This window comes from Coregonus lavaretus, assembly GCF_964263955.1.
Source record: "Coregonus lavaretus genome assembly, contig: SUPER_35_unloc_1, whole genome shotgun sequence".
In the NCBI taxonomy this organism is placed as follows: domain Eukaryota; kingdom Metazoa; phylum Chordata; class Actinopteri; order Salmoniformes; family Salmonidae; genus Coregonus; species Coregonus lavaretus.
In genome coordinates, this window is record NW_028167181.1 from 5043535 (window position 1) to 5114878 (window position 71344).

Here is a 71344-nt window from a genome sequence, read left to right on the forward strand (position 1 = left end):
TCCTTCCAAATGTCTCTCCCGTAGTTCCACAGGCGAATATATCCAAAGGTGAGTATTTCCCAAAGGTAAGTATCTCCAAATCCTTATATCCCTCATGGAAGTGGACGTGCAGCACTCTTGTCCTCCAGAGAGCCCAGGTTGGAGACTGTGTTACTTCACAACCCACACACTCACTCTCAGTGTGTCTCTTCCCTTCAAAACCTCCAGCTCATCAGCTCCTGATCTGTTTCAGCTGCGTGGGAAGATTGGCCATAGAGGGGTGGAGTTCCCGACCATACCAGCAGATGGAGCCATAGCTGTCTGGGTTTGCAGCCATCTCAGGGGGATGTAACGTCCCTCCGGGACACAGCCTCTCGTGACATCACACATCCCCCTCCTCGGGACCGACGTCCTCGTCGGGGTAAAGGCAGCGAAGAAGGCATCACGCCGGGAGAGGGCATCCGCATTGCCGTGGTGCTTGCCAGCCCTGTGGACAACAGAAAAGTTAAACGGTTGCAAGCTCAAAAACCATCTGGTTACTCTACTGTTTGATTCCTTGTTCTTGGCCATCCACTGCAGAGGGGCGTGATCAGATACCACCATGAAACGTCGGCCCAGGAGATAGAACCGAAGGGACTCCAGGGCCCAGACTACAGCCAGACATTCTTTCTCCACCGTTGAATAGTTCTTCTCTCTGGGAAGTAACTTTCTGCTTAGGTAGAGAATGGGATGTTCTTCACCGTCATGTGCCTGGGTGAGGACAGCACCCAGACCCACCTCCGAAGCATCCGCTTGGACAATGAATTCCTTCTTGAAGTCTGGTGCCACCAGGATCGGACTGGAGCAGAGTGCTCGCTTCAGGTTGAGGAAAGCCGCCTCCGCCGCAGGGTTCCACTTCACCATTCGTGAGTGGCGTTTGGTCGTCAGCTCCGTCAACGGTGCAGCTATGGTAGCAAAATCTGCAATAAAGCGTCTATAGTAGCCAGCGAGGCCCAAAAATGACCTTACTTGCTTCTTGGTGATGGGCTGCGGCCAGTCCTGTATGGCCCGCAGTTTGGCTTCCTGTGGTTTGACCAACCCCCGCCCAATGGTGTACCCCAGGTAGTTTGTCTCACTGAAGGCCAGCTTGCACTTCTTCGGGTTTGCCGTGAGCCCTGCTTCCCTGAGCGAATCCAGCACCGCTTGTACCCGGGGTATGTGGCTGGCCCAATCCGGACTTTGTATAACAACATCATCCAAGTAAGCCGCTGCGTACCTCTTGTGGGGCGCAAGGACTCGATCCATCAGGCGTTGGAACGTGGCAGGTGCCCCGTGGAGACCAAACGGAAGTCGGGTATACTGGTAGAGCCCCTCCGGGGTGGCAAAGGCTGTCTTCTCCTTGGACGCCGGGGTCAGGGGCACCTGCCAGTAGCCTTTTGTGAGATCAAGAGTGGTTAGGAAACGAGCATGCCCCAAGGAGTCTATTAAATCATCGACACGAGGCATTGGGTATGCATCAAATTCAGACACTTCATTCAACTTTCGATAGTCATTACAAAATCGTACTGAACCGTCTGGCTTGGGAACTAGTACGATGGGACTTGCCCAGGCACTGTGGGACTCTTCGATTACTCCCAACTCCAGCATCTTCCTTACCTCCTTCTGTATAACCACTTTACGAGCCTCTGGCACGCGGTACGGGCGCTGGTTTACCGTTCGTCCAGGCATGGTGCGGATCTCATGTTGGACCACCTCTGTGTGACCGGGAAGGGAAGAGAAGACATCCTGGTTCTGCTCCACGAGTTCCAGGGCCATCTGTCGTTGATGTGGGGACAGATTTGGACCCAGCTGAACCTCTTCTCGCGCCGGTTCCTTGGTCTCTGTGGGGGGTAGACAGCTGAACATCGCCTCTCTGGCGTGCCACTTCTTTAAAAGGTTAACATGATAAATCTGCTCAGTTTTTCTTTTATCTGGTTGCCTCACCTTGTAGTTTACTTCTCCCATGCGTTCAATGACCTCATATGGTCCTTGCCAGGTTGCCAGGAATTTACACTCAACGGTTGGCACCAGGACCAGCACTCTGTCCCCCGGCTTAAACTCCCTGGGTTGAGCAGATCTGTTGTAGGCGGCTTGCTGTTGCCGCTGACTGGCCTCCAGGTGTTCCCGCATCATGGGATAGATGGCCTTCATTCTCTCCCTCATAGCCCCGACATGGTCGATCAGTGTCCGCTGTTGGCATGGCTGCTCCTCCCAGGCCTCCTTGGCGATGTCGAGCAGTCCTCTGGGTCTGTAGGAAAGCAAGAGCTCAAAGGGTGAAAAACCAGTAGAAGACTGAGGTACCTCTCTCACCGCAAATAATATGTATGGTAACAGCTGATCCCAGTTGCGCCCATCTTCCCCTACCGCTTTCCGCAGCATGGATTTTAGTGTTTTGTTAAAACGTTCGACTAGACCATCTGTCTGGGGGTGGTAGACCGAGGTTCTCAGCTGTTTGATTTTCAGTAAAGCACAGAGTTCTTTCATCACCCTGGACATGAATGGAGTCCCTTGGTCCGTCAATATCTCTTTTGGGATTCCCAGACTAGTTGAGAGACGGAACAGCTCCTTGGCGATTTGTCTGGATGTAGCCTTCCTCAGCGGAATGGCCTCCGGGTACCGGGATGCATAGTCCAGAATGACCAGAATGTATTGATGTCCCCTGGAACTTTTCGGTAAGGGCCCGACTATGTCTAATCCAATCCTCTCAAAAGGAGTTTCGATAATGGGCAAGGGAATGAGCGGGTTTCTATATGTGGGCTTTGGCGCAACCTGCTGACACTCAGGGCAACTACGGCAGTAGTTCTCTATCTCTTTGTGTACTCCTGGCCAAAAGAAACGTTGCATGATTCTTTCCTTAGTCTTCTCTACCCCCAAGTGGGCCCCTAGCGGGTGTGTGTGTGCTAGGTTGAGTACTGTGGCCCGATAGGGCTGTGGCACGAGGAGCTGTTCATGCACTTCATCATTTTTCTTGACTATCTGATATACTAACCCCCGGTTTACTGCGAAATGGGGGTAAGTAGGGTTTGTCTTATCACCTAACACTACACCTTCTAATACCTGCACATTTCTTAAGGCATTTGCAAGAGTAGGATCTTGTAATTGAGCCGTACCATACTGGCCTGTGAGAGGGGGAAGCTCTTGGGTGCCTGGGACGTCTTCTTCACTGGAGAACGGAGCACTTTCCTGGGCTGCGTTCTCTTCTCCCGTATCCGGACCAGTCTCTGTGTCGGTCTGGGCACCTGCCATCCCTATCAGAGCCCGGGCGGGAGTGAGTAATTCGGAGGATTGCACCGGAGCCTTCCCAGGATGAGTCTTGCCTCTCCGTTTCCGAGGTACTCGGGTTATCCTCTCCTGAGACTCTCTCCAGAGTGGGTAAAAGGCTGGGCAGTCTCGTCCAATTAGGACAGGGACGGGGAAGGAATCAACCACCCCCGCCGTCGTGTGTATGGTTCCCCGTGTGCTGGTCATTGTAAGTTCAGTAATGGGGTATTCTCTGGTGTCTCCATGGACACAGGAAACTGGGAGGACTTTCCCCGGGGTCAGACACGTTGGGCCCACCAAATCCTTACGCACCAGGGTGACCCGGCTACCAGAATCCAGTAAGGCCTCCACATCATGGTGATTCACAGTTACCGGGCAGGTGGGGGGTCGATCTGGGCCGCCATCTACGACTCCCAAGAGCGAGGCAACACGGTGTGTGGGTGCTGAGCTGGAGGACTCCGCAGTGGGCATAGGTTCATCGGCTGGTTTCCCACACTGCCAGGAGATATGTCCCATCTCCCCACACCGGTAACACTGTCGAGTTTCCCCCTCCTGGTGTACTCTTCTTGGACCCGCCTGGTTTCTGGCTCCCCCTGGAGCCGGGATAAGTCCTGACGTGGCTGGGTTCGAGACCTTGGGGTCCTTTGGACGGGTTCTTCCCATTTGTGGTGGGGCCGCACTCCTGGGGTCTTTTCGGGAAGCATTCAGCATCTCCGCGGTGGCCTGGTACTTTTCCACAGCTTCCACGGTCAGATCAGCCGTGGTCAAGGCCTGTTGACTGATGAACCGTTTTGCCTCATAAGGCAGGGCGCGTAGGTAACGATCCACCACAACGGCCTCCACCACCGCCGCTGCTGTATTCCTCTGCGGATCCAGCCATTTCCTTGCGATTCGGACAAGTTCATGCATCTGCGCCCGAGGAGGTTGGTCTGGTTGGAAGGTCCAGCTGTGAAAGCGCTGGGCCATACCAAACTTTGTGAGTCCATATCTGCTGAGGATCTCAGACTTCAGGGCATCATAGTCAGTAACCTGGTCAGGGCCCAGGTCCCGGACAGCATTCAGCGATTCCCCGGTTAGGAAGGGGGCTAACAGACCAACCCACTGTTGCTTGGGCCAGGCTTCCCTAGTGGCCGTGGCCTCAAATGCATGCAGGTATGCCTCAATGTCATCGGTAGCTCCCATCTTAGATATAAAGTCACTTGCCTTTATTGGGCGGGTATTTTGGACAACCCTCTGTCTCTGCAACTGCAATTCCTCTGCCTTCAGAAGGTTGGCTTTCTTTTGCTCCTCCAAGAGAGCCACGTTTGCTTGCATCTGGGCTTGCTGGCCAGCAACCAGGGCTTTCAATATGTCCTCCATTTCAGTCGGCGGGGAGCCTACGGCCAACTTGGAAAACTGGGTGATCAAACCTTCGGTATCCTCCTCTGACATGCACTATTAACGCTTGAGTTGCCCGTATTCTCCACCATCTGTGACGTCACGAGAGGCTACACAGCTTTCAGCGGGATTGCTCAAGTAGTGCAAGGAGACAAGGTTCAAACAAAACAAGGATTTTATTAAAGGTCTTGGGAAATTAACGAAAATATAACCAAATTCTGTTCTCTTGTGGCTCTTTAAGGGTTAACAGTTCAGGGATGTCTCTTCCACATCCAAAATCATAGTTCTCACTCGCTCAGATAACTTTTCCCCAGCCTTACTGTAGTCCACGTTGCAGCTAGTGGCCAACCCAGCAAAAAGTCCTTCCAAATGTCTCTCCCGTAGTTCCACAGGCGAATATATCCAAAGGTGAGTATTTCCCAAAGGTAAGTATCTCCAAATCCTTATATCCCTCATGGAAGTGGACGTGCAGCACTCTTGTCCTCCAGAGAGCCCAGGTTGGAGACTGTGTTACTTCACAACCCACACACTCACTCTCAGTGTGTCTCTTCCCTTCAAAACCTCCAGCTCATCAGCTCCTGATCTGTTTCAGCTGCGTGGGAAGATTGGCCATAGAGGGGTGGAGTTCCCGACCATACCAGCAGATGGAGCCATAGCTGTCTGGGTTTGCAGCCATCTCAGGGGGATGTAACGTCCCTCCAGGACACAGCCTCTCGTGACATCACATTAGGTAGCCCAGTTGCCTACTATGTTTGTGGGATCTTGTTCCGTGTTAGGCTTGTATGTGTTTAGCCTGAGGACTTCACGTTACATTGTTTCTTGTTTTGTTTAATGTTTATTTGATTTAATAAACATGTTCGCATACCACGCTGCACCTTGGTCTGACCCATCTCTCAACGATCGTGACAGATCATTGAAGTATGATTGGCTTTCATTCATTTAGTTTATAATTCTTTGGCCAATCAACAGCACATTAGGCTATGAGGAGTCGTAGATGTTTCTATTAACAGTGGTTTCACTGAAAAAAAAACATTAAGCATTTATGAAATATTATATTTACAAATACTGCATATATTATATTTATAAACACTACTCTTAATGTCTGAAGATTTTAAGTTGTTAGCTCTGAATGTGTTTTATGACTTAATAAAATAATAATAATATTGACAGGCAGGGATAAAAAAAACGAAACGCTACATGATTCCCAGTTTAACCATTTCAAAAATCTCCAAACACATCACAGTGGGTGATAGCATGGAGAAGTTTCTCCTGTAGTATGTCGATACTGCTGTAGTTAGGGAGGCATAACGTCACATAGCAGGTTTGTGCTTTCGGATAATATTCATCAGCATCAGTACCGCCCAAAGACGTGATTTGCATCTGCAGTTTGCAGAGACTTCGTCCTCTGGGCAGTCTGTCCGTTCCAGTTAGAAAAGCTAGAAGTTAGAAATGAGAGGAGAATAATTATCCACTGACCAAGCATTTGTGGAGCGCTACTATTATGTTACACTTATTTACTTAAAGGGGCAATCAGCAGTTGAAACAATAACAAAGTGTCCTCTACGCCACTGTTTCGGTAAAAAGCTGAAGGATGGGAGAAATGTAACCACTCTCAAATTCATAGACAGAGCTATGGATGCAAGGACTGACCATCCAAAATGATAGCTTTAACCATGTTTTGAGGCTATATAGTGTTTGTTTACCTTTATTTTGTTTACAAAGCTTATCATTTGGGTTCTGATGGGATACGACAATGAGGCATTAATAAGTTAAATTCTTCAAGAATCAATGGGTACATTAATTTATAAGTCCAAAAATGCATGTAGTAACTGCAGATTGCCCCATTAAAGTTAGTTAGTCATAATTGTGTTAACTCACTTAGGAACTTCTTCTTTTCCTCCTCTGAGAACTCTGTGAAAACGCTCCAAAAGTTTTGGATGATGTCATCGGTGTGCTTATATCCTGGATACTTGGCATTCTGTTGTAGCAGAAAAATAACATAATGAATCTGCATGTACAGTAGACCATGCCACTGTATTATAGCCATAGACCGTATAGCCCAAACAGTCTGGGACAAGATTTAACCACTGGGAGCATAGAGCTGCTAGCCTGGTTGCCGTCTCTGTTCAGCTGTTACATTCCACTCCTTGCCACTCATGTCATTTGGAGTGGAATGTTAGCTAAAAAGTCTGGTATTTCAAATTATAGTGAATTATGTACTCTTATTATGTATCTAAACGGGGAATTTTACCTCTCTCAACTTGTCCCATTCGTAGTAGTCATCTCCTTGTAGAAGTGTCATAAGCTCCTCAGGTAGAAACATCCTCCATGCCTGTGTAGGGCAGCCTTTGTGGAAGCCTTTCTCAAAGTCTGCAAACTGACTCTGCATCGACTTGGTGAGCTTCATGTCAACGTACAAGTCAACATATTTCTTCCTGTTGTCATGACTCTCCCTGGGTGAGGATCAAAGGCCTCACATCAGCTTGAAAAATGGCCGACAACAACCAAACCCACTTACCCACAGGGGGGCTGTGCCGGTCTTGACACCTTAATATTGCCATAAATTAGAGAGGAGGATAATCTATCTCTGGCATTATAGTATGGTGAAAGGAATGCATTTGTTTCAGATACTTTTTGCCGCCCAAAAACTTCAACATCCAACAATGAACATTGGGACAATATATTTCAACATCCAAAAGTTGGGAATGATGAGGAATGGAATATGGAAATGAATGTCTATTTTGTGATGTCATTAAAAATGGTATAAAGGCGTTATAACAGAAACATTGTGACTTGAAGAGCTTTTACACTGTGTATATCAGGTTTACATTCTTTACATTGTGTAGAAAATATCAAGAAGGAAGACAATGTTTTCGTGAAGATAGAAATGTGATTTTAGCTTTCTAACAAAATCATAGTGATGATATTACTTTTGCCTCGTAACTAGCCACGCCTGAGGGAGCTCAGAGAGTGTGTCAGTATGACAGAAACGCCCTTCTTTACCAGAGTGCATAAAAGATTGAGATAAGAATAATCAGATCAGACTAGACAGACCTCAAGCTGCAGCTTTTGTCCATATTGGTCCCGATCCTGAAAATCAACGCGAGGTGAAGACGACAAAGTTGCCTCCACTAACAATCAATGTTACGGCTGAGTAGCTGTTCTAAGTACTGTATCTAAGAAGGTGAATTTAAGTGGGACCATCCTGTTACTCTCTTCAAACCATTGTCTACTACACTGCTCTCATTACTCCACAGGGGATCATTGACACAGCTGATTAGCCGTCCTCAGAAGACCACTTCCAGAACGAGTGAAAGTAAACAGACAACTAAGAAGAAGGATATTGTGACCTCTTGTGGACAATCTGAGCCTTACATCTAAAAGGCCATCTAAAAGAGAAGGCTCAATCGACCCCTTCCCACGAAGGCCTGGGTCCAACAGAGATACACAACGAAGACCTCCAACACGTAAATACATGCATTGCTTTTCTTCCCAAACGGGCGGCAGTTTCGGGCAAAGTATTAGGATTACTGTGAGCCTAGGTCCATGTGTATCCAAGTGTTTTCTCTCTCTCTCTCTTTAACTCGCCATCTTTTGCAACATATTGTGTTAGTCCGCTAGGGACCCGTTTTAATTGTATTAAGTTTCTAACCCCTACCTATACCATGTACGTGTTTGTATCTTGTGTTATCATTTTAAATTAGTAAGTAAATAAATAATTAAATCAATTTGTGTGGTGCGGAATAATCAGTAACACCCGGGTTCGTGCAGACTTAAAGAGCCTACGACTTTCAGAATGAGACTGATATGAGGTAAATTATTAATAAATTAAACAACTTTTCCCGTGGTGCCCCAAATTTCTGATGAGTTAATTGTTACATGATTAATTTAATCTAGTAACAATTAAACATAGTAGGTAATTATTCGATAAATAATAGTCATCACAATAATAAAAGTCACGTCACGACACTGTGAATGACATATGGCAGACCAATGTTTGGTGCGAGTATAGAACACTTCCTGTGGAATCCTCTTGTTAGTTCAAGAGATTCATAAGATTTATAAGTTGATAAGAATACTGTCATCAAATATACCTGTTGACCATGGTAACTGGGACCTCCTCTCCATTTGGTATCAGTTCTTGCCCTTTGTCCTTTGAAAGACAATAGAGATGATTACTGCATCAGCTGGGGTTACCTGTGGAGGCTACCAAAAACTGCTAAAGGTATAAATTCTCTCTTACCATGAAAACCAAATCCAGCGCTTCAACAACCTCCTCATCTTCATCCAACACATACTGTAAGCTGCTAATTTTAAACAAACAAACAAACAGTATAAATGTGATATGAGGAGATAATAGTATCTCTCTAAAATAACAACTACACTGTTAAAATGAAGTGCTTTGTAACACCCAAACTAGTGGCAACTGAGCTACCGTGTGTTGTAACACCACTTAATCAAGTATTGTGCAACACCTTGCCAGGGACTGGGAGCACTAACAGAAAAGGTTGAAAACCCTATTTTGGTGTTTCAAGTCCTGTTTAGTGCAGAATTAGATATGATTCTTTTAGTGTTGTTTCCTCTCTCTGAAGCTTCAAAACACCATTATGATGTTTTGAATCCTGTCTAGTACCGAATTAGATCCTTACATCTGGTGTCTTAATGTTTAACATTGTTTTATGTATTTGATCATCGTTTTGGCAGGCACTGTCAAGCACAGTGTTCAAACCGCCATCAGTAACTGACAGTTTAACTGCAAGTATTGAGGATTCTGCACTTGCCTCTTCCATTGACAATCATGAATGTGGGAATGGGTGCTGTCCTCATTGAACGTCAATTTGCCTGACAGTTGTGATAACCGTTCATCATGATCCATTAGACCTCATGGCTCAACAAGTTTAATACTAATATAGAAATATACTTTTCTTCCTTCAAACATGCACACAACATTGTGTGAAATAATCATGACATTAAAAATAAAAGTAATATCCACAATCCTCTGAAAACAGAGTGTCACGGAATCAGCCGAGGCTGCTCCTCCTCCTTGCTCGGGCAGGCTTCGGCGTTCATCGTCCCCGGAGTACTAGCTGCCACCGATCTATGTTTCGGTGTTTGTCTAGTTTGTCTTGATTGTTTTCACCTGTTTCCCATTATGTTACATTGTATTCCTTTTATAACCCCCTGTCTCTCATTGGTTATTGTGTGTGATTGTTTTCCATGAGGTCGGCAGTGTTCGGGTGTATGCGTATTTTTGTTCCTCCGTTTGGAGGTTTTGTTTGCCGAGTGGGAGGGAATAGACGCCGCTACTGTCAACTATGCGGAGTTCACCCGCCGCTTCAGGGCAGTATTCGATCATCCACCAGAGGGTAAAGCGGCGGGTGAGCGTCTATTCCACCTTAGACAGGGGAGGAGGAGCACACAGAAGTTCGCGCTAGACTTCCGGACGCTGGCTGCCAATGCGGGATGGAATGAGAGGGCCCTCATCGACCACTACAGATGTAGCCTGAGTGAGGACGTGCGTCGGGAATTGGCCTGCAGGGACACCAACCTCAGCTTCGACCAACTGGTGGACATGTCCATTCGCCTGGATACCCTGTTGGCTACCCGCGGACGTCCGGATTCAGGGCCGTTCATTCCATCCCCCAGCACTTCCGAGCCGACCCCTATGGAGCTCGGAGGTGCTGGTGCTAGGGAGACCAGGAGAGAGACCAGGAGGGAGGCCGTCCCCTGCACCAACTGTGGCCGCAGAGGACACACTGCTGGTCGGTGCTGGGGAGGGTCTCCTAGGAATCGAGGCGGTAGGCAGCGCACTGATGAGTCATTCCAGGTGAGTAGGCACCCAACTCACCCAGAGCTCTCTGTTGCGCATATGTGTATTAAAGTTGTGTTTCCCGAGGTTTCTCCTCACTCCCAGCATAAGGCGCTAGTAGATTCAGGCGCAGCTGGGAATTTTATCGATCGCCAATTCACCTATAAGTTAGGGATTCCTATTGTACCTGTTGATGTGCCCTTCCCCATCCATGCCCTAGATAGCCGCCCTTTGGGGTCAGGATTGATTAGGGAAGTCACAGCGCCTCTCAGGATGAAAACGCAGGAGGGCCATGAGGAGATACTACGTTTGTATTTGATTGATTCTCCTGCGTTTCCCGTGGTGTTGGGGCTTCCCTGGTTAACATCTCATGACCCCAACATTTCATGGCAACAGAGGGCTCTCAAGGGATGGTCTGATCAGTGTTTCGGGCGGTGTGTAGGTGTTTTCGTAGGGGCAACGATGGTGGAAAGCCCGAACCAAGTTCCCACCATGCACATTCCACCTGAGTATGCCGATTTGGCACTCGCCTTCTGCAAAAAGAAGGCGACTCAATTACCACCTCATCGACAGGGGGATTGTGCGATAGACCTCCAAGTAGGCGCTGCGCTTCCGCGTAGTCATGTGTATCCTCTGTCTCAGGAGGAGACGGCGGCTATGGAGCCATACGTCACCGAATCTCTGAGACAGGGATACATACGGCCGTCCACTTCCCCTGCGTCCTCAAGTTTATTTTTTGTGAAGAAGAAGGATGGGGGTTTACGCCCGTGTATTGATTACCGTGGTCTCAATCAAATCACAATGAAATACAGCTATCCTCTCCCTCTGATTGCTAGTATGACGGAGTCATTACACAGGGCGCGATTCTTCACAAAATTGGATCTCAGGAGCGCGTATAACCTGGTGCGCATTAGGGAGGGAGATGAGTGGAAGACAGCATTCAGTACCACCTCGGGTCACTATGAGTACCTCGTCATGCCATACGGTTTAATGAATGCTCCTTCAGTCTTCCAATCATTTGTGGACTAGATTTTCCAGGACTTGCATGGACAGGGTGTAGTGGTGTATATTGATGACATTATAATATACTCCGCTACACGAGCCGAGCATGTGTCCCTGGTGCGTCGAGTGCTTGGTAGACTGTTAGAGCATGACCTGTATGCAAAGGCGGAGAAATGTCTGTTCTTCCAGGAGTCCATCTCCTTCCTGGGACATCGGTTGTCCGCATCGGGGGTGGAGATGGAGATTGACCGCGTTTCTGCCGTGCGTAATTAGCAGACTCCCACCACGGTGAAGGAAGTGCAGCGGTTCTTGGGTTTTGCCAATTACTACCAGAGGTTTATCCGGGGCTTTGGACAGGTAGCAGCTCCCATTACCTCCCTGCTAAAGTGGGGTCCGGTGCGTCTGCAGTGGTCGGCTGAGGCGGACAGGGCGTTTAGACATCTGAAGGACCTGTTTACCTCGGCTCCGGTGCTGGCCCATCCGGATCCCTCTTTGACGTTCCAAGTTGAGGTGGATGCGTCCGAGGCTGGGATCTGCGCTGTGCTGTCTCAGCGCTCGGGTATGCCACCAAAACTCTGCCCCTGTGCTTTCTATTCTAAGAAGCTCAGTCCGGTGGAGCGCAATTATGACGTGGGGGACAGGGAGCTGTTGGCTGTGGTTCAAGCCCTGAAGGTGTGGAGGCATTGGCTTGAGGGAGCTAAACACCCTTTTCTCATTCTGACTGACCATCGTAACCTGGAGTACATCCGGGCAGCGAGGAGGCTGAACCCTCGCCAGGCAAGGTGGGCTATGTTTTTTTCCCGATTTTGTATTTAAGCTCACCTATAGACCAGGGTCACAGAACGCTAAGGTAGACGCCCTGTCCCGACTATATGACACAGAGGAGAGATCCATTGAGCCCACTCCCATACTTCCGGAGTCTTGTCTGGTGGCACCGGTGGTGTGGGAGGTTGATGCGGACATCGAGCGGGCGTTACGTACCGATCCTACTCCCCCACAGTGTCCAGAGGGTCGGAAGTACGTGCCGCTCGAGGTTCGCGATCGATTGATATATTGGGCTCACATGTCACCCTCCTCTGGTCATCCTGGTATTGGTCGGACAGTGCACTGCCTTAGTGGGAAGTACTGGTGGCCCACTTTAGCTAAGGACGTGAGGGTTTATGTTTCCTCCTGCTCGGTGTGCGCCCAGTGTAAGGCGCCTAGACACCTGCCCAGAGGGAAGTTACAACCCCTACCCGTTCCACAACGGCCGTGGTCTCACCTATCGGTGGATTTTGTCACGGACCTTCCCCCCTCCCAGGGGACCACGACGATCTTGGTCGTTGTGGATCGGTTTTCGAAGGCCTGCCGTCTCATTCCTATGCCAGGTCTAGTTTGTCTTGATTGTTTTCACCTGTTTCCCATTATGTTACATTGTATTCCCTTTATAACCCCCTGTCTCTCATTGGTTATTGTGTGTGATTGTTTTCCATGAGGTCAGCAGTGTTCGGGTGTATGCGTATTTTTGTTCCTCCCTGTTTGGAGGTTTTGTTTGTATTTTTGATTATTTTGATCTTACTGCCCCTCCTGTTTCTAACCTGTCTAAATAAAGCATTGAAAAAATAAAGATGGAATTCCACAAAAAAATATTCTCCATAGGCCCTTATCATCAATCAATATTTAGGCTATAAACAGTTCACATTTCTAAACCAGTGATTGTATGAGAAACATCATTTTTGTGTTTGATGCTGCCTTTTACATGCATTGAAACTCCCCCCAAAAAATTCACAACACTCTTAAAAACACCAATATTCAGGTTGAAGAACCACTTTGGGTGTTTCAGAGTACTTCATTTCTGTTATAAAACATATTCTGTGTATCAAAACACTTCTATTGGGTTTACATTTAAACACCCTCCAACACCAGATCTCAGCTTAGGTGCACTACTTTTCATGGCTTCATTACACAATCATGGTGTTTTGAGACTTTCTACTTTTACAGTGTACTGTAGCAGCAGTTGAAGAGATGAACATATATTGTGGACCTCTCTTCTTTTTCAGCAGAATAATTGTACCTTGCTTCAGTTGGAGACAGCTCTTTAAGGTCATCCAATGTTGTCGGCAGACCCAGAAGCTTCTTGAAGAGAGCCAGAGTGAAGCAGAGGTTCAGAACACACTGATTATACAGTGCCATCCCACAGAGCAGCCCAAGTAAGTAGAATTCATCAGTGATACCACCGTCCTATGGATAAAAATTTATAAATACAATGCCACAAGCCAGTAAATATTTTCAATATTTTCAATATTTAACAGTATAATAACAGTACCATAATTGACATTTCTAAGAATGGGATATTTCTAAGTTAGTAAATAAAATTGTGGGGGAAAGATTGAGTTAAATCTGGGATCAATATGGAACTGAATATGGAACGTACATCTGTTGTGAGCCATGCTAGTCCAGACTCGTAAACCTCCAGTGTCTTTGGTTCCATTGTGAGAAGTTCCCTCCCCAGGAGGCTGAAGAATTCCAGTGAAACACCACCTTCATCTACACCATGCTCTGCTTGAAACTTCACCTGGAGACAAAAACAGTTTAGAGCATTTGAGATTATTAATCTAAATAGTCACACAGAAGGCTACCACATTCTCCAAAATATAGAAAAGCAGAACGCTTACCTTTAAAGCCACCATGTGGCAAGTCATTTGTCGCAGTTGCTGAAAGGTATCATCTGGACGTGTTTCCCGGTCCACCTTTAGGGTTTCGTCACAAAACCCATCGTATTCACTGTCCTCATGATAATACTTGGTTACGATTATTAAAAGTTATGTGAATATTAGAGAACTCTTTGGCAGAACAGCAAAAATATTACGCTTTGGTTCGTTCAACCTATTCTATTCAAATAGTCTGAAATCAAATAACGAATTTGATAGATCAATGTGATTTTTTGAATTGAATGAAAGCTTCTAAATTGCTTTCAACACATAGCAGGGGCGCAATGTAGCGGTGGCAGCCTATCAGACGAGTTGGAGGCGTGGACTATTCGGGGCTTGGCTTTCAGATTGTTATTTTTGGCCATCCATGAGAGTGAATGTCATTCCAGTTTATCTGTTATTTTTTGTTTGCTAATGATTTTAATGCATGCTCACTGCCAGCACTGAATCTTGAATGATATCTGTGTAAGTACTGTTATAGTAAAGAGTCTGGAAAGGTTTCCACTACTGAGATGGTCACCATTTGGTTACAATATCATAACCAGTTAATGTGAAAATGTTTGGAGATATTTTTCATGTTATGGAACCATCTTAATATCTTGATTAACAGAGAATGGATGTAATTGCTTGTAACCCAAGTGAATAAATTTGGATAGATATTTCCAAAGTGAAAAATCTACTTGGTACAACATGATAAAATGGGTTATATACAGTATATTAGTGAGTGTTAATGTTATTTATTAGGTTTAACCAAAGAGGAAAGTCAGTTGAGTGTTGAAAGAAATAGGTTGCAACTTGAAAAATAGGTTTTTTAATAATAAAATATAACAGTTGGCATTAAATCATATATGTGGTTTCAACAAATGTTGTTGTTTTTTCCAATTGAGAAAACCTAACTAATTTACTTGTAACCAGTTGATGCAATTTTTTTAGGTTGATCAAAAGAGTCATTTTTTACAGTGTAGTTTTAAAAAATGCAGGTACTTACTTTGATCTGATCAAATGCATACATCCACACTGTACATTTGGCTTCAGTGTCCAGGATACAGGGGTAGTTCTTCAGGAGGTATAATATATTGTCCTAAAGTGGGAAATGTAAAGGGATATTCCACTCAAAATACAACCTAGCATAATTTCCCAACTACCTTGGTTGTAGTCGATTCCCCAAGACAGTTTTCAATATATATTTTGTTTACGTAGGTATTTGTTATGTTAAAATACTAATATGTTTCTAGTGATTGAAAAATAACATAAATACCTTATAAGATTTTATTGTGCTCGATATTCTCTCACTTCCAATCCAATATGTGTCATCCTCCCATGAGAGATCCCAGACCAGCTCTGTAAGTTCTGAATTTAAGTATTCTACCTGAGTTTGGAGAGAGGTGAAAATGCTAAGTAGACATTATGCAGTGTATTGCAGGACCTGAAATAAAACATTGCATGGTTTTTCATAAAATGATTGTTGGAGAAATGTGTATGAAATGCACTGTATTGTACACACCAGCTTAGACTGAAAGAGAGAACTGACTTTGTTGATATGGAAAGTGTCGACTGTATTTATTCTGTGTCTCTTGCTGTTCGCCTACATGCAAGAGAGTATATTGATATGCAGTGCTGTGAACACTTAAAATGATTTGGGGCCATGACCAATATTTAAAATTATCAAATAATACCCACATCATAAAGACTTTGCAGAACCCCAAAAGTATTCTTTAATGATTTGCCACCATCACATCGTTTAACTGCCATCTGCTGAAGGTACTCTGCTGACACTGTGTGGAATGATTTCACCACCGTTCGGAAGAAGGAATCTGACAGTGTCGACCATAGGCCCTCTGTTGGAATTAGCCTTGAGTTCAGTTGATACAAGAGCACACAGACGACCTCCTGTATCTAAAAAATCAAGACAAGACAAGAGGTGTATCGATGGATGGTGACTTTACCAAGGACCTGGAGCTTGTCTGGGTTCAGTCTGAGGATGGCTGCAGCGAAGGCCTCAGTAATGTCTATGCCACGTTGTTGTTTTAGGAGAACCCTCAGGAGCTCAGGGATGATGAGGTACACCCTCAGACCCTCCACCCCAATGGGATCCTTACTCAGGGAGGGAAGGATGTGCTGGACGACTTCTTTAACCTAGAACCATGAAAGGAGTGCTTGTGGGTCACAACTAAATTACTTATTGAGTGGTCAAGTTGAATATCAAGGACAACAAACAGAAGTATTGAAAATAAGTATCTGATCATAAAGATAATAAATGAAAAAATACCTCAGCCAGAACTTTGTCCTTTTCTGCAAGCTTTTGAAAAGCCAGTCGGGCGAGTGACAAGTCCCGGCCAGAGTGCTTCAGTGAGGTTTGGCAATGTTTATCACAACTAGAGTAATAAGACCAAGAAATACTATTACATATCCAACAATAAAACAAAAAGTATTCAATAATGTGATGATAAAACATTAATGGATAGGCAGTGAGTTTTTACCTTTTGTCCAGGAAGCTCCCATTTAAACATGACGCAGAAGATAATGTTTTTGTGATTTTCCTGAAAATAAAACTGAAGAATCTTATAGTTCAGTGTATGTAAGTTCCTGAGACCTTCATCTTTTCATGTATGTTTATGTTGCCTTGTCCAATTATCAACCATCATGAGTTGCTTATTTGTATTGAGCCTGGGGACGAGGTTTATTTGTATCCTTCTCTACCTACAGTATGTACACTATATATACAAAAGTATGTGACCCCTTCTAATTAGTGGATTCGGCTATTTCAGCCACACTTGTTGCTGACAGGTGTATAAAATCGAGCGCACAGCCATGTAATCTCCATAGACAAACATTGGCAGTAGAATGGCCTTCCTGAAGAGCTCAGTGACTTTCAACATGGCACTGTCATAAAATGCCACCTTTCCAACAAGACAGTTTGTCAAATGTCTGCCCTGCTAGAGCTTCCCCGGTCAACTGTAAATGATGTTATTGTGAAGTGGAAACGTCTAGGAGCCACGGCTCAGCCACAAAGTGGTAGGCCACACAAGCTCACAGAACGGGTTGCAACACTCTCTACCGAGTCCCAAACTGCCTCTGGAAGCAACGTCACCACAAGTACTGTTTGTCGGGAGCTTCATGAAATGGGTTTCCATGGCTGAGCAGCCGCACACAAGCCTAAGATCATCATGTACAATGCCAAGCGTTGGCTGGAGTGGTGTAAAGCTCTCCGCCATTGGACTCTGGAGCAGTGGAAAAGCGTTTTCTGGAGTGATGAATCACGCTTCACCATCTGGCAGTCCGACGGACGAATCTGGGTTTGACGGATGCCAGGAGAACGCTACCTGCCCGAATGCATAGTACGCTACAGCATACAATGAAATTGTAGACGATTCTGTGCTTCCAACTTTGTGGCAGCAGTTTGGGGAAGGCCCTTTCCTGTTTCAGCATGACAATGCCCCCATGCACAAAGCGAGGTCCATACAGAAATGGTTTGTCAAGATCAGTGTGGAAGAACTTGACTGGCCTGCACAGAGCCCTGCCCTCAACCCCAACGAACAACTTTGGGATGAATTGGAATGCCGACTGCGAGCCAGGCCTAATCACCCAACATCAGTGCCCGACCTTAATAATGCTCTTGTGACTGAAGGAAGTAAGTCCCCGCAGCAATGTTCCAACATCTAGTGGAAAGCCTTCCCAAAAGAGTGGAGACTGTTATAGCAGCAAAGGGGGGACCAACTCCATATTAATGCCCATGATTTTGGAATGAGATGTTCGACGAGCAGGTGTCCACATACTTTTGGTCATGTAGGGTACTTACTCTTTATTTTCTTCCATGATTTTGAATCGCATTGCAAGATCCATCTGTCAATGATGTCATTGTCTAATGTCTGAGTCACTTTTTCAACATGGAAGTCATTCCACAATTTTCCTGATTCCTGTAATAACAATTTGATGCACTGTATTAAAACAATGTTAAGTACTAAGGACTAACTCAGAACAAACTAACTGTAAACGCAATAACTGAGCAGAGCTGTACAAGGACAAATAATGGTTTCCTCCAGCAAAGGTTTGTTCAATTTGCTGGTCATCAATGCGGTCTGAAAGTTACCCAAAAGAGTTATGATGTTATAGACCTGTCATTTTATCATTTCAGAGACTAACATTTCTGCTTAAGTACTGTATTGAGTTTCAAATAGGTCACGTTAGGCAGAGGAAAATAAATTATTTAACTACCCTGTGATAGCTGTACTGGCAGAGGCACAGACTGGTCCATCTTGACTCCATTTCCTAGCTGCCCTTGCTCTCCAAGCCCAAATTAGTAGATGTTTTGGAAGGAGCCCACAAACACTAATGTGTGGCTTCTAATTTGACAAACAGGATTGTAGGTAAAGGAAAAATCACAAATCAACTGTGATCCCTAAGAATAACCCCCAAAATGGATATATCCAAGAACATACCCAGTGACACTCCAAGATTGATCTTACCATACAAGCTACATCCATTGATCTTTGTATGACTATGTATGATTGTGCAAAGATTCACATGACTTACAGTACCAGTCAAAAGTTTGGACACACCTACTCATTCAGGGTTTTTCTTCTACAATGTAGAATAATAGTGAATACATCAAAACTATGAAATAACACATATGGAATCATGTAGTAACCAAAAAAGTGTAAAACAAATCAAAATCAATTTTATATTTGAGTTTCTTCAAAGTAGCCACCCTTTGCCTTGATGACAGCTTTGCACACTCTTGGCATTCTCTCAACCAACGTCATGAGGTAGTCACCTGGAATGCATTTCAATTAACTTTGTTGAAAGTTAATTTGTGGAATTTCTTTCCTTCTTAATGTGTTTGAGCCAATCAGTTGTGTTGTGACAAGGTATGGGTGGTATACAGAAGATAGGTGTGTCCAAACTTTTGACTGGTACTGTAAGTCACGTGAATCTCTGCACAATCATACATCGTTTTTTTGGGGGGACTGTGTGCGGGTCTCCATCTCTTCCAGTATTCTCATGTTGATATCTATGTATCTGGAACAGACACTATTTGGTATAAAGGACATTCATAGAGCACAGACAGCCTCCTATCATATCCCGTCTCAAATTGAGCAATTTAGAAACTGATGTTTACATTGGGTTAGTGCAATTGAATGCTGGTCTCCACATGCAACCTGAATTACCTGATTCAAGTTACCCACTGGTCTGAGAAAACACAAGAGAAACAGACAGACCAAAAGCGACCATTTCAATATGTTCAGTTGCTAATATTGACAGATGCATCAAAACATTGTGTGAGTAGGCCTACATAGAGATGTGTCATTTCTGTCAAGCACCCACCTGGGAACATTGGAGGCAGAGGTAAGACAGAAAACTCTTCCCTCTTCAGACAGTAAAACAACATGGGCATCTCCGCAACTCAGAGCCACCATCTTCTCCCTGCACTCCACACCCTCTACACACAAAATATTAATGAAATATATTAAAGGTCCAATGCAGCCATTTTTGTCTCAATATCAAATCATTTCTGGGTAACAATTAAGTACCTTACTCTGAATGTTTTCAATAAAAAATTATACAAAATTCCTTCTTAGCAAAGAGCAATTTCTCAAACAAGAATTTGGCTAGGACTGTTTGGGAGTGGTCTGAGTGGGGAGGAGTAAACTGAAAACTAGCTGTTATTGGCAAAGAGGTTTGGAACTCTCTTTCTTATTGGTCTATTAAATAATTTACCACATGGTGATGGAAAGGCCAATGCTGCATCCCACCAAAACAGGCAGAAATTTCAGGAGGTCTTTTCAAACTAATTCTCATCATTTTCACAATATCATTCCAACCTCATAGTGTGGAAATATATTTAAAACACAAGTAAATCACGTTTTTGACTGCACTGGGCCATACAATATATAATTATATGTTTTATCACTTCAGTAAAGAGGTGGGATTTGCACTCTTAGAAAAAAAGTGGTATCTAGAAGCACATTTTGTTTCCAGATAGAACGCCTTTGGGTTCTATGTAGAACCCTTTCCACAGAGGGTTCTACTTGGAACCCAAAAGTGTTATCCTATGGGGACAGCCGATTAACCCTTTGGAACCCTTTTTTCTACCTGCGGGAAAACATATAGGAAAGGTGTTTACTCAGTTTCCACGTGACCCTTCTCCCATCTTTGTACTTCTGATAAACACGACCACTTTATTACCTGCAGATAGATGCGTAATTGGAGATTTCGTGAGTATGAAATTTACGCAACTGTCAGTGTTCGTCTTTACCAAACCATTCTACTTCACTAAACCAAAGCCATCGCGTGTATTCTCTCCCCACGAAAAAATTATAAATGTGTTATTATTATCGCCTTCTAAACGTGTCCATAATCAGCTAACCATGATCAGCTAATCTTGATGGAACACAGGACGGTCATTCTGCGCCCTGGGAGTCAGTGCGTTCTGAAAGTGATGAACGACACCATATGGCATAACTGTAAGCAACACAACAAGAAACGAAAACGAAACTTCACAATGGGCATGGCCTGAGTAAACTAAAATATCAAGCTGGCACATCTGCAGTGGGACAGCGGCTAGGTAAATAAAATATTTTAAACAAACAAATACCAGCTAGCACATTTGGTTCCTTGGCAGTTGTCAGCATGTACATTTTTGCTTTGCCTTTTGGTTCTGGGAACGAAACTATATGTTTCCTGACGGTTAAAACTGAACGTGTTTTAAACATTCGGAGAATGGAAGTGAAAATTTCGCCTGTTCTGGGAACGTAATTTGTTTAGGTTGCAGGGAAGTTTTCAGAACGTTTTTCTATGGTTCCCTGAAAGTTTTCTTGGGAGGTTTTATTAATGTCCTGAGAACATAAATTATAGGTTATTTGAGGGTAATTAAATAACGTTCTGAGAACATGTTTCAATAAGACTTTTAATAACACTGCTAGCTTAGTTTAACTGTTTTGAACTCCAAGCACAGATAGGACAAATGGAAATTAATTTGCTTAGGTATTAATCATGCAAACACATTTCTTTTTTTAATGTGGCATGGTGTCAGTGATATTCAAACCGATGATCGTCTGCTCTCTACCCATGGAATTAATCCACTGCACCACCAGGATGGAGCTAGCATGCCATGTTTTTTTTAACTCATACAATGCTGTTTCTTTTAGTCTATTCAAACAGACCCTACTTCAAAGGAAACAAGCACTTGTTAAGATTAGTGGGTGCGGCCAACACACCTGAAAAACTTAACAAGATAGAGGATAGAGTTTTGATGACGCTGAGAGAGAAATGTATATGTTTTTAAATAACATTCTTACAACGTTCTTTGAACGTTAAGGTTTTCTTGTGGTTTTTATGGAAAGTTTTCTTAATATTTTGAGAACATGACTTTAAATCAGGGATGGAAAACTGGCTGTCCGCCCCCCTTTTGTAGGCCTGCGGAAAAACAACCACGCTATCTCTCGCCATGCTCTAAGAAACGTATAGTTCTCAGAACATTATGTGCTAGCTGGGAAGGTTATGCAGGTTGTTGGAGAAACCACACCACTGCTCTGCATCGGCGGGAATACTCAATGATAAAAGAAAACACAGGAGAAACTAATATCTGTATTCATTAGATACATAAATCATTATTCTGTCAATAAAACACAAGATACAGACATAAATGTCAAACGATGATGCAGACATGTGTCCAGAAAAAAAGGATGTTCCCATGCAGAATTACATAAAATTCAAAAATAAATCAATAGAGACAACATGCATAAGTAGGCTCTTGAATGTCTATTACTGAATAAGAATGTTTTTTTTATAACTCACATTCAAAATTAGGGGACTAAGTCAAGGATTGTTTTTTCCAATAACACGGTAAGCCTATACATAGCCTATACATTTGCAATTTTAAAATGTTAACTTGAAAAAGCCAAGGTTTAAACGTTTTTAAAAAAAGGTGTAAAATCTGAACCTAGATGAAGGCTATATCAACACAATCAAAATCCTGTGCTAAACTGAACATGTAAGAAACACATTGAATGAAATGATGAACATAGCAGTAGCCTATATATACTGTCCGTTACTCCTTCCAGAAGCCTCTGTTGTGGGCCACCGCCTCTTTGAGCCTGGCCAGCAGCATCTCCTTGGAAGGGTAGATGGGCAGCAGCAGGAGGAAGTAGCAGGTAAGGGATTCTGGGAAATGTAGTTCAGTAGAGTTCTGCAGGACTGCCACAGTCATCTGGATGTTGTCCATGCCCAGGATGGGAGCGCGATCACAGCCCGTCAGGAACACTGAGAAGGAGGGGAGAGATTGTGAAAGGTAGACAGAATGGGAAGAAATATAGTGAATGTCGTTGTGCGGCAGGTAGCCTAGCGATTAAGAGCAGTGGGCCAGCAACCGAAAGGTTCCTGGTTCAAATCTTTGAGCAGACTAGGTGAAAAATATGCTGTTGTGCCCTTGAGCAAGGCACTAAACCCTAATTGCTGCTGTAAGTCGCTCTAGATAAGAGCATCTGCTAAATTACTAAAATGTCAAATGTGTTCAGACACATTTTTTTTGTAAATGCTCTTGTAGAACAGGAAGTTCTAATATGCAGACAAAACCCTAAACCAGCATTATGAAAGACTGATTGGTTCCTCCAGTTTTACTCAACCCGAGAGCAATTTAGTGCCATACTTACGGAGGAAAGCTTTCTTTTGGTCATCTGTCAGTTCCTCAAAAGCCTCCCAGAATGTGACGATGTTTGGATGTCTGGCATGGTACTCTCCATCATACACTGTGTTCTGGATATACGAAAAAAAAAAAATGGCAGCAATAATTAAACAATATTAAACTCGCACTCCATTTAAACGATTCACCACTCAAAGTCATACAGTATGTCACAAAGCACCATGTAAAGCTAGGCAATGTATAGCCCATTATCTCCTAGTCCCAGTCCTAATTTGAGATACATACCCATAACTTGAACATCATAGCAAATCCCCCATTGATATAAATGCATCAACACATTGATTGATTTATGCCCTAATTTCTCAAGTCAGCACCCAGCCCCATACTGAGAAATGAATGATGGTTGTATTTCTATAGACCTGTTTGAGCGTGTCCCAGTCGTAGTCCTCTTTCCCCACCATGACTCCCCTGAGCTCCTCAGGCTGGAAGAACTCCACCACGTCTCTGTCACACACCTTGAAGAAGCCTCTCCTGAACTCTTCAAACACCTTCTCCGCTGATTGGTTGAAGGCGAGGTTCACGTAGGCATCAACAAACTGCTTCCTGTCAAAAGAATGAATGGTATTTTAATTTAAAAAAATAAACACAGAAAACAGAACAAGCAGAAAGCATGCTTGTTGTAACTTCTAACTTCTAAAATGTGAGCCAGTTTGCTACAGCCGGAAAATAATCCTGCAGCAACAGGAAATGTGAATTATATTATGTGGATTATAATTAATGGACATTTTTGTAGGGGTTAATACATTTTTCGTAAGGGAAAATCAAGTCTGAAGCCTTTTTAAACCTCAAATATTTACTACACTTTTAAAATGTTCTGCATTGCAGGAAAGTTCTCCTGCAACAGAGTGATCAGATTCAGATTTTACATCCGTAGGAGTAAATGTTGCTGTAACCTTACTTGTTAGAACTTGTGACTGGTTTTCCTGTTTCTTTGGGATCAAGCTCCACCTTCAGGTCATCCCAGATCACCTGATGAAAATAAACAGTTTTACAACTTTTCACATACTGTATCTAGTGATATTTCATTGCTCAACAATCAAACAGTTTGAATGCAATACATACGGTGAAGGTCATGTCCAGGTTTTCTTCAACATCATCATCAGTGTAGTCCTCCAAGAGGTACCGCAAACTCCTTCAATTACAATGAAAATAAATAGTTGTTGAAAAATGTTAATCAATTTCTAAGGGATACCAATTCAATGCTAAAATGTACATTCTAAAATACAAAACCTACCTTCCTAAAACAGGATCAAACTCTCTCAGGTCCTCCAGTGAGGGCTTGACCCCCACCATCTTCTTGAACAGGGCCAGAGGGAAGGGCAGGTGTACAATGTTGTGGTTGTACAGGGCCATGCCACACAAGACACCAAACAGGAAGTAGCTCTTCTCCTCCACTCTGGGCTGGTAGTAAGGGTAGGTGGCACATGAGCCAAGGCAGAGATCAAGAATAAACCAGAGCAGGCACCATCCAAGCTGTCAAGACTAGATACTTTTCTTTCTTCGTCAACTAACTTTTATATCCTTTTTTTTATTTATTTTTGTCTGTATACTGCAATTCAGCTTTTAGCTATGAATGAGTACAAGACAGCCAAACTAATAATAAAACCTTGGTACATCAGGGGGAGAGTAGGGAGTGATGGTGATTATACACGTACACAATGCTATATTGATTGATAGAGTGTAGATAGTGGCACTACTTTAGTGGTTGCATCTCTGTGCATCTCTGTGGAAGATTTTAGTTTTTAGAATATTCCACCATACCATTACTCACCTATTTTAATTTGCTTGAGAGTGCAGTGATTTATTCTACAGTAATGAAATCGCAATTCCCTAATTCAAATTCTTACCTTGGCAGGGAACCAGACCAGTGTCTTGGTGTCGTTGTACATGAACATCTCAGACTCTGGTGCCAACAGCTCTTCAAACACATGGAGGAAGAAGTCCCTTATATTGACGAGCGACAGCTTCCTGTCCTCCACAAACTGCACCTGAGGGATAAAGCATAAGAGGTACATTTAGGTTGAGTTCTAACATCGTCTTGTAGTCTTGCGAAAGCTTTTTTCAACATTTGTCCTTCCTAATTCTGGTTGTCATAATCTTACCACAAGTTCTCTCTGGAAGTAATCGTGATCTGCAGCACCCAGTTGTCTGAAGGTGTCTTCGATGAGTGATAGGCGCCTTAGGTTTAGCTGGAAGACTGGAGCAGGGGGAGAGTTTGGGTTGTCTCGGAACGTTCCAGAAGGACACATCACTGTCAGCCGGTGGGTGAGTTTGTGAACCCCCTGCAATATATAAATATACACTAGTTTCAAGTTTGTTTTATGCCCCGTGCACAAGTACAGTGAAGTGCAGTTCCTGCTTGCACTTTCCCAACAATGTAGTAATCAATATCAGTAAAAAATAAATAAAAAAGTAAAGTAGAACAAAAACACACAAGAAATAGAAATAAGAACACGAGAAAGTAAGTAAGCTATGTACAGGGTCAGCTCCAGGGTCTATTTAGAGTGGTATACAGACTGGTCTTTGGAAACCACTGTGTAGGCTTTTGTATACTTGAAAACAAGGGTTCAATAAAAGGATATAAAGAAGCCAGTGGAATAATACAGTATACCTTTGTAAAATGTGCGTTATTGATGAAAATGTCCATCTTGCAGATCAGATTCAACACAAATGGGTAACGGCAAAAGATGACAGGTGTTGACTGCGTGTCCTAGAAGTGACACAAAAGAAAACTGAAGGTGCATCTCAATAGTCTAAATGGGTTCCCTCTCTTTGTCTCATTCCTTCAATCTGCACTGAAAGAACTGGACAAGTGAAACCAGATTGACATCCACCATATTGATATCATTCTAACATTTTTGTAATTTACAGATGATTTGGTTATTTTATTACCTCCCTTTTTGACCAAAAACGCCAAAGCTTCACATCCGCCATAGGAATATTGTTGATCTCTTCCACATAAAAGGTACTGGCTGGAACTTTCTGGGTTCTTCCGACCCTTTTGTTTGCCTTTGAAATAACATAATGTCAGCATCAAAATAGATTTGCACATGTCCCTTGCACATGAGGAGTGAACAGTTCACAATATGAAGTATGTTAGGGCATGATCAACAATAATGACATAGACGGCAACTACAGAAAATGGTCAGGAGCATTATAAAATGATTGACACAGACACTGACTCTGTGGAGGTACTTGAGGGTTTCCAGCAGGAATTTGACTCCGGGGTTGTGGGTAACCAGAAGACCATTCCTCAGCATGAATGACATGGCATTCTTCCACATCAGAATGTGCTTAGTCATGATGTTTGTCTCCATCGAGGACCACCACTCTTCTATAAGATGGTACAAAAATATGTCCATCATATTGCTTGACCAAAAAAACAATTATATTATAACATAGGTTATGTAGCCTACATACAGTGGGGGAAAAAAGTATTTAGTCAGCCACCAATTGTGCAAGTTCTCCCACTTAAAAAGATGAGAGAGGCCTGTAATTTTCATCATAGGTACACATCAGCTATGACAGACAAATTGAGAGAAAAAAATCCAGAAAATCACATTGTAGGATTTGTAATGAATTTATTTGCAAATTATGGTGGAAAATAAGTATTTGGTCACCTACAAACAAGCAAGATTTCTGGCTCTCACAGACCTGTAACTTCTTCTTTAAGAGGCTCCTCTGTCCTCCACTCGTTACCTGTATTAATGGCACCTGTTTGAACTTGTTATCAGTATAAAAGACACCTGTCCACAACCTCCAACAGTCACACTCCAAACTCCACTATGGCCAAGACCAAAGAGCTGTCAAAGGACACCAGAAACAAAATTGTAGACCTGCACCAGGCTGGGAAGACTGAATCTGCAATAGGTAAGCAGCTTGGTTTGAAGAAATCAACTGTGGGAGCAATTATTAGGAAATGGAAGACATACAAGACCACTGATAATCTCCCTCGATCTGGGGCTCCACGCAAGATCTCACCCCGTGGGGTCAAAATGATCACAAGAATGGTGAGCAAAAATCCCAGAACCACACGGGGGGACCTAGTGAATGACCTGCAGAGAGCTGGGACCAAAGTAACAAAGCCTACCATCAGTAACACACTACGCCGCCAGGGACTCAAATCCTGCAGTGCCAGACGTGTCCCCCTGCTTAAGCCAGTACATGTCCAGGCCCGTCTGAAGTTTGCTAGAGTGCATTTGGATGATCCAGAAGAGGATTGGGAGAATGTCATATGGTCAGATGAAACCAAAATAGAACTTTTTGGTAAAAACTCAACTTGTCATGTTTGGAGGACAAAGAATGCTGAGTTGCATCCAAAGAACACCATACCTACTGTGAAGCATGGGGGTGGAAACATCATGCTTTGGGGCTATTTTTCTGCAAAGGGACCAGGACGACTGATCCGTGTAAAGGAAAGAATGAATGGGGCCATGTATCGTGAGATTTTGAGTGAAAACCTCCTTCCATCAGCAAGGGCATTGAAGATGAAACGTGGCTGGGTCTTTCAGCATGACAATGATCCCAAACACACCGCCCGGGCAACGAAGGAGTGGCTTCGTAAGAAGCATTTCAAGGTCCTGGAGTGGCCTAGCCAGTCTCCAGATCTCAACCCCATAGAAAATCTTTGGAGGGAGTTGAAAGTCTGTGTTGCCCAGCGACAGCCCCAAAACATCACTGCTCTAGAGGAGATCTGCATGGAGGAATGGGCCACAATACCAGCAACAGTGTGTGAAAACCTTGTGAAGACTTACAGAAAACGTTTGACCTGTGTCATTGCCAACAAAGGGTATATAACAAAGTATTGAGAAACTTTTGTTATTGACCAAATACTTATTTTCCACCATAATTTGCAAATAAATTCATTAAAAATCCTACAATGTGATTTTCTGGAGAGAAAAAATCTCATTTTGTCTGTCATAGTTGACGTGTACCTATGATGAAAATTACAGGCCTCTCTCATCTTTTTAAATGGGAGAACTTGCACAATTGGTGGCTGACTAAATACTTTTTTCCCCCACTGTATAGTTATATGTCACAGTGTCAGACATGCTTCTATTATAAAAGTATTCTGTAAAATCATACTGATGCCAAATCTGCTGATAAACTGACAAGGTCAGAGGTTATTTACTTAAAGTTTTCATGGCTGTCTCACTCAGATCGTCAACGATAACTATTGCTAAAGCTATAACCATGTTCATGACGTTCTGGTCATCGTGGAGAAGAGGGATTGTGGGTAGTATCATAAAGATCTCTGGTGATTTGATGACAGCTGCTGAAACGCAAAGAGTTTCCACCAGTGGCAATATATTTACCTATATGGAAAATATATAGAGACATGAAGAGAGTAACATTATGCTATCATGATCCTCCATTCAAAATAAATATTGATATTTAATCGATTGTTGATATTTGTATAAGTCTTTGAAGAGTGAGTTAATCTTAGCTGATTTCCTGATCCACGGTATGTTGAAGAGCTGATCAAAAGCCTGGCTAGCAGCCTCTAGGTCCACTGTCAAAGCTCCTGCAGCTTTAGTTGATGGAGACTCACTGGTAGAGGGTATAGCATGTGTATAGCATTATCATTGACACAACATACTGTACACACACAGTTTATTTTAAACTATCCAAACCTTCCATTTTAAAATCGCTTACTTGACTTTGGTGAAACTGGCCACAAGACTTGAACTTGTTGAGAACATCAAGGATATTTCTCTGTTGGAACAAATGTGGACACATTTTATGTTTCAGTACAATAAATGTTTGTTTATTTCATTTTGAGTTAGCTAGATAATAAAAACAAAAAACAAAGAATCTTTGTCTACGGTAGATTGTATGTTTTAATATTCTATTTTTTTTGGGTTAAGAACCTTTGCGCCTCTGCATTTCCTTGCTCCATCGTCAGCCATTTTTGCAGCTTGGCTTCATCTAACCTCCCGATTGGCTGTTCTCTTTCAGAACTCTACAAAGGCAGATAAAGCAATATAATAAATTAACATATCTCAAACATGAACTTGCTGCTTAAGACATTTAGACTGTTTCAGTCTTCCTATTATTGAGGTATAAAAGGTCAGAAACATTACCTCAGCAGTGTAAATGAAGTTTGAATTCCATCCCACTGATATCTTCATGTCTGATAAAAAAAATTCAAACGTACAGAAGAGGTTGTAGGGACATCAAGTCTCGTTATGTGTTCTTATTCAGTCATCCAAACACTACATAGTCAGTATGTAGATGCATAATATAATTGAATAGAATCAAATAGAAGATAGAAGAGAATAGAATAGACATTGTATCTGGTACCGTTGTGTATGACTGTCGCTGCCCCACCAGAAGCCCTTTTCAGCAGCACTGAGGTGGGTCGCAAGCTGCCCTCTGTGTTGCCAGTCCCTAGCTGACCTTTGACCCCACTGCCAAAGGCCCAGAGTTGACCTGAGGACCCCAGCACCAGGGTGTGATGGCTGGCAGAGTTACAGTAAGACAAAAACACAGTCAAACTGAGAATGTTCAAGATTGGTTTCCTATCTGTTTATTATATGTGTATATATGCGTACGAGTAACATTATGCTGTTGGTCATTACCTGCCACATGCTATCTGTGAGACCAGTCCATCCAGGCGCTCCACCAGTTTGGGTATGAGTTCGTTAGCTGATGCGTCGTGCCCAAGCTGGCCTCGGCTTCCCTCTCCAAAGGTGAACACCCGTCCATCCTAAAGACCACAAAGAACCAGAACCAGTTGTTGACAAGTCAAGCCCAGTTGTTCCTGGTGTGGTCAGGTCAGGGCCCTAATCACTTCTTAAAGAGACAGTATAATAGTATTGAAGGGTCGACACACTGGACTGACCTTTACCCTGGTAGCCCTGAGGCTCGATCTGTATTAAAAGCCATAATCAGGACATATTCTGTATAACCTGTGATATTCCAAACTGTAACTTCACATTTAGTATGAGATTGTATTCATGCTCTCAGATGACTTGTATGGTTAATTGTGTAGCCTCTCTCTCCCAGACACCCGCCAGACACTTGATCACTTGTTTTTAACCTCTGTTCAAGGTCATTTTGTATAACTGGCTATATTTACCAATATGTGATAATTGTATCTTTGAGAGGTTGCTGACTTTGTGTGCAGAACTATCTCCCAGTGGGCCCACTGTACTTTTTCTCAACTTAATGACCTGCCGTCAGATTTGTCTCCTTTCACACCAACATCTCCCTTGGAGCCTTCAGTAAAAAGACAGTAATAGTATGATACCTTGGTGAGAACAGCAGTGTCCCTCTCCACAGTAATAGTATGATACCTTGGTGAGAACAGCAGTGTCCCTCTCCACAGTAATAGTATGATACCTTGGTGAGAACAACAGTGTCCCTCTCCACAGTAATAGTATGATACCTTGGTGAGAACAGCAGTGTCCCTCTTCACAGTAATAGTATGATACCTTGGTGAGAACAGCAGTGTCCCTCTCCACAGTAATAGTATGATACCTTGGTGAGAACAGCAGTGTCCCTCTCCACAGTAATAGTATGATACCTTGGTGAGAACAGCAGAATGTGCCTCTCCACAGCTGATGAAGGAAACCCCCAAGACTCTGAGAGCAGGCACTGCACAGATGTTGTACCGGCCTGGCAGGGGGAACAAGCATCATACTTACAGTGCAATGTTCCCACTCATTATAAGACATCTGTAAAATCACTTAGTGGTTATAACAAAGGAATCCAAGTTCAAATTAGAAAATGCTGGTGGATAAGCCTGATTAGCTTTTTATACAAGTAGCATATGAAGAGCAGTAGAGTGTGCCGTAGTACCTTTCTCATCCACACGGTTGAGTCCCAGCTGCCCAGCCCTGTTTGCCCCACAGCAGTAGACCAGGCCTGGGAGGGTGAGGGCCAGAGTGTGGGTTCCTCCGGCTGCTACCTGGGTCACTGGGACCCCAGTGAGGGAGCGCACCAGGGCAGGTATGGGCTGCAGAGGCACCCCCTTCCCCAGGCCCAGCTGTCCATGGCTGTTCAGACCCCATGAGAACACCTGTCCCCCTGTAGAAGACAAAGAAATCACATATTACATTACAAAGACATAACAATAACTCCGGAGTTAGATTATTTCATAATCAATTGTGTAAATATCATCTCACTGTCATTTTGAGGTACACTCTTAGAAAAAAAGGTTCCAAAAGGGTTCTTCGGCTGTCCCCATAGGATAACCCTTTTTGATTGCAGGCAGAACCCTTTGTGGCTCCAGGTAGAACCCTTTTGGGTTCCATGTAGAACCCTCCGAGAACCAAAAAGGGTTCTCCAAAGGGTTCTCCTATGGGGACAGCTGAATAACCCTTTTGGGTTTTAGACAGCACCTTTTTTTCTAAGTGTAGTCTAACTGATGCATGTGGTTATCATAATTTAGATGGAATGCAGTCTGTGTGAGACAAACATCAGTAGGCCTACGTCAAAAGGCACAGTACGTTATACCTTTAGTCAGGGCCAAAGAATGGGAATTTCCACAAGCAACCTGTATCACTGTTATTGGCAAGGGCGAAGGTATTGGAACTGGTCTGTAGAAGAAGAAAAAAGGAGACATCTAGTACATATTGTCTTTGTTAGTGATCAGTGGAATCCAAGAGGGCTCTCATTACTTGACAATGTAAATCATGGAGGATATTTAACTTTCAAGATCTATTTGAAGTTGAAGTTGAGGTTTCCTTGCCTTGGTCTGGGGACTTTGGAGACAGTAGTAGGGGCGATGCCCAGCTGTCCCTCCCCCCCTGCCCCCCAGGAGTACACCTGTCCTGATGCACACACAGCTACACAGTGGTCCTGACCACAAGCCACAGAGACCACTCTCGCCAGACCCTCCACTGGCGCTGAAACGGGTAGAACACACACAGTTTTAATTGGAAGTCCTATGTCTTGGAAAGGGTTAAATGCCAGAACATTGATAAGACCTAATGTAATGCATGAAGGAGTTAATCAACAATTTATCTGAGTCCAGTAGATCACTTCATTGCTCCCTTTTTGTTTATAAAGCTCTACTATACAAGCTTCCGACTTACCTAACTTAATTGTTAAAGTATAAAAACATGAGATCCAAAACCCGTTCACAGGGTTGGTTAACTCTTGAGATTCCTTGGGTTCCCACCGAACTAGGTAAATCCGCTTTTAGTTTGTTTTAATGCTCCACATTTTTGGAATCACTTACACAATTCATTACATTTGGATTCCCTGGTGCCACTAGGGCAGTTTTAAACCCTGATGATAAATGATTTCACCGAGGTGGGCAATTGTTTTGATTAACTTTAATAATTTGTTTATGATGCCAGTGATGTTTGTGATGTTCTAATGTAATGTACTTGTTATTGTATCTTGTTATTCTATCTTGTATCTTATAGTTTCATATATTTTATTTTATGTCCTCAGGGCACCATTGAAAATAAGACGCTGGTCTCAATTGGGCTCCCCTGATTAAATAAAAGTTAATAATCTTGAGGATGACGTAAATTAGATCCTAGATGTATTCCTGGGAACATAGCAACACTTAACTTTCGTTCCTCTGACTTGGATGGAGAAACGAAACTGAAACCTAACTGTGAGCCTATGTTGTAGTTTTATTGAGGGATAGTTTAGCAATTTATGAAAGTTGTGGTAAAGCTTACTAGGCTCAATATAGGCTACTACACATTTTAATATCATCTGTAATAATGAACAATATCGTGAACAGAAAATGTTTGCATAACGATAAAGAATAAAATAATTCAGAAGCAAGCATCCTTTTAGCCGCACTTTAATCCGAAATAGCCTACATAGCGATCCTTGCACCTATTCTGTAAATAGCCTACATAGCGAGCCTTGCACCCAAATATTCAGATATCATTAAATGATGTCTTACCTGGTAGTTTTGAATCTCTGTTCTTCTGTCTGCCAAGTTGTCCCTTTGAGTTGCGCCCGCATGATAGGATCCTGCCATCTACCGTGAGAAATAAAGTGTGTTGCTCCCCACAAGCAATTTCTGTGACTTTATCAGAGAATATATTCCCTGCTATAGGAACAGACACATTCTCAAAATGTAGACCAAACTGTCCACTCGAACAGTCTCCCCAGCAGAACATGATGATGTGATGAAAGACTGAAGTGTGGTCTACTTGGGTATGCTATACAGGGCACTACGTGTGCGTGTATGTGTGCGTGTGTGTGTGTGTGTGTGCGCGCGAACGCATGTGTGCGCATGCGCGCGTGCCTGTGTGTGTGAACTACTTTTAGTAAAATATCAGCAGGGATTAAATCAGATTTCCAGTAGTCATCAGTGGTCACTGATTTTCCAGATTGTATGCATTGCATAATTGATTGGACCCCCATAATGAAAATGTAAAAAGTTTGCGTTGATTGGCCCCAATTACCTTATCTGGGGAATGCTCAGCTATCTGATCGATAAAGTATGATTGCCTTTCAATAATTTCGTTTATCATTCTTTGGCCAATCAGCAGCACAGAACGAGGGGTCCGAGCCTCCGAGGGTCGTCACTAGTTACCACATCCATAAAGTCATAATTATGTCTAAACCCCAACTATTTCTACAATTTATCTTCTTAAAATCTGACTTTAAACCTTACCCTAACCTTAACCACACACACTGCTAACCTCATACCAAACCATAACCTTAAATTAAGACCAAAAAGCTATTTTTTGTTTACATGAATTTTAGCCCATTTTGACTTTGTGGCTGTGTTAACTAGTGACAACCGGGTTCGAGGGAGGCGTAGATGTTTCCAGCATGCTGATTCGCGCGGCGCGGGTGACAGGCGCAGTTCCTCTTCTTGTTTGATAACGTTCGACACTCAACACACGGACAATTTTGATTCATTTAACTGTACGCTGTACAGCTTTTTCAACATATATGAAGCAGTTGTAAAGAGTTAAAGGTAAGAATACAACATTTTCTGCAGAGAAATACCGAAGAAATGTGATTGTTGTCCAAGGCTGGGAGATAGGCTGCGCAAATCATGGCTTCTTTTGCTAGCTGCTGTTAGCATAGCTCTACCTAGCAAAGGAGCTAAAAATACAGTCAAATTAGGAACACTTTATCTTCTATCCTTACTATGTAGTGTGATGAAATCAACAGGGGTCGTTGGCGAAACCATTGGTTAACATTATGCACAGCACTGCAGCTATCTAACTAGCCAAGCAGTGGCTTGTTTGGTTGCTTGTTAGCAAGCTAGCTTGTTCATTATGGGATATGGTGTTGCGTCATGCGCATTTGCCAAGTTTGTGTTGACATTAGCTAAATCTGCTGCAGTAATGGACTAACATAGTCGATCATTATTATTTTTACAATCTAGGTATACTTTTGTGCATGCCTGTTAATGAGCCTTCTGAAACATTTACTCAAATTAGATAACAAAAATAACAAGTGCTGTTGACTGCTGTCTAGTGTTCATGCTCTTTATCTGCACCAGTTACTAATAAGCGATAACTGCATTATTGTATCATTGATTCAGACTAATTTTCAGAATGCTTCAGGACAGTGGTGACGAAGAAGACATGTAGGCTACACAGCAATTGAAGCATCCTGACACTTACAGCTTGGCATGTTAGACCAATGATGACTGAGGTCTTAAAACTGCACCTTAAAGTTCCAAGTAACCTATCTTCAAATGTGGCTAGGTCTACATATGGAATAGAGGAAAAACATTTGATTTAATTAAGTAGGCTATTTCATGCATGTTCTGTTGTAAGGAGTCGAGAGACACAGGAAGATAGACAGAGAGAGAGTATCCTGCGTCAACAAACAGAAATATCAAACCAGCCACCATCCATTCCCGAGGCTGTTATTATGTTATTAACTGTAGACACACAGAGGACTTGTGTATTCTCTTGGTCACAGCGACATATTGGAACTCAGCCACTCTGTAGCTGGCAGCACACAGCAGGCCTAGGAAAGCTGGCTGATGTTTCCAAGGCCTAGTCCAACTCTTCTATTCAATTTACAGCACCTATCTCGGAGCGCTTGTTGACTTGACAGTCAATCTAATAGCTATCTATTCTTCTTCCCCAATTGTTAGCCTATTTGCAGTCCAGAAGACTCCGCTCCGGGTTAACCTGTGTCGTTGGCCAGAGGGTCTCTCCCCGCGAGGAGTCGTCTACTGCTGCTGTTGCTGGATTGGTGACCATGTCAGCCTCCGCTCTCATCCACCTGGCCCGGTCGGGGGGGACCCAGGCCATGCGACAGAGGGGTTTCCTCCAGACAGCCCTAGTTAGTGTCCTACCCCTCCAGGATGACCTCCCCCTCCAACGGCCCTTCCACCTGGGCCTGCTGCGGGCCAGCAACACGCGCTTCGACCCGGACAGCAGCGGCAAGCCCACCACCTGGGACTCATTCGGCATCTGGGACAACCGCATCGACGAGCCCATCAACCTATCGCCCTCCATCAAGTACGGCAAGCCCATCCCCAAGGTCAGCCTGTCCAAGGTGGGCTGCGCCTCACTCATCGGCCAGCGGAGGGAGAACGAGGACCGCTTCCAGGTCTCCCAGATGACCGACAATATCCTCTACTTTGCTGTGTTCGACGGTCACGGAGGGCCTGAGGCGGCAGACTTCTGCGACAAGTACATGGAGAAGTACATTAAGTAAGTCATCTGGCTGGGTTTTAGGATCTGTGTTTAGTCAGGGCATTGGCCTGTAGGACCTGTTTAGGGCCTAATGTCTGTTGAATGGACTGGAGAAAAAATGCACTTCAATTAGAATTGAGTTTTTATCCTTTTTATACTCGCAAAATCTCTGTAAGAGGTCTGACTGTGACTATTGAGATGGCAGGTAATGAGTCAAATTGATTGATTGAATGTGTTTTGGTGTTATTTCAGGGATCTTGTAGCAGAGGAGGACAATCTGGAAGTTGTTCTTAATAAAGCATTCCTTGAACTGGACAAAGCCTTGGCAAGACACCTCCACTTCTTCCCTCATGGTAGGGTCCGTCTGTGATGTTACACGTCAAGGAATGTCGATAGACTGTCTCTGTACTGACAATGTAGGTAGACTGCACTGAGTTCATGTTTTTATGTTAAACTTAACCTACTTTTGTAGCTAGAGTATTTAGATTTGCTAGTGTTGAAAAATGAACTAATAGCCTAACTTATTAATGTGACTGCTCTGCCAAGAGCTATGATGGCTTAACCTATCCTAAATGGAGCTAACGTGAATTTTCAGTCGGTGCCTCCAGTGCTGTGAAAGCTAAACATTAATAGCCAGGGTCACCTTTCTCAGACTGCAAAGCACAGGTTAGGACATGCATGTGGCAGACAATCATTCTAAACAAACATAACTCCACTGGATGCCCTGCAGATAAGAAACAGGGTCGTCCTCTTGTAGTGCATGCACCCTTACAAGATACTGGATCAAGTTTACCTTCAGTTCCTTTGGCAGCCATTTTCTTTTGTAAAGGTCGCCTGAAGAAGCAGATGGTAGCAATCATAGAATGTCGACCGTTTTCTCTGAGAAAGGCCTAGTTTAACTGCCAAGATGGTGACAGGCAGTCAGTTTAGCTTGAGTGTGTGGCCAAAATGTCAGCCACGCACGGCATGAAATGTCCCAATATGCCCTGTGTGTGTGTGTGTGCATGTTATTTACGACAGCAGCGGAGCCAGCTAAGAGCTGGAGGCAGCAGGCACCTTTTTGGAAGGAGAAGGGGGGCTAGATAATGGAGAGTCCAGCGGGTCCTATCCTGGACTACTGGAAGGTTCCTCATCTTTCTCTTCCTCTCTCTCTCTCTCTCTCTCTCCTTTAGAAACTTAGTCATGAATATTTCAACAGTGTTATACACTTAGTTATTGGAAAGAGGCATTAGCCTAGAGCTCTCACCTATAGATTTGATCACCCATGGTGATAGTCCTGATGAGCGCTATCTGATTCTAAAGTATGCATGTCTGTCACTGCTGCTTTCTGTATTCTGCCATGGGCCAGTACACTGGATTACGGACTGTATATTATGTCACTCATTGTAACTCTGACATTTTTGTATGACACTACTGGTCAGAGATCAATTGGTCAGAGATCCAAAGTTCCACTGACTGTATTGTAGTTGCTCTCATTCTTTTTCTGTAACCCTAAAACAGTGTGACATGCATGTCTGTCTGACTCTCTCTCTCTCTCTCTCTCTCTACCTCTTCTTCAGCCATCCTTTTTTTAGACTAGTAACCCCTTCCCCCTCCCTTCTGTTCTCATGTTGTGGAGTATGACTCGTGAGTGTGTGTGTCACGTGCCTGCTATGCTGTAAATGTGTGAGACTACATGTTGAGCATGTATTTGAATAATTCATTTTGTGTTTTGAGAAACAAGTTTACCATATGATAATTGTCAGCTCTGTGTGTTGCTTGTTTGCTGTGTGTGTCTGGTCTTACGGTTGTGTACAGTGTGTTGTTGGTGTGTGTGTGTGGTCTTCAGATGCATTTCCCCCCCTCTGACGTGTTTCCCTCTACTTCCTGGTGTTGTAGTGGTGAGCGCTGGCTCCACGGCCACGGTGGCCCTACTTAGGGACGGTATAGAGCTGGTGGTGGGCAGCGTGGGGGACAGCCGCGCCATGCTCTGTCGCAAGGCCAAGGCCCTCAAACTCACCTTGGACCACACCCCCGAGAGGAAGGACGAGAAGGAGAGGTACGGCAGATATCCAGACTCGAGAAAGACTTGATCTGTTATTCATTTGTTGGGGGCTGTAAAGTTAGCAGTCACAGTAGGCATGCTTTATCCATCAAATTGGACACTAATAGAAATGTGCTAACCTGGATTAAGATCGTACTATAAGTTCTAACAATGATCCGTAAGTCATTTAAGAGCCCTCTCCCGTGCTTTAAAACCCCCCTGTCTGTCTCTGTACCTCCAGGATAAAGAAGAGCGGTGGCTGGGTGACCTGGAATAGTCTGGGGCAGCCCCACGTCAACGGCAGGCTAGCCATGACACGCGCCATCGGGGACTTCGACCTCAAGAGCACCGGGGTGATCGCTGAGCCAGAGACCAAGCGAATATCAGTGAGTGGCTGCTGTCACCACTTCAGAGAAATGCTCTACCATGCAGTGTCACAGTGTATACATCTCAAATGACACCCCATTCCCTATGTAGTGCACTACTTTTGACCTGGACCTAGAAAAAACGACAAGTATCGATACCAACCGAACCGATCATTTATGGAGGACATGTTACTAATATCGATAATAACGATAAGTAGCCGTTACTAGAGGAATGTGACGTTTGAAATAAAATAACTGCTAATATGGGCTATTACTAACGGGACAGTGATGGCCACAACACTGAAAGTAGCATTAGTAGTAGTTTTAAGGGTAATGTAAAAAAGTAACTGGTGCAAATTGTTATAAACTTATCATTCCATTTATTGTTATCGTGATAATTCAGTCAATTTATTGTGATATGGATTTTTGTCCATATTGTCCAGCTCTACCAGAACCTAATATAGTCTATTCATTTTGACCAGATCCACACAGGGCTGGACAAAAGTAGGCCACTGTATGGGGAATAGGTTGGATTTAGCCAGTGTCTGTCACTCAGTTTGACCTCTAGCCCCCAAGGTGTTTCGGTCACTGGGAAAATCTGAAATGATTCTCAAATGTTTGCTCAGAACAATGGAGGGATTCTGTAATGACAGATTAAGCTCCGAAGGGCAAATGTGTTTCCTCTTTATCACTGGAGCCTGTCTGGCTTAGTCTCTGGCTTGTGTCATGGTCTGTCTGTAGATGTCTGACAATAAGGTATTAACTTTGCCTTATATATTATTTTTTTTATTCTGTTTTTTTAGCTGCATCACGTTCACGACTCGTTCCTGGCGCTGACCACAGATGGCATCAACTTCATCATGAACAGCCAGGAGATCTGTGATGTCATCAACCAGTGCCACGACCCCAAAGAGGCCGCCCAGAGGATCTCGGAGCAGGTAGGGTGGTCACTTTAAACCACCACAGCACCTAGGGCAGCTTTTCACAAACTCGGTCCTCGGGACCCCAAGGGGTGCATGTTTTGGTTTTTGCCCTAGCACTACACAGCTGATTCAAATGATCAAAGCTTGATGATTAGTTTATTATTTGTATCAGCTGTGTAGTATTGGGGCAAAAAACTAAATGTGCACCCCTTGGGGTCCCGAGGACCGAGTTTGGGAAACCCTGACTATCCAAACAGCTGCACTGCCTTTGAAATTATTGAAGCAGAGATATTTAATGTAAGTCTAGCAAACGAATGAGTTCAATGGAACTCCATGGCACTGTATAATAATCTTTATGGATTGTCAAATAAATATGTCTCCTGGCTGTTCAAAGAAACTATTAAACATTGAGACAAATGTTAATTATTGGTGGCGGTGTCTCTCCTCTCCCAGGCGCTCCAGTACGGCTCAGAGGACAACAGCACCATCATCGTGGTTCCCTTCGGAGCCTGGGGGAAACAGAAGAGCTCCGAGACCAGTTACTCCTTCAGCCGCAGCTTCGTGTCCAGCGGCCGCTGGGCCTAAACAGGTGGACCCGGGTCGTCAGAAGGACCAAGTTGCCCCTAGACACTGATCTAGTGACAGTTTATGTTTCACACCCCTAATGGTGAGGGTTGGGGCTTGGGGAGTGTAATCTGATCTGAGCTCTGTGCTTATGGATAACTTTGATCTGAAGGGAAGGGGAATGGGGAGGGAGATTCCTGTGGACCTTATCGATGTGCAATACAGTCTCCACACAGGGAGGGACCGTTCAAGACATGCAGGGGGAAAAGCACAGCTAACCGAGAAGCGATGCCTTAGGAACGATGACATGTCATTGTTCAGATAATAATACCCTAGTTTTGAGCCTGTTCTACAGAAAGGCTGTTGACTCATTATGTACACTTAACAAGGAACACGTCCTTTTCACATCCTCCAAAATCGCAGCCTATTCCCTATGTAGTGCACTACTTTTGACCGCCAAACTACATAGGGAATAGGGTGCCGTTTCGGACGCAAACAAGGTTGCAGTAGAAAGCCATCGACTTGGTGGGAGCTTGAAGCCTAAGAACTTTGTATGTTGTTCTTCATTGCGTGTAAGTGAGTTAGCATCGTACCAAGGAAGGCAAACCAGACATTATTAGCTTTGTCTGTTAAGACTTGGGGGGAAATGCTTCTTACTTGCATGTCATTGATAATGTTTTTGGTAGGAAGTTATTCTGAGAAATCAACAACGCACTTTTTTATTTCCAGATTATATTTAACTAATTGGTTTCAATACGTCTGTAATTCATCCGTTGTACTTGTTCGTGGATATCTCTGTGCTGAGGTGCTTCTTTGTTTTGTTCTGAACAACCGTTTTAAAGTATGTTGTCTCTTCGCATGAAGCACTTGTCAGTGTTGAGTTCAGGACAAACTTCTCAGAATGGGGATTTTGGGTACAGTAAGGCACTGCTTATAGTACAGGGTTATCATTGACCAATATGTACAAATTCATATTATCCATCTAATAGGAAAATGCACACACACACACTGCAGTCAAGACGTGTTAAAAGGACCACCATTTGAATCTCTGCATTTCTATAATTTTAGCATGGTAGAAGGAAAAGCTGTGAGTTTAGATACTGTAATACACAGAGAAAGAGAGCCAGCCAAATTTAACATTTTAGTCATTTAGCAGACGCTCTTATCCAGAGCGACTTACAGTTAGTGAGTGCATACATTTATTTTTTTCATACATACAAATGATGGCAAAAGCCCAAAGTCTTGTAATAGATGGGCATATGGAATGGAATGTGTTAGTTCTCCCTGTTCTACAATCATATTGGGCCCTTGTGAGCCACAGAATGCATTGATACCCCAGTTGCACAAGCCTTAAAGATGCAGTCCTAGATCTTAAGCACTTATAAATGTGTAACATATTGTACGATGACGTAGTACACAATTGTGCACAGTCTTCAGTGACCCGTTTTGGCTCGTGACCAGTACTTTCAAAACTACTGGGTGAAATTATACAAAGCCTTTGGAGCATCATTTTAAGGTAGAACTATAGAGAATATCTATTGAGCTGTGTTCTAATGGTACTTAGTAGTTTAGTGTAAACACAGTTCGTGGTCATTTGGCTTGAAAACGACTTCAACCCATAGCATTCCAAATTATTAACTTTATTGACAACAAACAGGTCAAACAACTTAACGCGGGAGAGCTTTTGTTGATTTTGGTGATAGGGACTTGGAACAACAGAAGAACGTTTAAAATGGTGTATATCTGATAACCATACTGGCATTTAAGATGTTCTCAACTTGGGTACAGAAGTAATTTGTATTTTGTGAGTTTTGTACATAGTTATATTTATGTATATGTTTTGATTGCAGGAAAACCGTCAAAAGTGTAATATTTTTAAGTGTTACAATTCAAATATATTAAAAATTGCTTACTTACTAGTAAGTTTACTACTAGTTTGTTCCTTATGCTCTAGTTGTTCAATTGAAGTGGCTAAAGTATCACTTGTATTGCACTTGTAAACAAATATGCTTTTTCATAGTGAACCTTATATGCAACAATGAACAAAGCAGACATCTAACCAACAAATATCTGATATGTGAATGTCTGTTTTAAAAGGCCGCCAGTGACTCAAATGCAAAAAGTTGTAGTACAACTTGATCTAAAATTACAGCACAAACAGTGATCGAAATTAATGTGATGAAGCTATCCACATCTTGACTGTAATTCACATGGATATCTCCCTTATGGTGCTTACAGGTTGTTATAAATAATGTAACGCTGCGTTGATGTGCATTAAAACCACAGTTGTAATTGTTTGCTCTCTTTCCATGTCAGGAATACTTATGTCCATGTAACAGCTATACTGTTACATATTACTGTGAATGTGAGTATATACAATCCATGAATGTATCTATCCACCATTTTAGGTCTTCCTTGTACACAGTTTGTTTATGATTGTCTGTTCTCTCACAATGTGAACATCTATTTATCCTCCGTTTGTAATAAGTATTTGTTTCCTCTGAGTTCTCATAATTAAAATCTCTCATGCTATGTTTCTCACCAGACTTTACACTTGTTTGTTGGTTTTATCATGTATGTATTTTACTTCGGATTGTTCATGTTGTATACTGTAGTGCAGGGATCATCAACTAGATTCAGCAGCGAGACAATTTATTTCGTGAATGGATGGTCGGGGGGCCTGAACATAATTACAAATAATTTGGTGACTGCAAATTGACCGCAAGAAGCCCAAACAGATATGTTTGACTCAAACCTTGCTTACATTTGTATACGATCACGTCTTTGTATTATGCGTGGGAATACTTGGGAACAGATTTCTTCAATTAAAATCACTTGAAGCTGTTTTACTATTATGTTCAACAATGAATAAAATAAAAAATATATATTTTTTGCCCAGAAAACTTTGGGTAGCCAAATATAACCACCGCCAGTTGGGGAACCCTGCTGTAGTGTATGGAACCATATTCATCTGAAGCTCTGTGCCTGTTCCTTTCAACTCTTCTGTTTCTACTAGACATGTCTAGTTCTAGTACATGTTGTACTGTCTTAAAGGACTGTCACTCCTATTCTCACATGCCGATGATGTCCATGTGGTCTACAGTTGAATATTTATCCAAATAAATAAAGTATGATTTTTTTTTTCTTCTTAATTTGTTTACATTTTCCAACGTTCTTCTCCAGTAGATGTCACTATTGTAGCTGGTGACATGAGTGTCGATTGGAACCATTGAAACTGGGGAGGTGGGAATCTCTTGACAAGAAACTATGGGCGGTGGGAGAAATGAGCAGGTTGTAATCAATAGTCAAGCGCAGCTGCTGTCCCTGGAAAAAATGATCCGGCAACTACAACCCATCAGTTTCTCAGCAGGAGTCTTCTATGACATTTTATTAAGTCATCTCATCCTACAGGTGTATCTTAATTTGATCACTTTTGTTGCTGAGAATTTTCCTGCACTGTAGGAAATGCAGATGAGCTTTGTAATTTACATAAATTCACTGAAAAGCCACACTAACCCACAGTTATATTAACGGAATTGCCCTTTTCATGTAGCTTACTGTTGGCCAGCTAATAACTACAGATCAAGAAACATGGTATAAATGTTCAAATCTTGTTTCTGTAGGATTATTTTTGCTGTGACCAATATACAGTGGGGAAAAAAAGTATTTAGTCAGCCACCAATTGTGCAAGTTCTCCCACTTAAAAAGATGAGAGAGGCCTGTAATTTTCATCATAGGTACACGTCAACTATGACAGACAAATTGAGAAAAAAAATCCAGAAAATCACATTGTAGGATTTTTAATGAATTTATTTGCAAATTATGGTGGAAAATAAGTATTTGGTCACCTACAAACAAGCAAGATTTCTGGCTCTCACAGACCTGTAACTTCTTCTTTAAGAGGCTCCTCTGTCCTCCACTCGTTACCTGTATTAATGGCACCTGTTTGAACTTGTTATCAGTATAAAAGACACCTGTCCACAACCTCAAACAGTCACACTCCAAACTCCACTATAGCCAAGACCAAAGAGCTGTCAAAGGACACCAGAAAAAAAATTGTAGACCTGCACCAGGCTGGGAAGACTGAATCTGCAATAGGTAAGCAGCTTGGTTTGAAGAAATCAACTGTGGGAGCAATTATTAGGAAATGGAAGACATACAAGACCACTGATAATCTGCCTCGATCTGGGTCTCCACGCAAGATCTCACCCCGTGGGGTCAAAATGATCACAAGAACGTTGAGCAAAAATCCCAGAACCACACAGGGGGACCTAGTGAATGACCTGCAGAGAGCTGGGACCAAAGTAACAAAGCCTACCATCAGTAACACACTACGCCGCCAGGGACTCAAATCCTGCAGTGCCAGACGTGTCCCCCTGCTTAAGCCAGTACATGTCCAGGCCCGTCTGAAGTTTGCTAGAGTGCATTTGGATGATCCAGAAGAGGATTGGGAGAATGTCATATGGTCAGATGAAACCAAAATATAACTTTTTGGTAAAAACTAAACTCGTCGTGTTTGGAGGACAAAGAATGCTGTGTTGCATCCAAAGAACACCATACCTACTGTGAAGCATGGGGGTGGAAACATCATGCTTTGGGGCTGTTTTTCTGCAAAGGGACCAGGACGACTGATCCGTGTAAAGGAAAGAATGAATGGGGCCATGTATCGTGAGATTTTGAGTGACATCAGCAAGGGCATTGAAGATGAAACGTGGCTGGGTCTTTCAGCATGACAATGATCCCAAACACACCGCCCGGGCAACGAAGGAGTGGCTTCGTAAGAAGCATTTCAAGGTCCTGGAGTGGCCTAGCCAGTCTCCAGATCTCAAGCCCATAGAAAATCTTTGGAGGGAGTTGAAAGTCCGTGTTGCCCAGCGACAGCCCCAAAACATCACTGCTCTAGAGGAGATCTGCATGGAGGAATGGGCCAAAATACCAGCAACAGTGTGTGAAAACCTTGTGAAGGCTTACAGAAAACGTTTGACCTGTGTCATTGCCAACAAAGGGTATATAACAAAGTATTGAGAAACTTTTGTTATTGACCAAATACTTATTTTCCACCATAATTTGCAAATAAATTCATTAAAAATCCTACAATGTGATTTTCTGGATTTCTTTTCTCATTTTGTCTGTCATAGTTGACGTGTACCTATGATGAAAATTACAGGCCTCTCTCATCTTTTTAAGTGGGAGAACTTGCACAATTGGTGGCTGACTAAATACTTTTTTTCCCCACTGTAGTTCAAATTAAGATCCTACATTTGTAGGTTATGGAAGTTCACATTCACCTGTGCCCTCATGCAGTCTTCAGATGTGTATCAAAGTTGATGAGGGTGGGAACGCTTCTAGGTAAGGTGTACATTGGCGTGCGGGCTCGCCTCATGTATGCACGCATGCATCAGTTAGTCGCACGAATGCTCATGAAAATCCTGGTTTGTTTTGTCAGGGAGTGCCTCTTGCATATCCCTTGCACTTTGTACCAAATATAGAATATCTCCACTAAACAACTGTTGTTTTATACAACTGCTATATCCTTAAAGTCAATGAAATAGATGTTATGACTCCTCAAGCTATTTGTTGTGTTACCTTGCATTATTATTATTATATAACTTTATGTAAGCTACTTTACCAAGTCACGTCTCACTTCACTACTTGTATAACAGTCATCATAATTTGACGTAGCACATTTGTATAAATCCTACTGTATATAATACATCTCATATAAAGTTGTTATTGATTTTTTCCCCCTTAAACTTTTTTTACTACTTGTTATTTTGGACTTTGTATTTGGCATTTGATTCTTGATTGATATTGATATTGTACTGAATTGTTGATTCTTGATTGATATTGATATTGTACTGAATTGTCGAGGAGCGTTAGCGAGTAAGCGGTTCACTACTGTTTACACCTGTTTCCAATCAACTTTGATTAGATTTTGATTCCATCCTCATAGTCTCCGGTAAAATATATTTTTTTTTACTTGATGAATTTGTTCTGAATTGAAATATCAACAACAATTTGATTGGGGAAACTGGTTATTTTTCCATTTGTCCTTTTTCAAAATGTTATGAAATTCTGATAGACTGTTTCATAATTTTCATAACCTGGCGTTATGAAACTGCCTATGAATTGATTGATGATTTCCGACTGTAACTGGGAAGTATTTACTTTCTTATACCTTACCTTACCCTCCCTTTCCTCTTATCAGCTAAACCCAAGTTTACACAACCACATAAAAGGCTAACCAGAAATAAGAGCTCTCCAAGTCACAAACACAAACACACACACCACAGGTACAAATATGCACCCTTGGTCCCTCCTTGTATTATAAGAACAGCTCTCTCCACCGTACAACAGAAGTTGCATGACAAATAGTCCCTTTCCATGTCTGAGATATGTGATGTCGTGAGAGAGCTGTCATAATGCAGACAAACTGGTGGCTCCAGCTCTCTCTGCATGTTTATTAGCACGAATTGTCATCAGTCACGTTTCCTCTTCACTAAAGAGACAGCTCATTCCTGAGCAAAGTATGAGGTGTTACCCTGAGTCAACGTAGTTGGGCCTTTGCCATTACTAGTTTGTGGTGTTGACTGTGAAGGACTGCGTTCCAGACATCTCTTACTTTATTGGTGTGTGATACTCTGGATGTGTTTGTTTATGAAGTGTAGAATAGGAAAATGTTGTTTTGTCTTTATGAAAGATATAAATGAATATGTGGGATTACTGAAATGTTTTGAAGCGATTGCTTCACAGTAGCAGATGTTAGGGGGTACAGCGAAATGCTTGTGTTACTATAGCGCCTAATAATGCAGCAAAAATGTCTGACAAGTAGGCCTACACAAATAATAATCCAAAACAAAAAATCACGAATGTCAGAACGAATCCAGTTGACAATCCAAATAACACTGTATCAGTAATCCAAATACAATCTATGCGTATATACCCAAAAAATATATAGACCTAGGCTACTTAGAATAATATGTAGAGCTACAGCAGTCAGGGCCGGAAACGTGTGGCGAGGCCAAGGCGGCATTTGCCACAGCACTTTTCAATCAGGTGTGGCAGCAACTGATTTAGTTTAATAAAATATATCGACGCACAGCATTAAAAATATATATATTTTTCTATGTCCTTCAAATCGGAGTGCTGCTGCTGCGCTTTGCATGTCTTGACCAATCAGATTCACCAAAAATCGCACGTAGCGCGGGCGGGGCACAACGCACATATCTCAAGGCGCGCTCTCTACTTTCCTCCGGTATTTAGCAAGCGTGATAACACATCACTCCCTACACAAGCAAAAACTCTTACATAAATGCCGACACAAGCAAAAACTATTACATAAATGTAGCAGTCTAAACACCTAAACATTAGCGATCTGACATGATGTATTGCATGGAAACGAGACTATTTTTCAGTCTTATCAACTGTAGACTAGGCTGCTAACAACAACATCTGCATAGTCTAGCCTACTATGCGCCCTGTCCCTCTGGCCAAGGTAAACGAAGCGGTATTAAACGTTGTATATGTATATCCCATCTGTTTGTGAGAAAATGTGAATGGGATTACATTTGGTTTATATTCAAACCTGGGTGACTAGGCTATCTAGACTTTTTCGATCCAAAATGATGAATTAATAAACTGACATAGACTGTGAATTCATGTTTAATTAGGCCTACCGTTGGGCAGGACTACACGATGCGAACCTGCATAAAGCAAGCTCAGCCATGTGAGTTTTATTGTCCAATCATGTTGCTTTCTCTGTGTCTGTGTATAGGAAACCCCACTAGTCCTTCTTTAAAATGTAATTAATGTATAATTAATTTGAACAAGTACAAGGTTGCTGTAGTTTGACAGGGTTTTCTTCCTTCCCAAGGCCAGGAGTTTTTCCAGGAGTTTTTAAAAACCATTTGACATGATTAGAAAAACTCTTGTCCCATCATAGCCCATATTAAACCTTTTTTCAACAGATGAATCACGTCATACAATATAAGGTCCGGAGTTTTACCTGGTTAGGTTACCAGATCAGGAGAAACTAAGGGCCCCAGATTTTTTCGCCACACCACTCTGGGACCTGTGGTGCCACCTCTGACAGCAGTAGATATATTACAGTGAGCTATGTCGAGAATCCAGTGTATAAATAATAAACAGTGTAACAAAATGTAATCAATGTAAAGTAATAGGCGTAGATATATTAGAATGAGCTATGGAAATAATACAATAGGTCTATATGAATACACAGTGTGACAAACAGTATAAAATATAGTAATTTGTATACAGTCGTTTCGATTTGTTTTATTTTCTATTGAAATCCACTTAAATTAAATGTTATTCACAGTCCTGAAATATCAGTTTAGATATGATCTCAGTCATTGGGGTTGTGCTCTAGATAGGTGTGAGGGCAATTGAAAGAGATGGGGGTTCTATTGAAAAATGTGGCAATAATTAAGAAATTTTTAAGAAATGTTTATTTGCCAATGCTTATTTGCCAATGTCATTGTTGAACCATTCATGCACACGCTTTGCACAATTTAACCACATGGCTTTGAGAAATCGGTTAAGGAGGCGCCCAAACTGTCATAGGGAAGATTTGAATTATATAATCTTCGCGTCCTCTCTCCTCGCCTCCTTCTCAAAATCCATTGGCTGAGAAAGCCAGAGATCCCGCCTCTCTGACCTTCTCCTCCAATGGGTTTTGAGAAGGAGGCTGAGGAGAGAGGACGCGAAAAGTATATATTGAGATTTGTCCATATCCACTCTTCTTATAAAACACCGGTAGTATAAATTCATTGGCCAAAGCGGATCTTTGGTTACACGCGTGGCTTGTCTCTGTCCTTGTGGAGTATAAGACAGGAGAGGACCGTAGTAATTTCAAAGTTAACAGGAGGGTATGTATTCGTTTTGCATGATATTTTCAGATTGGATATATTTCATTTTAGGCTACATTTGCTAAATGTGTAGGCTAAATGCCATGCATAACGGTGACGGGATCCTCCTCGTGCATCCTTTTGTAACATCCTGCTTCTATATAAAAAATATAGCGGGCGCCGATTCAAGTTTTTGTAAATGACCTCACTCCAGTGCAATGCATGCGTGTTTGGTAAAAGAAAACATTGACTTCTTTGACCATTTTTGTACAATTCAATATTGTTGTTTACTTTACGTCTAGGAAATGAAGGCTACAAAAAAAAATCACACATAAACAACCTACATAGTCATCCATACATTGCATTCCCAGTTGAACAATTATGGTCACCCATTCAAACCATTCAGAAATCACATTACCAAGAAGGCCTACGAGTATTCCTCATCATAGGACAAATGTGTCTGTATTTCTCGTACATAATCTGTCAAGTCTTGCTTACTCTTGTTATAACAGCACTTATTAGAAAAGTCAGTAAGAAAAGCTTATAAATGTGTATGGGTATCTTCATTCATGGTAAAACAGAAATATATAATATTCAACTAGCCTAGGCTATGATATACATTTGTAGCAATTATGCTAAGAGAGGGTGGTAAAAAAGTAACCAAAATGAATGTACCTATGGAAAGTGGTCCAACTAACTAACTGTCAACGCAAGTCTGCTCATTGGAGGAGGAACTGTTTTCCAGTGCCTATACATTCCTATTGGATTAAATAGATTCAATTATTGGTTTAATTTGACTTCAACAAGCATATCCCAGAGCAGAGGTATTTAGAGTGGTATAATGTATTTATAACTGCATTTGAAAGCGATGGGGTGTCTCCTCTCTCTCTAGCTTCTCTCTATTGCTTCTCTCTCTGTCTCTCGCTTCTCTCTCTCTCTATGTACCAGACCACCACAAAGTTCTCATGACACTCATTTGGACTGATCCTAATTAAATGTGCTCAGATATGCAGACAATGTGCCCAATGTTTCCACTTCTCCACATCTAAATGTATGGCGTAATGATAATGTTTATCCTCACTCTCTTCCTAAAAGTGCTTCGGTAACTTTGTCTGAAGTTTGTCTCTACAGTATATCCCTCCCTTACTTGAAGCGTCTCAGATACATACACCAAAGTATGTCCTAAAAGCATCAATAAAACACATTCAAAGTCCTGCTATTTATCCACTCTAAATCTCAAATCAAATGACACCCTATTTATTCCCCATACAGTAGTGCACTACTTTAGACCAGAACCACTTTGATCAGAAGTGTTCTCAATCATCAAGTTTGCAGACGCCACAACAGTGGTATGCCTGATTTACCAACAACGATGAGACAGCCTGTAGGGAGGAGGTGAGGGCCCTGGCGGAGTAGTGCCAGGAAAATAGCCCCTCCCTCAACGTCAATAAAACCAAGGAGCTGATCGTTGACTTCAGGAGACAGCAGAGAGAGCACGCCCCCATCCACATCGACGGGGCCGCAGGGGAGAGGGTGAAAAGCTTCAAGTTCCTCGGCGTGCACATCACTAACAACCTGAAATGGTCCATCCACACAGACAGTGTGTTGAAGAAGGCGCAACAGCCCTTAAGACTCCTAAGACCCAACAGCTTGTCCTGTAAGACCCAACAGCTTGGCCCCTAAGACCCTCACGAACCATTGAGAGTATCCTGTCGGGCTGTATCACCTCCTGGTACAGCAATTGCACCATCCGCAACCGCAGGGCTCTCCAGGCGGCCTGCCCTCCAGGACATCTACAGCACCCGGTGTCACAGGAAGGCCAAGAAGATCATCAAGGACCTCAGACACCCGAGCCACGACCTGTTCATCCGCTACCATCTAGAAGACGGAGACAGTACAGGTGCATCAAAGTTGGGACGAGAGACTGAAAAAGCTTCTATCTCCATGCCAACAGACTATTAAATAGTCACCACTAGCCGGCCTCCACCCAGTACCCCGCCCTGAACTTCAGTCACTGTTACTGGCCGATATTTCTTAATTCCTTTCTTTACATTTTTTTGGGGATTTGTGTGTATTGTTAGGTATTACTTTACTGTCGGAGCTAGAAATAGCATTTCACTGCACCTGTGATAACATCTGCAAAGTATGTGTACGCAACCAATAAAATTTGATTTAAGTAGTGCACTACATGAGGGAAATAGTGTATCAATTTCAGACATATCCCTTGTCCAATCCCCACAGGTCTCACCCCTGCAGATGATGACCGATCGAGCCAATCACATCAGCGTTGCCATGACTGAGGACCTCACGTCCACCAATGGGACGCCTAGGACCAAGGTCATGACCAGCAGCACCACGGTGGAGCTGAACAAGCTGCAGCCCCGGGGCTCCACGGTCAGCTTCCACAGCATCCAGTACAAGGTGAAGCTGAAGACTGGACCACTCTGCAAGAGGAAGAACACTGGCAGGGAGATTCTGGTGGACCTCAAGTGAGTGGAGTTGGTGGATCCTTTGGTCTCATGTACACACAGACAACAGCAGACAGACACACACTTTCAAAGATGCACACACACTCGCATGTATTCTACACACCGGCTTCCACCTTGAAACATGCCCAAACACACAAGTTCGTGATACTAATTGACTAGTGGATGATTAAAGTGAGTTTGATCACATGCATGCACACATGCACCATTACACACACAGTCCTCTGTGGCTCAGTTGGTAGAGCATGGTGCTTGCAATGCCAAGGATAAGGGTTTGATTCCCGCTGGGGCCACCCATATGAAAAATGGATACACGCACAAGTGTAAGTCCCTTTGGATAAAAGCGTCTGCTAAATGGCATACATTGAGTACGGTTACATGCACACATTAATGTGATTATTGTGGATAGTCAGACTAATATAATAGTTTGATTAAAATGCTTTGCAAGAAGAACGATTTCCCTAATAATCCTCGTTAAATGGACACATCTGAAATCCGGCTACCTGATGGCACTCTGATAAATGCAGAAAATCGCCAATCAAAATAAACGTTCTACCACAGCGACCATGTTATTTTTTGGAAGCATATTAGATTAATTAGTTATATAAAGTTTGTATGTGAAAACTACTTCTAAGACTTATACATTCAGTTGTTCCAAACTCACTTCACTGGCGCTAAAGAGGGAGGTGCGCTCGGCTGGTGCTAGCACATGCGCAGATCAAATACACCGCTGGGACGCCGATTAAGGTGTTTACATGTCCTAATAATTCAAAAGATTGCTCAGAAAACCAGGTGTTTTAATTGCCATATGCTTACTTTGATTTTGACCTTACGCCGATTTAAGATAAGCAGAGTGTTTACATGACTATTTCATAATCTGCCTACTGCCATAATCAGTTTAATATCAAATTATTACTGTGCATGTAAACATACTCAATAACTAGCTACAATAACACACACACGCCAAAATGCTAGTGGACCTGAAGTCAATATACACTTTGACCACCCAATTACATTTGGTGATTATGAAGTTAGCTAATTTGATGTGGATTTATTGGCAGATACACCTCATTCTCGCTCTGTGTTGAGCTTGTTATTTATGTCTTTCTTGGTACAGCCTCAGTGTATTCCTGCCCACCATCCCACCCCTTTACTAGTGAATTAAGGGAGTGTTATTGATGGATCTAAACTCAATTATAGGAATTAAGTTTGCTGTCTCTCTAATGCTCATGAAGAGGTTTTAGATGTGTGTGTGTGTCAGAGAAAGCGTGAAAGTGAAGTGAGACAAAAAGAGGGAGAGAGATCATTAACACAAGTTGACAAAACATACAGGCCTCTCCATTTGAGATTAGGGCTAGCATGCTCAGACCACAATGAACAATAGCTCAGCGGAAAATTCTGTCATTTTTTTCTGACGGCATTAAATGTACTTGACATTTCCCAGGGAGGAATGCATAATTTCACACAAGTTTTGGGCCGTTTCCCCTAGTGTTAATTATATGATATTAACCATGGTTTCTTGCGTATAATCTCTTTGATGCACTGTGGAGCAGGCTGCCAGGGAACCAAATTAAATGCTGTCACGTGATTCTACCCTGCAAGCCTTTATCATTCAGTTTTTATATTACAGATGCTTTTTTATACCAATTGTGCAACTGTTCTTTGTGGAATCAGAAGATTTGATCCTGGATTCTTGTTTTGGACCGTTATACAATGCTATAGATTATTTTATCCGATTGTTGGAGGTCTTTGGGGTCGCCGTATTCATTGTGCTGTTTGAATCGGTTATATTTGTGAGTCTTTTATTCATTGGAGAACCAAACCTCCTCCTTTTCACACTGTCACTCTTGTGATTCATCCGTATGTATGACTAAGCTATGTGAGACAATATTTACACATCAAAATCACAAGCCCTTGACACTTGATAAACACGCTGGACTGGCTTGATAACTTTTACCGTATGTAATGGTTTGATAAGACATTTGTGTAACATTGTGAGTATAGAAAGTAGATGACAAAATTACTTGAATGGGTGCTATAAACCTCTCATAAGCATGTCATAAGGTGCTATAAATCCAGCATTATGTTTGATGTTGTAAATTCTATCCTATAATTCTTGGTCCTTAATCAGCTTTTCACAAGTCTGAAAGTGATTTATGGAGCAAAACACTTCAAAGTTAAGATGAAATCAACTTATTTCCTTTTCAAAGCCACAATTCCATGAGTGCAGACCTTTTTATTGTTATTGATTCAATGTTATGTTCATCTAGCTTTGTTTGATTAACTTAGTCCAACAGTTTGAAATGCATATGAATGACTCAGTTGTGTGTGTACAAATTTCCAAATCCATTTTACTGATTTGCAACTCTGAACTGAAGGCCTATCCTGTTCTTGATTTTTGTAACTCTTTCATAATTTTTTTCCTATACATTAGAATACAGTGCTACACTTCTCATTTGTATAAAAAATTATGTTACACTATGTGTGCTTATTATGCTAAATATGTGGAAGGCTTCAGTGCATCTTAAAATATCTGTGTTTTGTTGTCTTGCAGTGGCATCATGAGACCAGGCCTAAATGCTATTCTAGGACCCACTGGAAGTGGAAAGTCCTCGTGAGTATTTTGTTGATGAGACCAGTTTATCTTGGAGGCATTATGTTGCTTGTTACAAAAAAAGGTCCCACAGGTTGCCATAGTGATCATTGATCTAACGTTATGGTTAGGTTCCTGGACGTTCTAGCAGCCAGGAAGGACCCCTCTGGTCTCTCAGGGGAGGTGCTGATCGACGGGGCACCACAACCACCCAACTTCAAGTGCCTCTCCGGCTATGTTGTCCAGGTAAGTCTATTGGCTACCTGTTGGACTGCCCTATCACGACATATTGTGATCATACCCAGTTTCTCCTCATTTCTTTACCTAAATAGATGATGTATTGTGTCCATAACGAGACCATGGCACAGTAAGAAGAGCATATTCGGAGGAGATATGTACAACAAAACTCTAGGGTCAAACAGCAGAAGAAAAACAGTCTAGCTACAGTCTTTTTTCAAAGCTCCTTTGACCATATCACCCCAGTCAGTGACCTTTGACCCTTGTCTCTGTGACCTCACCAGGACGACGTGGTGATGGGGACTCTGACGGTGAGGGAGAACCTGCGATTCTCTGCAGCGCTGCGTCTGCCCCGCTCCGTGCCCCAGAAAGAGAAGGAGGCCAGGGTCAACGACCTCATCACTGAGCTAGGCCTCACCAAGGTGGCCGACGCTAAGGTATGTTGGAACATAGATAGAATGGAAATGTTGAGACAACTGTTCAGGACTGCATTCATAATAGTATTATGAGCCTATGAGATTAAATGCAGTTTAATAGGATCTCTATGGTCAAACCATCCACATTATTCTCCCTCCACTATATACACTGAGTATACCAAACATTAGGAACACCTTCCTAATATTGAGTTGCACCACCCCCCTCCCTTTTGCCCTCAGAACTGGTCCGAGTCTGCTGGTTCAGTCATGGCCAGTTGGTACTATCACGGCTCAGGCTAAGACCCAGATGCAGACACAGGAGGTGGATAGTACGTGTCCCAGAGTTTATTACAGTACAAGGGGTAGGCAATCGGTAGGTCTAGGCAGGCAAAGAGTCGTAATCCAAATCAGTCAGGCAGGTACAGGACGGCAGGCAGGATCAAGACAGGCAGAAAGGTCAGAACTGGGAAGCCTAGAAAAAGCTAAAATTAGAGCACCGGAACACGCTGGTAGGACATGACGGTACAAGACAAACTGGCAACAGAAAACACAGGTATAAATACACATGAGGTAATGGGAGACACCTGGTGGGGGTTGGAGACCATCACAAGACAGGTGAAACAGATCAGGGTGTGACAAATTGTCTCAAGGCCTATACATTCTTCTTTAACCTGTCTCCTCCCCTTCATTTACACTGATTGAAGTGGATTTAACAAGTGACATCAATAAGGGATCATAGCTTTCACCTGGATTCACCTGGTCAGTCTTTGTCATGGAAAGAGCAGGTGTTCTTAATGTTTTGTATACCCAGTGTAGAGGTGCTGTAAAATTGTTTCCTTCTCACCAATGTTTTGAAATTACATTTTGAAGGTTTCAGGCCATATGAGGGCTATCATGTGGTACAAGGCTGTGGTACCATACAGCAGTGGTTCCCAACCTTTTTTCCTTGGAGCCACCCCCCCCCCCCCCCCCAAAAAAATAAATAATAATAATAATAAAGTGATTCATTCCAAATCTTTATTGGCAAAAATGTACATCAATTATAGTTTTTCTTTCCTTTTCTCTTTGGTTTGCCCTGGTTATCTTTGTGTATAATCAACTGTAGGCCTATACACACACACATCGTTACCAAAATAATAATAATGATTCATTATCAGCGTAATAAGTGATTAACAGCACCTATATAGCTCTGTACTAGATCTCCCTCAGACCAATTAACTGAAACGGGGCAGTTTGTTGCATACACACATGCACATCATGTGAACACTGGTTTTGACACAGCTATAATGTATGTGTTATAAAAATAAGTAACATTAACAAACAGTACGTTACAATCAATAACTTGTTCCTTCCTTAAAAAACGAATGGCCACCTTGGGCCTGCATACCTCTGACCAGGGATGGGATGTCAGGTGTGATGCTAGTGACAGCCAGCCTAAAGTCCTGGTGGACATGGAGCCTGTTACGGGCTTTTGTTTTTATTGTTACAAGCGCGCTGAAGGCCGTCTCAGACAGGTACGTAGTGCTGAATGGTAGAATAACCCTTGTAGCTGCGTGTTTGGCCAGTCTGGGTGCGACAGCGTGTCCTTTGACAATCCAAAACTTTTTGTATCCGTTCTCGTGGAAATATTTATTTGACATAGAATCGGCTTGAAGGTCAGCAAGCTCATCTTCTCAGCTGAGGTATTCCACATCCTCGAGACTGCAAATATAAGGGTCCATCACCCACGATTCCTTTGATAAGTTTTCGTCAACATCGGCTAAACTGGATTTAATTTCCTCCCGAAGCATGTTCATGTGCCTGGTAAACTCAGTGCGTAAAGACGCAGGCACAGTGCCACCAGACTGTTTCATCGGCAGTGGAAATTGTTGTAGCGCCCCTTTTTACATTTTTCCAACTCTGTACTCCAGTTTCCGCACAAAAGCGTCGAGAGAGTCTTTGCACCGCATTACGTTTGATTCAGGACCCTGCATCCGCTTGTTTGTCTCATTGTAGAGAGTGAATGTATCCGCTAGGTATGCCGTTTTGTTCCAAAACGCATCAGTCAGCTGTTCGCACAGCGGTCGATTGTGATCTTGCAAGAATTCCTTTATTTTTTCCTGCAGTTCCAAAAAGCGCACAAGCACTTGTCCACGTGACAACCAGCGTACCTCTGTGTGTATAACAGCAGTGTTTGATGCGCTTCATCCTCACACAGCTGGGCAAACAGTCTCTTGTTAGTAGGGCGAGCCTTAATAAAGTTTACAACTTTAACAACAGTTGCCAGGGTGTTACTAAGGTCTTCCGAAAGTGTTTTACTGCCCAATGCTTGGCGATGTAGCATGCAGTGGAAAATTGCGCATCCCGGGGCTTTTTCCTTCAATCCGCAGTTAAATCCCTTGTTTTTGCCCATCAACGCTGCAGCCCCATCAGTGCAGCATGCAACAATATTCTCTTAGGGCAGATTGTTGGACGAGAGATTTGAGTCCATAGCTATAAAAAAATATTGGCCTCTTGTTGTTGTGGCTAGATTGGTAGACACAAGAATGTCTTGTTTCAAGTCATCACCGTCAATATATTGCACATAAACGATGAGCACGGATTTGTCTTACACTGTTGTTGTTTCATCCAACTGAATGGCAAAGGGAACATTCCTAAGCTTCTCGTGCAGCTGGTTTTGACAATCTCCAGCCAATTAATAGCGAACACTCAAATGACGCCTCCGTGGCTCTGTGTAAATCACTGCCTGCTCTTTCAAATGCTTTTCTGATGTCTGTGGATCTTTTTGATAGTGCCAACTGCTTCTTCCTCTCAAAAAAATCCTGACTTTCACCAATAGTCTCCTGGTGTTTTGTTTCCTGGTGTCGTTGCATTTTGCTTGGCTTCATGCTGTCATTAGCTAGCTTCTCGCCACAAATGACACATTCTGGCCGAGTCCTGTCCGTAAATAAAACCGAAGTTAAGATAACTCTCGAGATATAGCCATACTTTTTTTTTGATGATGAGTCATCAGCACTTTTACGTTTCTTAGACATGTTGTTTAATTCATAAAATAGTGATGCTCTGACTGCAGGAAAAACGAGCTGCTAGCTGAAACTGATTAAGCCCAGGTCATTGAGGTGCACACTTTTTTCCGGGGAATTACTGCTTTTACATTTCGCTGCCATTATTCTTATTTTTTTACATTGGCCTTGGCATTGCAAGCATATAATCTTTAATGATATTTTAAAATGTATTAATTTTACAATTAAATTATAGTGGAACATTTTATGCATGTTTGACCTCAAAGCAAATGAGATCACGGCCCCCCCTGTGAACTCTGACCCCAGGTTGGGAACCACTGCCATACAGCAGAAGATAGATGTCCAAAGGCTATCATGTGATGTGACTGTGTTTCTTCCCAGGTTGGTACCCAGATGATCCGGGGGATCTCTGGAGGGGAGAGGAAGAGGACCAACATCGGCATGGAGCTCATCATCGACCCCTCTGTTCTCTTCTTGGATGAACCCACCACAGGCCTGGACGCTAGCACCGCTAACTCTGTCCTACTGCTGCTCAAAAGGTAGCTATAGCTCTAAACTGTTACTGTAACGGGCCTGGGCGCTAGCACCGCTAACTCAGTCCTCAAAAGGTATAGCACTACTATTCCAAGAAGTACATTTTACATTTGAGTCATTTAGCAGACGCTCTTATCCAGAGCGACTTACAGTTAGTGAGTGCATACATTTTCATACTGGCCCCCCGTGGGAAACGAACCCACAACCCTGGCGTTGCAAGCGCAATGCTCTACCAACTGAGCTACATTTCGATTGATTCATAATGGGTGGGTTAAGTGGGAGGTAACCTATGTTTCATATTTGATGCTTTTCTTATTCCCCTTCCTGTTTCCTGTTTCCTAAATTTGTCCTCTAAATGTTCTGCCTTTCTTATTGGCTACCCTGTTAAATGTAGACCTCAAGCCCTTTTTTCATTGTCTTATCTCCTTTTAGGATGGCCAATCACGGACGCACCATCATCATGTCCATCCACCAACCGCGTTACTCCATCTACCGGCTGTTCGACTCCCTGACCCTGCTAGTCAGCGGCAAACAGGTGTACCATGGGCCGGCCCAGAATGCACTGGACTATTTCGCCGACATAGGTAACCTTCAATATCAATACTACACGCAAAGTATAAGGAGCTACCATTGTTGTCTTGTTTTAGAGATAAAGGAAGTTAGATTGATGTAAAATAAGTCCTGAACGGGACGGAGCAGAATAGAGATTGATATAGAGGAGACTAATGTTCACATGTGTTGTTGTATCCTAGGTTATGCCTGCGAGGCCCACAACAACCCAGCCGACTTCTTCCTAGACGTCATCAACGGAGACTCTACTGCCACTGCTATGAACAAGATTCAGGGAGAAGGTCATTTTCACACACACACACACACACACACACACACACTCTCACACACACACACACACTAACAAACAGTGTGCAGTATATAAGTCCAAGTCTCGCAAGCACCTGAAAGGTGCCTTAGAGTCCTGGCGCCATAGTAAAAGAACAAGGGACCCAGCCCTCTAACACAAACAACATCTGACCCTGGGTCAGTGAGATTAGGGGTGCAGGAGGCTTGCCGTTGCCCAGACAGGGACAGGGGTTGGAGGGAGCCGGTGGCTGGTGCTGCAGCCACGGCCTGAGGCTGGAGGCCAGGCGGTTGGAGGTCACAGCCCTCATTGTATCAGCTCAATGAGAAAAACCCTCTGATCTGTACTGGTACAGTAGGATTTGTTGGCCTTTTAGAGGCTACAGCTAATGCTAATAGCGACAGGCATACACTATTGGTGTGGATTGTGGAAGGAACCGTTTTGGTACAATGGGAGTAGTCAACCGGCTCTCGGACTGGACTTCAATGAATTTGTATCTGGGTCTTTTGGATTAATAAATTGGTTGTTGTCATGGGTGAATTAAGGGGTGATGGTCTCCAACCTTTAACAGAGTGTATTGACTCTTGGGTTCTCTCTTTCCTTCCCGTCCTAGACATTGACTTTGAGGAGCTTAGTGGCTCCAGGCAGACCATCGAGGAGCGTCTAGTGGAGGAGTACAGGAACTGCTCCTACTTCAGAGACACACAGGCCGAACTGGAGAGGATCGCCCAGGGAAAGCAGTACACCACCAAGCCCACGTCCCGTACCATCACCTACAACAGCTCCTTCTTCACCCAGTTCCACTGGGTCCTAGGGAGAACCTTCCGGAACCTGGCACTGAACCCCCAGACCTCTGTGGCACAGGTTAGCACACACACACACACCGATACGGACTCACACACACACACACCGATACAGACTCGCACTCACACACACACACCGATACAGATACAGACACACACACACCGATACAGACTCACAAACATACACGTACCTCCCTCCATGGTGTCTAATGAAACCACATTGAATCGGCTCAAGGACCGCACATTGCCCGCGGGCCACCAGTTTGAGACTCCTGACATAGAAGTATTTTGTCCGTTGTCATAAATCGAATCAAAGACTCTCAAAGATGTTGAGAAAATCCATCAAAGGTCCCAATGTTTAGGAGTGGATGACCATTTGTGGGTTAAAAGCTTAAGAGGTGCTGTACCAATGTCCCCTAAACTCATTTCAAACACACCCCAGTAGGGAGAGGATTCTCAGAATACATTTAGCTATGCTCCTATCACTAACGACCTTATGACCGGATTTACCCTCCGAGCAAGTGACTTGAGAATAATGTGATTTTTAATTGCGGCCCCTGTACTTTTCTCCACTTCACAACAAGCTCTTTTGCGCTGAAAGGGTGGGAGGAGGGGCTTCTGACGACTTAATACCCTCATTAGTCATCCATGGCAACAACATCCCATCAGAAGTATCTCACTTTAAGAATTATTAACAGCTAATTGGCCCCATAGTAAATCGACAATAATCCCAAGCTGGGGTCTGGATTTTAAAGGCAAGAGGGCTGGAGTTCCTAGCTAATCAGCTTTGCTGACTGTTGTGACCCTGGTGTTGCCTAGAACTGAAGTGATATCATATCCCCCCCCCCCCCTCGGTCTCGGGTCCCGGTGGCCAGGGCCCAGCCGGCTGTCACATGATTGCGCCATTACCCGCGCTGGGCTTCCACATGAGGGGCTTGGGGAATGAGGGGGAATGAGGTGAAAAAGGTTCAACCTTATTAGCTTATCCTCTCACCCTGGGAACTGCGATGGGGCCGGTTAGCCCTGTCATAAGATGTAAATCGTCAGGATTAAAATAAATGTCGCTCTGGAGATTTGACCCTTTCTCTCTTTCTTATCCAACATGGACTACCGGTCTGTAGATGAGAATGGATGAGGGAGAGTGTGGAGAACGCTGATTCGGTGTAGTTTGTGTGGGAATATTCCTAGGTTTAAGAATGTCGACATTCTTAATGGACTAATCAGGTTCTATCAGGGTTAGACCATTTGCCTCTGCAAGGCCAGGAGAAGTAGTGATACTTCTCCTGGCCTTTCTATTCGTCATAGCATCTTACCTCACTGTATTTTAAGAAAAAAAAAATATATATACTCTGAAAGAGAGCGAAACCCATTTTGCTATAGACCAACAGAGATTAGTTTAGATTAAAACGGGCCTGGACCTTTGATCAAAATGGGCTCCCTCATGCGACTGAAGTCTCAGTTGTGTAAGGCATATTGTCAGACATTTAAGATCGTTTACTCCCCAATGCCACGGCGCATTGCGGGTCATGATGTAAAATATGCCGTTATGATTGGCTGATTTGCTGACTTTTGACCTGGCTACTAAACTTACCATGTTTCTCTTCTGTTGGACAGCTGGGAGTCACCATTTTCCTGGCTCTTATTGTGGGCGCCATTTTCTTCAGGGTGAAGGACGATCAGAGTGGAATACAGAACAGGTGGGGAAAGCATTAATATCACAACTCCTCAAATCCATCTCAGAATGGGATGTAATTGATCTCCAGCCCATTATCAGCCTCAACTTCATCCTGGGACGTTTTTGCAAAAAGTTTGGCATCAGCCAATTGATGCTCATGTCAACTCAGCCGGATCTCTGATGTCATAAAACATTTGGTTTCCTAGAATTTCCTGTAAATGACACAATACATCCATCCACCCACTGGTACTATACAGTCAATTAAGACTAAGGGACTTAACTTGTCGAGGTGATCTGATTTCGATTAATCTGTAGACTGAAACTGATGAGAACCCATGAGGCAGAACAACGGCAGCATCTGCCTGTAAAGATTAGGTTAGTAAATGACTCTGCTTTGGGAGAGAGATGTTATAACAGGATAATGTAGCCACATTAATCTGCTTACAATAATCAGGATTTTGCCCATTATTTTATTGGTCCAATCAGACCTGGGTTCAAATACATGTGTATTTGAGTATCTGTAATTTAAAATACTTTTTTTGAGTATTTTCAAATACACAGCACAAGTATTTGAGTATTTGAATCGTTATTTGTAAAAAACAAATAGTCTGCCAAATTGTATTTCAAATACACTGACTCAAATACACTCCCATGCACTTAGCCCAGGTATTTGAAAATAGTATTTGAAATAAGTATTTGAAAATACTGACAAATACTTTCCAAGTGTATTTCCAAATACATTAAAATATTCAACTACAATATATCTGAATACTTACTTTGAATGTATGTGAAAGTAATTGAGATATTTAAAATAGTATTTGAACCCAGGTCTGGGTCCAATTAGACCTACAGGACGACTCCACTACCTTGGTCCCTTTAGTCTGAAACCCGATGGAGCACACACACATTTAGCATTCAGTTCAATAGGGTTTTCTGATTCAGAGTGTTTGGGTTAAATGCGGAAGACACATTTCAGTTGTACAACTGACTAGGTATCCCCCTTTCCCTTTTAACCCCTTTCATTCCATCCATGACTGGACAGAACATATGGATTTAATGTAATGTTAGTGTATTGGGGGTATAGTTGAGATCAATATGTGTAGCTATATAATATGGCTTATGTCAGGTATTAGGTCAAATCAAATCAAATGTTATTTGTCACATGCGCCGAATACAACAGGTGTAGACCTTACCGTGAAATGCTTACTTACAAGCCCTTAACCAACAATGCAGTTCAAGAAATAGCGTTAAGAAAATATTTACTAAATAAAAATTAACACAATAAAATTACATAACAATAACAAGGCTATATACAGTGTAAAAACAGGGGGGGGGGCAGGCAATGTAAATAGTCCCGGTGGCCAAAAGTAGGTGAGGTATTTCTCTGACTTTCTCTCTCTTTGGCTGTTATTGGGTTAAGGATCATATGAAGGGTTGGATGAGGCATCCTTTTTTGTCTCTGAAATGGCACCCTATTCCATCTAGTGCACTATGGCCCTGCACTAGATAGGGAATAGGGCGCCATTTCATACGCAACCCTTGTCTTTTCAGTCAGCTTTTGGGGTCTTTGGTTTCTCATTCTGAAGGTGACGTGATGTTTCCCCTCTTTTAGGATCGGTGCTCTGTTCTTTATCACCACCAACCAGTGTTTCAGCACGCTGTCCGCTGCCGAGCTCTTCATCACAGAGAGGAAGCTGTTTGTGTACGTATTGTAGTAGACCAGTGGCACCACTATAACCTGGTCTCTTTGAAGTATAGAATATGGGGGTGTGAGCATGCGGGTCTGGCCAGATGCGATGTAGTCATTGTTTGTGTGTGTGTCTGGAAGTTGTTGTTCGTATAAGTTTGTATCTGGAGTGGGGGGGGAAATGAAGGGAAAATATATTATACAACAACAACAACAACAAATCTCTCTCTCTCTCTCTCTCTCTCTCTCTCTCTTATATATATATATATATATATATATATATATATATATATAATATGACTATGAAGACACTGTCTCTGCCTAAATACTTATCAGTATGAAATGACCAGCAAGCATTAGTTTATAGCTACATTTAGTTTACAGCTACATTTAGTTCACTGTTTGACCTTTGTACTTCTAATTATTCTGTAAATGAGCATTATCAGTATGAAATACCCCAGCAAGCAAGCATTAGTTCCAAATGCCCCTAGCCAAGGAAGTTCGACAAGAAAAGACTCAGTATGAGATAATGTAGACGTCTTGTCTTCGGTGTCCCCAACAGCCATGAGTACATCAGCGGGTATTACAGAGTCTCAGTCTACTTCCTGTCCAAGATCCTGTCTGACATCATCACCCTGCGCACCATCCCCGCCATCATCTTCAGCTGCGTGGTCTACTTCATGATAGGTGGGTTGGATGCACAACATGGAAATGAGACATTTGCATTTATGAAAAAGTGAATAGATCAGATTACATTTTAATTGTTAAGATGGAAGGAAAGTAGAGAGGGACATAGATGTTGAGGGAGCTAGCGCACAAGCATATCGCTGCACCTTTTATACCTGCTGTAAACTGTGTACGTGACGAACAACATTAGATTTGATTTGAGACGGTAATGGCACAGACCGTAAAAGGTCAAGAAAGGTCAAGATGGCTCTACCACTCAAAACCAGACTCTGAAATGATCCTAACATTGAAGTGTGAGTCTGTCCTGCAGGTTTCAAAGCCACTCCGGCAGCCTTCTTCATCTTCATGTTCACTGTGACTCTGGTGGCCTACACAGCCACTGCCATGACCATGGCCATCTCTGCCGACCAGAGCGTGGTGGCACTGGCCAACATCTTCATGACCATCAGCTTCGTCTTCATGATGGTGAGTGTAGGGACGAGGGGGTAATGCAGTGGCCACATGCGCGCGGTGCACGTGAGTTGTATTGCAATGCCAGTTATGGTTCAAGTTCAGCACTGTCTCATTAGTATTATTTGCTAGTTATGTATAGACATAAGTACACTGCTCAAAAAAATTAAGGGAACACTAAAATAACACATCCTAGATCTGAATGAATGAAATAATCTTATTAAATACTTTTTTCAATGGAAATCAAATTTATCAACCCATGGAGGTCTGGATTTGGAGTCACCCTCAAAATTAAAGTGGAAAACCACACTACAGGCTGATCCAACTTTGATGTAATGTCCTTAAAACAAGTCAAAATGAGGCTCAGTAGTGTGTGTGGCCTCCACGTGCCTGTATGACCTCCCTACAACGCCTGGGCATGCTCCTGATGAGGTGGCGGATGGTCTCCTGAGGGATCTCCTCCCAGACCTGGACTAAAGCATCCGCCAACTCCTGGACAGTCTGTGGTGCAACGTGGCGTTGGTGGATGGAGCGAGACATGATGTCCCAGATGTGCTCAATTGGATTCAGGTCTGGGGAACGGGCGGGCCAGTCCATAGCATCAATGCCTTCCTCTTGCAGGAACTGCTGACACACTCCAGCCACATGAGGTCTAGCATTGTCTTGCATTAGGAGGAACCCAGGGCCAACCACACCAGCATATGGTCTCACAAGGGGTCTGAGGATCTCATCTCGGTACCTAATGGCAGTCAGGCTACCTCTGGCGAGCACATGGAGGGCTGTGCGGCCCTCCAAAGAAATGTCACCCCACACCATGACTGACCCACCGCCAAACCAGTCATGCTGGAGGATGTTGCAGGCAGCAGAACGTTCTCCACGGCGTCTCCAGACTCTGTCACGTCTGTCACATGTGCTCAGTGTGAACCTGCTTTCATCTGTGAAGAGCACAGGGCGCCAGTGGCGAATTTGCCAATCTTGGTGTTCTCTGGCAAATGCCAAACGTCCTGCACGGTGTTGGGCTGTAAGCACAACCCCCACCTGTGGACGTCGGGCCCTCATACCACCCTCATGGAGTCTGTTTCTGACCGTTTGAGCAGACACATGCACATCTGTGGCCTGCTGGAGGTCATTTTGCAGGGCTCTGGCAGTGCTCCTCCTGCTCCTCCTTGCACAAAGGTGGAGGTAGCAGTCCTGCTGCTGGGTTGTTGCCCTCCTACGGCCTCCTCCACGTCTCCTGATGTACTGGCCTGTCTCCTGGTAGCGCCTCCATGCTCTGGACACTACGCTGACAGACACAGCAAACCTTCTTGCCACAGCTCGCATTGATGTGCCATCCTGGATGAGCTGCACTACCTTAGCCACTTGTGTGGGTTGTAGACTCCGTCTCATGCTACTACTAGAGTGAAAGCACCGCCAGCATTCAAAAGTGACCAAAACATCAGCCAGGAAGCATAGGAATTGAGAAGTGGTCTGTGGTCACCACCTGCAAAACCAGTCCTTTATTGGGGGTGTCTTGCTAATTGCCTATAATTTCCACCTGTTGTCTATTCCATTTGCACAACAGCATGTGAAATGTATTGTCAGTCAGTGTTGCTTCCTAAGTGGACAGTTTGATTTCACAGAAGTGTGATTGACTTGGAGTTACATTGTGTTGTTTAAGTGTTCCCTTAATTTTTTTGAGCAGTGTATAAACTAGCATACCAAGGATATTACAGTGGGGAATGGCCGTCATCTTTTCTGGCCTTTGATTAAAGTGATATAGGATCTGTGGTATTATTGGCCGTCTCTCTGTTTGATCTTTGGATAAGATCTGTGGTGTTGAGATTAAGATCCGATTTAAGATCACTTTATTGGTCAATTGCACACGTTTTTTTTTGTTGTCATTTAGCAGATGCTCTAATCCAGAGCGACTTACAGTTAGTTACATAGTGCATACAATTATTTTGTAAATAATTTTTTCATACGGGCCCCCCGTGGGAATCGAACCCACAACCCTGGCGTTGCAAACGCCATGCTCTACCAACTGAGCAACACGGGACCACACAAGGTTCAACCAAAATTTGACTTTTAACCCAACCCCTCCGAAAGACACACATGCTTATGCATACATGCCAGGTTTTGGAGAGGTGCGGGGGGCTGCCTCACTGGGCACCCAGGGAGCTGTTGTTGTGGGGGGTAAGTGCCTTGCTCAAGGGCACAACGGCAGGCAACGGAATCTAGGATTTGATACCAGCAATCCTCCAGTTACCAGCTCTTTTCCCAACAGATTTTATTCCCTGTCGGACCCGGGATCCGAACTGGTTGCCGGTTTGCCTCTTTAACGCTCCGTTTGCTGGCCTCACCACTCTAACTGCTAGGCTACCTGCTGCCCAACTCTCTCTCTGTGGCTGTGTTGGATCCTTGGGGCGATAACATTATTGTATCTTGTTCTGCCTGTTGGGCTCCTTCCATCTTACCAGGTCTGTCTTGTAAAATGGCAATTTCCTGGTAAAATTGCAATTTGGAGGGTGGGGGGAGAATCATCAATGTCATTGGTGAATTAATATTCAATGATGTGTGGTCAGATCTTCTCAGGTCTGCTGGTGAACCTGCCCAGTATCATGGACTGGCTGGCCTGGTTGAAGTACCTCAGTATCCCTCGCTACGGTCTAACAGTAAGTACCTCAGTCAGCCACAACCTCTCAATTGATCTAGTGAAATGTTCCCATACTGTATTAATAACAATAATGTACTCAACTTTTATAGCGCTATTCATTACATATCAAATTGTTTTAAATATTAATATATACAGTATGATATTATATACTATATTAAAACTGTATTACTAAGTATTGTAACGTTTCTTAATGACTAGGCCCTGGAGATCAACGAGTTTGTGGGGCTGAAGTTCTGTGAGGACCCTGCCGTTGGCGCCACGTCTCCTGGCTCTGGCATGATGACCAACTGCAGTATGAACGCTACTCACGCTCTCGGGATAATGTGAGTAGCGTAATACACACACATACACACACACACACACACGCTTAGAAAGAGCTTAGAAATAGTGATAGATGTTGGTTGACTTAAATACGGCTTATAGGGTATATAACGAGTATTATCAGTAGGCTACATACATGGTGTCATTAAATGCAGTGCCTATGGTCACTATGGTACCTCTAGCACCATCCACTGAGGAGGTAATGGTAGATGGAGCACCAGTTGTGTGTTAGCTAGATCCCCTACGGTACATTAGAGAAAGGCTTATTTCAATAAGGCAGCATTACTGGGTATCAATAGCAGCGAAGGCTGAAAACTCAAATTAGTGTTTCTTATTGGACGAGTTCAGGTTTCACTTAGTTTCAAAACACTTCCTATTTAACGTGACCCAGTCTTGCCTGCCCACTGGGTCCCATAGATACACTGTGGTGAATGTTTGTTTGGTCTTCTCTATCTCATTCCAGGTGCACCGGTGAACAATACCTGGACTACCTAGGAATAGAATACACTACATGGGGCCTATGGGAAAACCACGTTGCCTTGGCGATAATGACACTCATTTTCCTGGTCATCGCCTATCTGAAGCTGCGGTTTATTAAGAAGTTCACATAAGAAGTGTCTTAATTTGCCTTACTATTCACTCCTCTGTGGTTATATCAATGACAAACTGACAGTAGTTTCTCTCTCCATACATATGTTATAACATGAAGCAGTGTGCCTATGGTTTGCACTGAAACAGGTTAAAGGGCTAGTTCAGCCAAATTACAAATTCACATATTCATTTCCTAGACAAGTGGAGACTGCAATCCACGCTTTGGCTTTGCTGAACTAGCGACACTAGCGCTGTAAATGAGTAATTTGGCTGAACTGTCACTTTAATGTTCAAAATCTATGCATGAATGTACATTTTCACCACATGAATATTCATGTGGAATCTTTGCCCTCCAGTTCTCACGGTTCTCATGTTGACTGCTGTGTTTATTTGTTCCAGTCTAGTATGAGACCATGCCTTGGTATTTAGTTAATAGTTTCTATTTATAGAGGAACTGAACTCATTTATTTGAAAATGATGATGTTGAATTATGTTTATATGAATGACGTTTATTAGTGCATTTATTTTTTGTGTAATCATTGAATTGTTTGTTTCTATCATGTTTATAAAAATTTGTTTATCTATGCTAGTTTTTGGAAACAATACTTTTATAAAAAATGTCATGTAACTCTGTGAGTGGTAATTATTTACCTACCAACAATGTATAGCCAAAATCGACGATACCAACAGTTGACGACGTGGTTCCAATGGACCATATGCAAGAAATACCTGACTTCTAGAACACATACAGAGGCTGTGGGAAGAGACTAGTGCCTTGACATCATTACGCCTAAATGGTCTCCTTTGTGAGACCTTTTTAGTAACACCTTGGTGACAGAGCAGGCGTCTCGTCTCCAGAACAGGCATTTAGGTCAATAGAGGGTATAATCCCATTTAATCTCACTTAACCCCCCAACATATATCAACTCCAATCAAACCGGTTCAATGTACATCACAGGTCCATGACTAACACCTTATAGTCGAGGTTTAGAGTCGCCATCAGTGTGTTCAAACGTATCAAACAAGACCCGGATGAAATGTACGATTTTTTTAACACACCACTTCATCGTTTAGCGTCACAATACACTTTCTTTATTTTTCACACCTTTGATATACAGTATGTAACCGCAAAACATTACTAAATAATAGACTACAAAATACATACATAATAATACACACGAGGATCACATGACCCTAGATGCACTCCGAATCGAAGTTTGTTTCAAGTTACAATACGTACCATATTATACGTTTATAAGAAGGTGTTTTGTAAGTCATTACGAAGTGATATAGATGAGTAATTATGACAGGATGAGCCACACTTGTAACTATATTAAAATGACAAAAAGGAAAGCAGCAAATGAACGATCGAAGAGATTTTTTTTTCCTGTGGAATATCAAGATGTGCGTGCGTGCATATACCGTGTTATCAAAACCAAAAGCCTTTTGAGCTACGTACCCGCACAGGAAAAGCAATGATATGCCATGTATTCTTAGAATATAAACAAAATGGAAATAGCTTAGAGGCTAGTTCATTACATCACATGTAATATCTCTGATATAATCAAATCCTTCATTGTGTCCAGCATCTTCATGTACCCAAATTTTCATTATATTCACCCTTCATTTTAAATGCTACATTCTTGCACTTGTGCTTGCACTGTAAGCTTTGTAAATGTATCAGGTCATATTTAGCTTGCCTTAAGGCATGTACCATCTTATAGATGGGGTACATAGGAATGTTTTCAGACCATATGAGTCTACATGGTGAGCATCACTGACACTCTTGGATAGTTGAGGTGCCGTGCATGTGACTCTGCCATTGTGGTATCATGTGTAAAGATTTCAAACTAATACAGAGGGGGTGATGATGGGCCTGTGTACCGGTATATAATGTACCATCATCATAGTAGAACACAACCAGAAAGGAAATGTACACAAGGATATCTTCATTTGTGAGACAACCTATTGTGTCACAACCAATGAATACAATGCAGATAGAACCTCCAACCTCACAAAATGTCCCTTAAAGTTACCCTTAGCGGTTTTGGTTACTGTCTGATAGGTCATAATCCTTACTTAAAATTTGCTTGCATAACTCGGACTTCCATGATAATCTTCCATTGACGTCAATGGGAACATTTGGTGGAAATTGAAGTTGCATGCACACATCTCAAGTAAGGATTCGGCGCTTAGAACCTGCAAAAATACTGTAATGTCCCTTTCTCGTTACCGTGTAACTATCTGGTGGGTGGAGTTTCACACGTGGCCACTCCCATTACCCCCAGCATCCACCCCGTCAGTAGACAGGGAGGAGGAGGGGCGGGCGCTGCGGGGGCGTGGTTGGGCTCCTGGACCAATGGCAGTGGTGGGCTGGTGGTGGCTGACCTGTGAGACAGTGTCGTCAGACTCCCAGCGCTCTAGCTCCTCCCTCACCAGCCGCTCCATCTGCTCTCTGTGGACGTCCATGTCCCGTCCCTGCCTCTCATCCTGGGGGGGGGGGTATAAGGAAAGAGAGGGAGAGATTGAAAGAGAGAGAGGGGAAACAAAAGGGAGAAGGGAGATGTTGGGACGAGAGAGAGATGGATAGAAAGAGAGGGGAAGGAAAGATTTTACATAAATGTTTGGAGTGGGAGAGATGGGCATGTGTGTGTGCTACCATGTACATTCCGCCTCACCTCCAGCACCCCATCCAGCAGTTTTCCCAGTACGTCTCTCCTCTTGAGCTTAGCTCTCTCCATGGCCTCCAGCTTCACAATCACTGCATCGATCTTAGAGACTATACTACCTATGGAGTGCTCCATCCGGTCCACGCGACGCACCAGCCTGGAATAGAACACAACAACAATGTCAATAACACCTTTATATAACATGCTATATCATGCTAAATCCATAGTTATGACACATGATTTTAAACATTTAAATACCAGATACATCCTCTGTCAGAAACACACAGAGGACCCTTCAAAAGCCCAATATTTCCACTTCAAGGCCCAGCACTAGCATGTTTGGGTGGTAATAGAATTCAACCTACACTTGAAATTCTTCGTAGGACACGCCTCCTGAGCTGCTGCCGCGGCGACGGGAGCTATGACCACTGTCCTCGTCGTCATCCTCCTCTGAGTCGTCATGGCTACGGGGGAAGCTCCGCCCACTGGTGGGTCTGGGCATCGAGCTGCGCTCCAGATCCAAGTCCTCCTGGCATGTGTGCAGAGACACACTGAACATCTGCAAACGGGTGTGTGTGTGCGCGCAGCTCATTGCCCTGTGTGTGTGTGTGTGTGTGTGTGTGTGTTTGCATCCACTCACTCTCTCTTTCTCCAGGTCATCCCTCATCTGCTGGTGTTCGTGCTCAGTCAGCTCCTGGTCCCCATCATGGTCGTACTTGGCAAAGATGGCCTCAATCTCTGCATTCGTGTGGCCCTTTCTAAACACACAAACATCAACACACTTTCTTCATATGTATGTATAAATTAATTAAATAATGTACGTTTATGAATTAATTAGTTGAGGTTTCATTAGGGCCCAGTTCGGTTTCATTCACTGCAGCGGTCACCCTTTGAGGTCCTGGCGGAGCTCTTCGAAATTGAGTTTCCCCCCGGCCTGGCGCAGACTGTCTGAGATGTCATCCACAGTGGTCTTCTTCAGTCTCAGCTTCATCAAGGCTTTGTTACAGCCCTGCAGGGAGAGGAACAACACTCAGACAAACTCAAGGACACCTATCAACACTATGAGGTAAATGTTGTTGCCATTTTCATTCTGCATTTAGCAGTTATTCAGTACATGTTGATAATATTCAACAGTAACGTAAACTTACATTAACTTGAGTCTGCTTTTCAATTTAAGTCTTTACTTCATTGAATCTTAAATATGCATTTTCTAGGATACAAGTCAGCTTGCAGTTGACGCGTTAAGGCATCACATACGCCTACTAGAACAAATAACACACCACATACCATTTGGGTCCCGTACCTTTTTAATGAGGTCCGTCATCTCCATCTCAGACCTCTGCTGGGACATGTCTGCCTTCACCTCAGAGTAGGTGTCATTGATGATGGCCAGGAACATATTCTACAGGGAGACAAACGGCAGTCGGAGCAAACTTTAATCTCTCTAGACACTGTAGATCAAATAGTACAATATCAATATATATCAATATATCCACATATTTATCAATGGTAGTA

General features: G+C 43.0%; 4 protein-coding genes and 1 pseudogene across 7 annotated transcripts in view; 2 read left to right on the top strand and 3 right to left on the bottom strand.

The window, feature by feature from the left end:
• Window positions 1-5779: 5779 nt before the first annotated feature.
• On the bottom strand, window positions 5780-19531 carry LOC311109968 (putative E3 ubiquitin-protein ligase HERC4; annotated as a pseudogene). Its single transcript has 20 exons — window positions 19462-19531; window positions 19323-19326; window positions 18352-18479; window positions 18139-18215; window positions 17932-18053; window positions 16617-16676; window positions 16406-16511; window positions 16083-16272; window positions 15817-15974; window positions 15641-15721; window positions 15395-15505; window positions 15125-15217; window positions 14101-14226; window positions 13860-14000; window positions 13500-13666; window positions 8879-8942; window positions 8730-8788; window positions 6887-7070; window positions 6514-6613; window positions 5780-6071 (listed from the first exon to the last, which is right to left on the bottom strand). The product of its transcript is annotated as a putative E3 ubiquitin-protein ligase HERC4 (transcript).
• Window positions 19532-21703: 2172 nt separating this feature from the next.
• On the bottom strand, window positions 21704-32976 carry LOC311110063 (putative E3 ubiquitin-protein ligase HERC6). The gene is made up of 23 exons (XM_084188613.1): window positions 32712-32976; window positions 31533-31689; window positions 31298-31380; window positions 30641-30868; window positions 30366-30457; window positions 29419-29546; window positions 29141-29298; window positions 28921-28970; window positions 28708-28799; window positions 28493-28552; window positions 28285-28387; window positions 27969-28152; window positions 26020-26171; window positions 25730-25846; window positions 25449-25547; window positions 24940-25119; window positions 24685-24825; window positions 24072-24238; window positions 23900-23969; window positions 23736-23806; window positions 23197-23380; window positions 22788-22890; window positions 21704-22398 (listed from the first exon to the last, which is right to left on the bottom strand). The coding sequence occupies exons 1-23, from the start codon at window positions 32929-32931 to the stop codon at window positions 22187-22189; spliced, it is 3051 nt and encodes a 1016-aa protein (XP_084044739.1). The 5' UTR covers window positions 32932-32976; the 3' UTR covers window positions 21704-22186.
• Window positions 32977-33607: 631 nt separating this feature from the next.
• On the top strand, window positions 33608-41848 carry ppm1kb (protein phosphatase, Mg2+/Mn2+ dependent 1Kb). The gene is made up of 7 exons (XM_084188599.1): window positions 33608-33740; window positions 34881-35445; window positions 35680-35780; window positions 37306-37465; window positions 37692-37836; window positions 38619-38753; window positions 39192-41848. Exons 2-7 carry the CDS (start codon window positions 34988-34990, stop codon window positions 39321-39323), a joined length of 1131 nt encoding a protein of 376 aa, XP_084044725.1. The 5' UTR covers window positions 33608-33740; window positions 34881-34987; the 3' UTR covers window positions 39324-41848.
• An 8577-nt stretch (window positions 41849-50425) lies between these two features.
• Window positions 50426-67180, top strand: LOC311109988 (broad substrate specificity ATP-binding cassette transporter ABCG2-like; the record flags this gene model as incomplete). Its single annotated transcript, XM_084188500.1, has 15 exons — window positions 50426-50655; window positions 53207-53266; window positions 53377-53491; window positions 53767-53919; window positions 57282-57439; window positions 57867-58018; window positions 58187-58285; window positions 58904-59154; window positions 60708-60790; window positions 62381-62470; window positions 63018-63142; window positions 63453-63607; window positions 66157-66246; window positions 66447-66571; window positions 67033-67180. The coding sequence occupies 15 exons, from the start codon at window positions 50426-50428 to the stop codon at window positions 67178-67180; spliced, it is 2034 nt and encodes a 677-aa protein (XP_084044626.1).
• Window positions 67181-68194: 1014 nt separating this feature from the next.
• Window positions 68195-71344, bottom strand: part of pkd2 (polycystic kidney disease 2) — an 11239-nt gene continuing 8089 nt past the window's right edge. Inside the window, exons 10-15 of one of the 3 annotated variants that reach the window (XM_084188632.1) lie at window positions 71133-71231; window positions 70717-70838; window positions 70470-70587; window positions 70195-70358; window positions 69839-69986; window positions 68195-69650 (exon numbers count right to left, since the gene is read on the bottom strand). In XM_084188632.1, the coding sequence (XP_084044758.1) occupies window positions 69420-69650; window positions 69839-69986; window positions 70195-70358; window positions 70470-70587; window positions 70717-70838; window positions 71133-71231 (882 nt within the window). In that variant the 3' untranslated portion in view covers window positions 68195-69419. Of the gene's footprint in view, window positions 69651-69838; window positions 69987-70194; window positions 70588-70716; window positions 70839-71132; window positions 71232-71344 lie in introns of all 3 variants that reach the window. The other 2 variants (XM_084188633.1, XM_084188631.1) reach the window with 2 other exon arrangements.

Excerpts from the sequence above, each read along its gene's own strand:
- ppm1kb (XM_084188599.1), top strand. The coding sequence starts at position 34,988 with ATGTCAGCCTCCGCTCTCATCCACCTGGCCCGGTCGGGGGGGACCCAG. Across the intron at positions 35,446-35,679 it reads TACATGGAGAAGTACATTAA|GGATCTTGTAGCAGAGGAGG; the intron begins GTAAGTCATCTG and ends GTGTTATTTCAG. Across the intron at positions 35,781-37,305 it reads CCTCCACTTCTTCCCTCATG|TGGTGAGCGCTGGCTCCACG; the intron begins GTAGGGTCCGTC and ends CTGGTGTTGTAG.
- LOC311110063 (XM_084188613.1), bottom strand. The coding sequence starts at position 32,931 with ATGTTCTGCTGGGGAGACTGTTCGAGTGGACAGTTTGGTCTACATTTT. Across the intron at positions 28,800-28,920 it reads ACTTCATTTACACTGCTGAG|AGTTCTGAAAGAGAACAGCC; the intron begins GTAATGTTTCTG and ends CTGCCTTTGTAG. Across the intron at positions 28,153-28,284 it reads TACCGTGGATCAGGAAATCA|GTAAATATATTGCCACTGGT; the intron begins GCTAAGATTAAC and ends TTTTCCATATAG.